This window comes from Mizuhopecten yessoensis, unplaced genomic scaffold, assembly GCF_002113885.1.
Source record: "Mizuhopecten yessoensis strain PY_sf001 unplaced genomic scaffold, ASM211388v2 scaffold5141, whole genome shotgun sequence".
In the NCBI taxonomy this organism is placed as follows: Eukaryota; Metazoa; Mollusca; class Bivalvia; order Pectinida; family Pectinidae; genus Mizuhopecten; species Mizuhopecten yessoensis.
Window position 1 is genome coordinate 1,502,213 of NW_018405900.1, and position 72,089 is coordinate 1,574,301.

A 72,089-nucleotide genomic window follows, 5' to 3' on the forward strand; every position below is an offset into this window, starting at 1 on the left:
TAAATGTATTTCTAAAATACAAATCGTTTAAATATATTCCAAGTAATATCTTTTTATAAAACAAATAGAAAGTAAATAAAAAAAATACAAATCGTAATTTAGTGCAAAAATCAAGGAAAATAAATATGATTTGCACCTTATTAGCAATTCGTTCATTTATGACTTAAAATTTGTACGCTTTGAAGTGTTATGTACTAAGTAAGAATAATGATACATTTTGTACATGACAAAGTTTGCTTAAATGTCTTTCTTTACGTGACATCACGTGATACAGGACAGGCCTAATTATCATGTTGACACGGTAAAATATGTACCTATAGGGATTTCTAAATACTATTTGTTTTACACAATATGAGGTCTTATTCAAGATATAACCTCAACAATATTTCGATAAGATAAAGGTGGAAAAATCTAAATATATGTTTGATATCGAACCATTTTCTAAACATTCATTATGATGTTTACAACTGCATATATACTTTGTCCCCAATATGAACACATAACTTTTGTGGGTGAATATAACTTTTATAAAGAATTATATCAAGTAGGAGGTAACGTTCAACCAAATACACAGGAGAAATATCGCATCAGCCAAATCATGAACATTCTAAACGGTCGATTGACCGAAAATGTCATTCAGGGTCATTACACGACAAAGTATCATCTATTATCAAACTAAAGGGTGTTTGACACCCATTATACCGATAGGAACAAATGCGTATACCGGCTGCGTTACAAATATAAAATCTAAAAAATATCTTACTAAGTGCTGCACTTGTAATTGTACCTATAAAAGGAGTTTAAAGCTTAAAAAACAACATAGAAATGTGATAATGCATGTATTTAATGCATGTGGCCGCTTTATGTATTATAATTGGATGTGACCGTTTTATGTATATAATTGGATGTGGCCGCTTTATGTATTATAATTGGATGTGACTGCTTTATGTTTTATAATTGGATGTGACCGCTTTATGTATTATAATTGGATGTGACCTCTTTATGTATTATAATTGGATGCGACCGCTTTATGTATTATAATTGGATGTGACAGCTTTATGTATTATAATTGGATGTGACCGCTGTATGTATTATAATTGGATGTGACCGCCTTGTGTATTATAATTGGATGTGACCGCTTTATGTATTATAATTGGATGCGACCGCTTTATGTATTATAATTGGATGTGACCGCTGTATGTATTATAATTGGATGTGACCGCTTTGTGTATTATAATTGGATGTGACCGCTTTATGTATTATAATTGGATGTGACCGCTTTATGTATTATAATTGGATGATACCGCTTAATGTATTATAATTGGATGTGACCGCTTAATGTATTATGATTGGATGTGACCGCTTTATGTATTATAATTGGATGTGACCGCTTTATGTATTATAATTGGAGTTGACCGCTGTATGTATTATAATTGGATGTGACCGCTTTATGTATTATAATTGGATGTGACCGCTGTATGTATTATAATTGGATGAGACTGTTTTATGTATTATAATTGGATGTGACCGCTTTAAGTATTATAATTGGATGTGACCGCTTTATGTATTATAATTGGATGATACCGCTGTATGTATTATAATTTGATGTGACCGCTGTATGTATTATAATTGGATGATACGCTTTATGTATTATGATTGGATGTGACCGCTTTATGTATTATAATTGGATGTGACCGTTTTATGTATAATAATTGGATGTGACCGCTTTATGTATTATAATTGGATGTGACCGCTTTATGTATTATAATTGGATGTGACCGCTTTATGTATTATAATTGGATTTGACCGCTTTATGTATTATAATTCGATGAGACCGCTTTATGTATTATAATTGGATGGTATAATTACACAGGTGCTAATTGTTCAATTTACATTGTCAACATCTATTCAGAACTAGTCACACACACATGAAAATGGACAAATTAAGAATAAACGATCCCCTATTCACACAATGTATTTACCATAGCTGACCACTGAGTGTTTCATGAAGGAATGATACAATGTGAGGGATGCCAAGGGTACACGTAGATATACAGTCATACGTTTTAGTATATATATATTTCTTTTTTATGAAGCATACAATTTGTATGCACATTCTTCCTTTATTCGTACTGAATATGAAGTATGTAAGGTTGATGTACAGTAACTGTTATTTTCATTTCGTCGATTAGCTTTATGTACACCTACAACAAAACTTTGTTTATCCGAAAGAATTGGTTTTTGTAGTAATCGACAAGTGATCTTCATAGACAGGCGATCCTTAACGCAGGCCTCACTGTATGTTCAAATTAAAAACAACTGTGTAAGAAAATGTTAACGACGAATCATTTTGTTAAATGATACATATATTTGGCCCAACCATGCCATTCTTAATGACGAGAGGCGTCAACTTCGATTCAGACATTATTAGCTTATATCTTTCCTTTAAATATAAAAGAAGCATGCCTAGTTCCTTCGTAGTGCTAAGAAACCCTTCGTAGCTGCTTCGTATCATTAAATCTATCGGAAACATTACTATTCCGCAAAATTCCAAGAGAGAATTTCCAGTCTGATTCGAAACTGATGTCATTGATCGATGCTGATTGGCTGATCAGACGCCCGATGAAAACCTGCTATTATTATTGATTACATTGTATTACTGATGTGTTGGGTATTTGATAATCATAATAATAATTAATAATAATATTTATTCATGTAAAATAGGCATGTTATTACAAGATATCACAATTTAGAATAAGATATATAATTAAAATCACAATGCAGCTTGTAAATAAAAAAAGAGTATTTTGTATTAAGACTGAGAATAATAAAAGATCTAATCAATCATTGACATATATCACAGAGTATAAAAATCTAAAAAAAAAAAAAAAAGTCTGATACACTGTAAAAAAAGGCTGATATTACTATAAAAAGAGACAGACTATTTTAGTAAATGAAGGTATTCTTAAATAAATAGGTCGCATAATAGGAGTGGTGGTGAGTGCCATTTACCTAGGATTACCCATAAAAGCCACAAAGTGGCTTATTTCCAATGGGGTCCTTTAAAAATGGAAGAAAAATAAGAAAAAAAGTTAGAAAATCAATCCGGTAACGGTTCAGATAGCACAGAATAGGATATGTGTGTATCATATTCGACATTTAATCAGTAAAATTGTATTTCCTTTATAGAAAACAATACAACATACATGATGATTATTTCATAGTGGCAGAGAGCTTCTTATAGTAGCAAACTATAGAATATACTGACAGATCTTTGCATTACTGTTTATAGAAAGGCATGAAAACTTGAAATTTGAAATCATTGTGCAATGCCGCAAGTCAAGCTTTCCAAGGGTTGGGGGTCCCCCTACCACCGAGGTCTGCTCGACTGCGCCATTGCACAGGTCTGCATATGTATTTTGTGACAAAGAATGAAGATGTAATACATGTGTGCTCAATAGTAGACAAAGAGATCATCCACTTCAATTTTGCTTGAAGCATAAGGTGTTTTTTAGCATTGGTTTTGAATTTATGTTTGTTTTTGATATTTTTGATATGATCCGGTAATAAAAGATTTCCAATCTTTTGCAGCCGAAAAGAAAAAAGTAGATGTTTCTGTACCCTTGACGTTTTTAAAAGCGAAATTTGAATTTCCGGATCTAGTACGATATGTGTTATTGTTTTTGATGAAAAATTCATGCAGATGTTAATGCATGATTTAAACGAAGTTGACGAACTCTTCCCTCTACATTGAGCATACTAATTTTTTGTAGTTCAGTACAGGAAATTCTTGTCCTGTTGTTTAAGTTCAGAATAAAACTGACCATTTTATTTTGGGTAATTTGTAACTTTTTTTTATATAATTTAGAAAGACCCTCATACCAGGATGAACAGGCATAATCGAAATGACATTGTATGAGAGCTGAACATAGAGTTTTTCGTTATTTTTGGGATAAACAGTTACTATTTCTGTAAAGGAATTTTAGACTTTGATTGTTTTTTTGTATGACATTGGAGACAATTTCTTCTCCAGATAAAAATCTGTCACTCATCACCCCAAGGTATTTTACAGCCGAATGAGAATTAATAATTTGACCTTTGCAAGAAACCTGAAATTTATCCTTGGGCGTTTGAATCAATTTTCATTTTGGACCAAAAAGAATACATTCCGTTTTTCCCAGATGTAATGATAATTTATTCTCAACAAGCCAATCATGACAGGATTCCAAAACCAAGGAGGTTTTAGATGAAATTGTTTCAGGGCATTTATGTGAGAATATGATAGCACTGCCATCCGCATATAGAAGTAATGTACATGAATTTTCAATACTTATTTCCATGTCATTGATATAAACCAAAAATAAAAGTGGTCTCAACAAACTTCCTTGAGGAACCCCGCAGTTGACATTGCCAACTGACCATTAACACTGACTTGTTGAGATCTACTTTCTAACTAAGATTTGAACCAGTTGCAGGACTCGACACCAATAAACTTTAATTTGTTACACAATATAGAATAACAATATAATAACAATAAAGGCTTTATTTATTCTTGTTAACATATTGAGCATGAAGCTCATCTTACATATAATCAAGATACAATGTATGATAAAATGTACAATATTTACAGCTTTAAGAAATATCCATTATAAAATACAGGATAAGGGAGGAAATCATAAATCATTTCAAGTAAAATTGCTTTGCAGATCTCTTAAATTCTAAAAATGAAGTACAATTTCTAATATGACTTGGTAAAAGAGTCCCTGATATCTTAAAGATTTTCTAAAAATGTTTGTCTTTATCACATGGCATGTAAAACACATTGGTAGATGATGATCTTGTTGTTCTACCCTGAACATCAGACATATACGTAAAACCATTAAAATTTTGTGGAGCTAAATTATTAAGTATCTTGTACATAAAGACTACTTGATTGTTTAAAATTCTTTTGTGAAAAGGTAAGCAATTCAGTTTTTTGAACATATCACAGGAAGGTGTGGAAAAATCACATTTTGTAAATTGAATGTTCCAAGAAAGACAATCATCTATGGACACTCCCAAAAGTTTTTCACATTTTACATTTTAAATGTTTGTATTGTTGATAACAACGGACAATTCTCCTGTTAATTTACATTTTTTCTGTGAAGTAGTAACAAGCATGACTTTTGTTTTTTCTGTGTTTACACACATTTTGTTTTCAACGCACAATTTTGACACTAATTTTGCATCAGCATTGAGGTTGATATTTACAATGTCAAGTGATTTCCCTTGTGTATACAAAGAACTTTGATTTGTAATCAGGGGCAGGTCATTTACATATAAAATGAACAAAAGTGGCCCCAATATTGATTTACTGTATCGAAAGCTTTTTGTAGGTCTAACAAGACCATACCAGTGAATAAACCTTTAGACGTTTGAGATTTTATGTAGTCCATGAGATAGATCAAACAGGAGTCAGTAGAGTATGATTTCCTGAAGCCGGATTGAAATTCATATAATAGGTTTTTTTAAACAAGAAAATTTTCTAATTGGTTGTAGACTGCTTTTTCTAAAAAAAAAAATACACAATATTGAAGATGCTCACAGGTCTATAGTTTTCTGCCTGAAGTCTATCCTTCTTATTGAATAAAGGGTTAACTTTTGCAGTTTTAAGATCGTCAGGTACTATACCCTCAGATATGGATAAATTTATTAAAAAGGTGATAGGAACTTTGATTATTGGTGCCACATCCTGCAAGAATCGGGCAGGAATTTGATCTAAACCTGTACTTTTACATATATTTAAATTGGATAACTCCCCATACACAAACTCTTCTGAGACATGATGAAGATGAAATGTTATCTCTTTCGGGTTTCTTTTAGTATACAAATCCCTAAACAACTTTGATGTATAATGGTATAAGCCTTTACACAATGGAAGTTTTTCAACCAATTTGGAAGCAACAGTGGTAAAATATGTGTTTAAATGGTTGGCTACTGTAATGTCATCATGACAGTTTACACCATTAATATTGAGAACTGTTTTGGGGTTTGATTTCTTACTCCTTTCATATCCCAGGCCCTTAAATTGTTTCCACAGGTTTTTAGAATTGCCTTTATTTTCTTCAATTTTATTTTCAAAATAACTACTTTTAGCTTTTTTAACAAGTTTTTGAAGTTTATTTCTGAGCTGGCAAAATTATTTATATATATCAGGATTGTGACTCCTCTTGAAAATGTTAAGTTTATTACCCCTTTCAGATATGAGGTCAAGTATTTCAGTGGTCATCCAGGGTTCAGTGCGTTGTTTTAGGCGAATTTCTTTTATGGGAGCCAAATGGTCTAAAGCAGCTGTAAAAAAAAGTCTCTGAACAATGTCCAGGCCTTGTTTATGTCAGGAACAAGAAAGCAATCTTCCCATTTTGCCTCTGTCAAATTATTTATAAAATTTTCTTTAGAGTAATTCTTAGTTGAACGAATTTTAACATTATTATGCATGTTGAATACACTACGAGGTCGTTTGCGAATGCAGAACACAGGGAGGTGATCACTGATGCCAATCGGTAGGACCCCTGATTGACTTATAGTTTCACGTGTATTGCAAAGAATATGATCAATCAGAGACTGTGTGGAGTCGGTTCCTCGTTGGATTAGATATGATTTGTTCTAGATTAAAATATACTCATAAATAACAGTATGAGGAATATAATGAACTGCATGCTTTTCTGTTTTGGAAACAAATGTTAAAATCGCCAAGTATGATCATTTCAGAGTCGGATTTTATGTTTTGTAAAGATTGTTCAAATTTATCACAGAAATCATTTTGGTTGGGTGGCCTATAGCAGGTTCCCAGAGTAATAGGTTTCGTTTTGGGAAGAGAAAGTTCCACAAAGAGAAATTCGTCGGAATCGTTATTGGCCACATCCACTGGGGTGAAAACTAAATCCTCTCTGACGTAGGTGCATACTCCACCACCCGAACGGTTTCTGTCTCTGCGTAGGACAGCATACCCCTCAATATTGATCTCAGAGTCAGTAATGGAACTGTCAAGCCAAGTGATGAGCAGAAAGTATTGTTTACTTCGCTACAATAATTGGTGTGATGCATGATGGGATACTGACAAAAGAATGCGGTACGACCCAAGAAGGAAAAACAACTTCTAAACTAATCAATTATAATCCAGATTAACTACGGACTAAACCTCTTTTTAGAGAATCTGATTGGTATTCGTTGTCTAACGGAAACAACTCGAGATAAGCTATGTAACCAATTCTATTGAGATTTCTTACACAGATCTATTAAACTATTCTCGGTTATGCTATGCTGTCATGTTTAAGATGTAAACAAAGTACTACTCACTTTTTATTTATCTTTCATTTATTTATTTGTTTTTACATAATTGCGTTTATATTCTATACACAATGTTAATGTTGTTACGATGTAACATCTTCTCTGCAGCTGTTGCTGACCAATGGCAGATGATCCCCGCCCTTGTCCTGTGAATGCTTATAATCTCACTCTGACAGAGATCCCGACCTTCACCAAGGTCGACGCTTCTTAGAAAACACAGCATGAATTTCAATTACAATATCAAAACGATTCCGTCTGGAGCTTTCGATAACCTCCCCTTTTGCTCCCTTCAATTTGGTCAAAACGGATTTGAAACAATAGAAGATGGGGCGCTGAATGGATCGGAACCGTACCTTACAGCCGTTAATATGCAGTTCATTACTTCAATGAACTTCCGAATGTAATTGCGCGAATGCCAAACATCACCATTAGTATCCATGGCAACCCAATAAAAACCCTGCCACAGACCATGGCATTCGCACCAACCCTTGAATTTCTCGACATAGGATCACCGGAAATGACATCATGTCCGAATTCAATTGTAACTCTGCAATCTGTTTCGTGGTTGACAATTTATAAATGACCGATGTCTGATCTACCTGTTAACGCGTTCCAAGTTTTAGAGGACTCGGTCCAGTCGGCGTGGTTTACTGCGAATAAATTTAAGGGCATTCCGAAAATACTGAAGAGACTTCAAAAAAAACCAGAACTAGCTTTCGAAGATAGTGTTGAATTGACATCTGAAGGAATCACTGATAACGCATCAGTGGGGTGGACACACTTAAAGGTATGTACATGATCAGCAATAGGAGTTTATCAAGAGTTCCAAATGTGTCTTATGTTCCGGAACTTTCCTCTCTATCCTTGATTCATTCGCAAATTTCATCTTTGGATTCAACTACATTGCCGGAACAGCCACTCCTACGAATAGTTAGTCTCAGCAACACGAATTTCGACCACATTCCGGTCGCTGTGCGTCATATCAGAAGTCTGTTTCAGGTGACACTAGTCAATATAAAAGTGCACCATATTGGACCAGGTGACACTAGACAGTATCAAGGTGTCCCATATTGGACCAGGTGACACTAGTCAATATAAAAGTGTCCCATATTGGACCAGGTGACACTAGTCAATATAAAAGTGTCCCATATTAGACCAGGTGACACAAGACAGTATCAAAGTGTCACATATCGGACCAGGTGACACTAGACAGTATCAAAGTGTCCCATATTGGACCAGGTGACACTAGACAATATCAAAGGGTCCCATATTGGACCAGGTGACACTAGAGAGTATCAAAGTGTCCCATATTGGACGAGGTGACACTAGACAATAGCAAAGTGTCCCATATTGGACCAGGTGACACTAGACAGTATCAAAGTGTCCCATATTGGACCAGTTAGCACTAGACAGTATCAAAGTGTCCCATATTGGACCAGGTGACACTAGACAATATCAAAGTGTCCCATATTGGACCAGGTGACATGACAGGGCTTGTTATGTTTTAATTGATTGACGTTACTATCTTGGCATCATTGCAATTTGCATCAATATCGCTCCATGTGCATGTGATTCTGGGATATAACCAAATTAATGTTAATAAGGAATTAGATTTCAGAAACAAGATATCGAGTTACAACTCCTTAGTGTGAATTAAACTCATTTGGTCGATATATCTATGGACGCATTGTGTAATCCTTAAGAAATAATCAACATATTAAACGACCATCTGTTTTATGCGACCACTTTCCATTCCTCTCGAACGTTTTTACTAGGTGATTTACCTGTATTAAGCGACCATGTGTCTTACGCCACCAGCGACCAGCGTTAAACGACCATATTTGCTACATTTAGCGACAATGTTTGACGAAAATATACCAAACGGTCGTTGAAATATTTGTGTAACTCCAAATTTGCGACCGTCACCACATTTGACGAACGGCTACTTTACGATCTTTTTACCAAGTTCAGTTAACAAATTTGACAAAACCAATTTCCAAATTTATAATAAATTCATTGATGTGCAGAAACAAATAAAAAGGCATTTTTCTAACTGCCGATATTGTGGATTTAGCAGTGAAAATACAGACTGATATCTATCGCAGTTGTCCAAAATCGTTTTGATTGCGCGAGTATCCTGCTAGGCAATGTAACCTTTAAGCCTACGATATCCTCCATCTGATTGGATGTATTACACTGTCGGGGTTTTATTCTTGAAATCGGGTCTGTTTAGAGATGTTCACGACAACACTCTAGTGCGAAATCAACATTAGATATCAAAGTATTAAAGTGTTACATGTATACTTTTATTGAAATCGTGATTTGTCTGTGACAATAATGAATATGACTATCAGTAGTGTACGTTTTATCTTATTAAAAATGACGAATTTGATTTGATTATAGATTTTTAGACTTAACAAACCAAAAGGACTGATTACCATTCAATTATAATTTTAACCTATACGAAGGTTCATAAGTTTTATGTACCTTTATAAAGTAAGATTTGTCAAATATGTGAACACGACATCGGAACTCGATGCGAAAAAGACACAGGACAAGCACCTATGAGACACGTACACATGTACAATAGACAGACAAGAGTCACCAAAAATAAAAGGTTTAATGAACCTGTATCAGTGACCTTCAAGATAGGTAAGATCAACTTATTTAAAAGGCTTACAACCATCACTTTACTGACAATTTGTTTTGTTTGAATATTTTTACTCAGCATCTTGTGAACCTTCCTTGAAAGGCAGTAAGTTAATTGACGGATGTATCAAAAATATAATGCACTTATAGTTTTCACATTGTATATATATAGCCAACATGAAATCAGAAATTCGTCATTCTTACTTAAGTAGACAGCTTGAAGAATGAGCTATTCCGTGATATACGACGTACGTACCATTCTCTCCATTTGACTGTCAGTGAGTGTGTAACAGAAAGATGACACGGTGTATATTGTTAAGGATTACACAGTGACAAAGACAAAGCAGACAAAGACTGACATGTACTCCTTTGTTGTTTACATAACGTCATTCAAGACTATGCATCTCCAGTGTTTTATTGAAGATAAGGTGTTATATTATCGCATGCTCATCCTTTATTTTCTAGAAGTATGTAGGTTGAAATACAGCAAAGTTTTTTATTCCATTTATCTCTTAACCTTTGTATACCTACAACATCGCTGTGTATCCTACAGAGATTTACGATATAATCACACAGGCGTGGGATGCAATTCAAGGGAAGTAACTGAGTGATGTACGTTTGCATTCACAGCGTGTACTCGTATAAAATAAGTACATGTTGTGAACATGTTGTGTCCATCACTACAATAATACATTGCTTATAGTGAGTATATAGGAAAGTTATTAAAAATAAAAAGCTGAAATGTTATAATGAACCAAAACATAACTAAAGTATTGTCGAAATATCAAAATTAAAAGTATTGTAATTAATGTAAAGCCTTTCAATTCAAAAATGTATATTTGAGGAATTTTGAAATGCATACATGTACAATTGCTAATTTGCTTACGTGGCAGCTATGCGCCTGCGGGCGCTTTCTAAACGCTATCTTTTTCAGCAGAGCCGATTAAGATAGCATTGTTATCTCCTTGAAACGGTATACGGTTAAAACGGCCGCACTGCAGTAACGGCCCTAGTAAAAACGGCCCCACTTTATATATAGTATAGTATATACTGTATAATACTGCAAGTACTACAAGTGCGTAATACAGGTACATAACTTGATATTATGTTAATAAAGTTACATGCACTTTCAAGAAATAAAGATATGTACATGTACAGATAAATACATTATAATTGTGTTTGTGTTTTCATTGATAGTTGACCCTCCTCAGTCTCAAATACCTTTGCAATGGTGTTTTCTACTTCAGTGTTTAATTTAATTTAATTTAATTATTTAGAGAAAAGAATTAATTAAAAAACTTATTGAATAGCATTTGAAAAAAATAGTTACAATATTAACTAATAATAATTTAGATATGGGAGGAGGGTCTTTCTTGTTTTAACAGAGTATCTCGGAGTGACTCAATTAAAACAACAATTAACGGGATTGGTCAGAGGGTGTAATAAATTGGACGAACGTATAGCAAAATCTTCACATATCATTTGAATTTGAATAAGATTTTCAACCATGAGACCAGCATTGACGAACTGTTTAGAGTGCGACAGTGTTATTCGACCTGCACAGCATGCACTGCAGTGCGATTGCTGTAGTAGATGGCAGCATAGAACGTGTGGTACCGGTAAGTGATATGAAATATATATAAATGTCAATCACAGAAATACCCAATTGATACATAACCGTGCATAGTAAGATAGGATGATTTTATATAAAAGATAAGAAGACATAATCTTACTGTTGTATAATTGTTGTTGTTTAATTTAGTAATTGTCAAATTAATAATTACGTTATAATTGTCTATTTATTGAAATATACATCAATGTTCATATATATATACGTCCCGTTATAATTGCCTATTTATTGAAATATACATCAATGTTCATATATATATACGTCCCGTTATAATTGTCTATTTATTGAAATATTGAAATATATATTTTAAAAATTACATCTTATAATTATTATGGTCATACATATATTCGTCCCGTTATAATTGTATATTTATTGAAATATACATTTTATGTTCATATAACATGTTTTAAACATTATATAGACATATCACTGGCGATGTATCGTGCTACTATGAGGGGCGAGGACGGTGGACTGATAACTTGGTGTTGTCGTGACTGCACTCTCCCTGACCTTACCAGCTTTCAAAAGACGAAATTAAGAGGCTTGTGAAAAGTAGACTGAAGGATCAATTTATACAGAAATGGTTCATTTTGAATTGGTTTTAATAGGTACGGAAGGATCCCTTCAAACAGCTGTACTCCGTACACGCATTCCTTCAGAAGAACAACTCCTGCAAGCAGGTTCCGCTGGCCTTCATCCTGATGTCCAGCCGGAGGACGCAGGACTACGAAGCTGTAAGTAATTGGTCATTATCATTGTCATTATCTACCGTTCAACTATTATACCAGAAAACTCGGATTCTGATATTTTATTACATTGAACGACTCGGTAAAAGTATGTAAATAATAACTACACGCACTTATCATACACGTATTTACATTATCTTTAACTTTATCTGTTACAGGTTGGCACCATACAATTGTAGATTGAACGGCATAGCGGGACGGGCCAATTTGCCGTTCTACATCCTGGTTCCCCTGCTCCTGAAGGAAGGCTCACTGGTCAGCATCCAGATGAGACTGGTGTCCGAGTCATCACTCCAGAGGCACCAGCGGACGACCTACCGCAGAATCCAGGGGAAGGTAGCGGAGCTGTGGAACCAGTACGACCAGGATGCCATCTCCACCTCGGCGTTCCTGAAGAGGGTTGGCCACGTCTATGCCCCGAGAGCGACGGCTGAGCAGCAGTAGGGTATCAAATAATGTGAACAGTTTTTACAGATTTGGACATTTACGGTTTTTTTAATTGGAAACATTGTATTCAATTTGGACAATTTTTATAGTGAAATTTCGGTAGTAACTTCGGCAGACTAAATTCGTGTGGCTCTTACAGAGGGGGCCTCCACGTGGCAAGAGCTGGGCAACAACAATGTATGCATTGTTGGCTGACACCCTCGATTTAAATTCACTAAACATAAATAACAATTATCTTTTTGGAAATAAATTGAATGCTAGCTTAATTTAAAATCCAATCAAATTGTATATGACGATTTAAAAAGTAGGGCCGTTTTAATTAGGGCCGTTTTTACACTGTGGCCGTTTTGACCTAGATTCCTTGAAACCTGTCCTGGCTTGTAACGCATACATCTTTAGGACAATAGGTAGAAACATCAAAGGGAGGGTCATTATAGTTTGTATCATATATGTACTATATTTACCTGAGATATTTTACCTGTAGATCTACCTGTGATTTAACAGGTAAAAAGTTATGATTTTTATTAAACTTGCATAAGGTTCTAAAGAATAATATCATCAATATTGGGAAAATACTTATGTATTTAAATATATTTTAAAAGATATTACGAAGTTGCATAAAGGAGCTCACATATTAATAGGTGAGAAACTAGACTTCAACTTACTAATATAGAGCACTATGACTTATAAAAGAAGTTATTTACATGGGGTACAATACTGTCATCTGCCTCATAAATAAAAGCAATAATAATGCTGTCATATAGATAATGTTTGCTTCAATATTTTTGGTCAAACCAAAAAAAAAATGTAACTCTAAAAAGCGTCTCCTTATATTTTGGAAAAAACGATAAAACACATGTTTGAAATAATCGTGAAATATTCGTGTATCTGTGATAAATATATAGTCCCTATCTAGTCCTTTATTGTCTGATTTAGCTTTCAAAGTAAGGATTAAATGTTCTTTAACTCTGTATATATTCATTTAAAAACATAAGTAAAAAATATGTCATGATTGAAAACACAGATATAACGAANCCTCTCCAAAACTAGGTAAAATATATTTATATTTTATTCCATTGAAAGTTTACATTTTTGTATGAAAAGTAAGGTTACAATTTTCCAATTATATAAGTGCATAATACAATGACCTTTCCGGTGTTCAGTATTGCAACCATTTGCTTTTTTCAAATTCTTTTGAAGAAAACATACAATGAGATCTGGTGACAGGGTTTTAACAACTTATAACACATTTACCTACTTCAATATATTATTATTCTTTCCTCCGAATCGAAGATTCCCAAAGAAACCATTGAAAATTGACAAAGTAAAGTACATGCCTTATACACTGTAACAATATACATAAAGGAAATTTAAACGACAATATTGTATCGTAAAGTGTGGGTTGATTCTGGAGTTAACTCCCCTTTGCGAGAGATAACCAACACACGATGTATACAGAAAAGGAAGTATGTTGCAATTGACACAATATGCAGGTTAGGATAATACTTGGACATCAATGGATGTACATTTTGCAAAGTCGAATAACACCGATATATCTAACGCATGCTTTACATTTGTTGGACATTTACGAGATGTCATACTTAAACAATATTTCTGAACGTATCTACATTGTATGTTCGTTGGAATTTGGGTAGAGGAGATTAGACGACGTGCGGGTAGATAATATCGGGGAGATTGTAACCTGTGCTCGAGTGAACAAGTTTGACACTAATTGGGTGAGTAGTTTTAGCATTCGCTTCACTACCGATTAGTCCGGTAGGGACATGTGTAATAGCCCCGGAGGTCGGGACGTAGTAAGTCGTTATCATCGGAAGAATGTGCCAGGATTAGTGACAATTATCGTAAAACGCTTTATGTATGTAGTTATAAAATTATGTATTGGTATTACCTATTTTTGTTTTTCAAAATCTAGTTAGATGATTTCAACAGTGTTCCTGCGGAAGTTTGGCTTTAAATGCGTATATTCGAGGTGTCATGGACCATTTTTTAGGAAAGTGGGTAGCCCTGAAAAGGGCTGTTAGGATTGGAGGCCATTAGAGACCAAACACCATGTGTTTTACTTCTTGGCTGCTTCTTTCTTAGTTGCAGGCTTCTTGGCTGCTGCTTTCTTAGTTGCAGGCTTCTTGGCTGCTGCTTTCTTCGTTGCAGGCTTTTTGGCTGCTGCTTTCTTAGTTGCAGGTTTCTTGTCTGCTGGCTTTTCGGCTGCGGGCTTCTTAGCTGCTGTTTTTTTGGCTGCGGGCTTCTTGGCCGCTGGGTTTTTAGCTGCAGGCTTCTTGGTTGATGCCTTCTTGGGGGTATTGACCTTCTTCGGTTTGGCGGCTTCCTTAACTGCTGGCTTCTGCACAGCTTTCTTAGGCGTCTTGGCTTTTTTAGTAGCAGTAGCCTTTGGTTTGGTTTCTGTGACCTTCTTTGATTTTTTGGCTTCTGCTTTAGGTTTCTTGACTGCTACTTTCGGTTTCTTTGCTGTCTTGGGTTTTTCTCCAAGTTTGAAAGAGCCAGTAGCTCCGTTTCCCTTTGCTTGCATCAATGTTCCCTTCTCCACACCATTCTTCAGAGCAGTTCTTATTCTTGGAGCAACCTTGGTCTTTTCTTCACTGACCTTGTAGTTAGCCATGATGTAGGCCAAAATCGCAATTTTGGACGAACCTTTCTTTTCCTTCAGCGCTCCGATAGCTGCAGCTACCATGCTGACATAAGAAGGGTGAGCAGCTGGAACGGTAGGCTTGCTTGCCTTCTTGGCGGTTTGCTTAGCTGTAGAATCGGCAGCGCTCATGGTGACGAGTTGAGTATAATACTTGTTAGAGGTATAAACGAGAATGTCATTTTTTTTCAAATCCGCCTATTTACCCAAAATGCTTGAACGTCGCCGAAGACACCCCTCATAATTTCAGATCTTCGCCGATTACATTAGCAGTTATATGAATTATGTGTTTTCTTACCAAACTTTAATCATAAACAGCTCATTCGTTATAAACCCTATATTATTTTTGTTAGCACGAAATTAAAGAATTTTATTGCAAGATTTTAGCTTTTAAAAGTAGAAACGTTTATCTTTTGGGAAAACAGTATTTACAAACCATTTTCTGCTGATATTTTACCTCGTAATGGTAAATTTCCTGTATAAATGTAAAAATATCTTAAATGTACTTATACAACTATTATTTTTGTACCACTAAAGTAAAATGCAAATATTTGTCTTTCGTATGGTGTATCAAACATGTGTAATTATCTTCTTCGATATCAATAACAATGCGATTCTATCGGGATATAGAAACACAAACTAGGGACAGGCTCCATGCATACTATAGGCTACCCGGGCACTTATGGTAAAAGCTTCCTTTCTGATCTATATAGTAAATGCTGGGAATGGCTATTGCCATTACTTAGATCATATAAAATGCCAAATGCTTTGGTTGTAGTAATTGCATTGGTTAGGTTCAGTGATGGCCGACAAACTAAATGTAGATGTAGATTCGATTCTCGCTCTTATATTTATTTACCTTTGGAACTTAGTGCCTGGGTCATAGCAAGAAAAACAACCAGATCCCTACACTATAAAAAGATCACTGATGAATTGTGATGCTGGGAGTGAGAGTCGTAGGATGGAATTCCTTGGGATCACTATTGTAACAAAATGGGCCAATACATCACCATGTAATCAATGTAAAACAATATCATACCAAAATCATGTCTTATCATGAACAGCTCAACTGCAGGTATGATACAGTAAGGATGGGCACCATCGCGCAGATCATCCACATAAATAGATAACGACGAGAGTTGGTACGGTTTCGAGAGGGGAAGTAAAGATATATTAAGTTTTGTCAACAGGGAGGAATGTGCTCATTCAATGTCTTGTACTGGAATTTACGACCTTTATTACCAGAAAGGAGTAAGCACTCAATCGTTGAGACCAATGTATTGTTTAGTGTGTTTGCAATATACACATACATGTATTTATATTAAGAAAATTGCTATGATGCATCTTCTTCTCGAAAATGTTCCTGATATTGTCCGAGGAAAGATGCATCTATCAAGATATACAGGGCTTAAATACAGATTGTAGAATAAGTAAAACTTTTGATCATATAACTCGCGATCATTTCAAAATGTAAAGCAGAACTGTAAGCCAAATACGTTCAAACCGCTCATTCTGAAGTCCTAAATTCTAAAAATCAACCTTTTATTACAAATCATATATATATGCCCCTATATATCACTATCACATAATATCAACGAAATTGGCCAAATATACCCCAAGTTACAACCATTGTTGTCTCTGAAAATCAGAGGCTTTGGCAGCTTTCTTGAATAAAAAATAAATAATGAAAAGTTGGTCTTTTGATGACAATGACAATGACAACGACAAGTTTTTATTCTCGCAAACTGGTTACAGTGTAGAGAGTTATATACATATATATATAGTACAGTTTACATATATAAATCATGGTGTTAATGGCCAGTGTTAATTCGCTCAATTATGTGCTTAAGGAATTATATAAGTGATATTAGTTCTTCATTATTGACATAATTAAATAATGTATTAAACTTTAAAGTACTAGGACTTTCAAAAGAGTATCTCGACATAAATTTTCTTCTGTTTTGCACTATCTGGTGGTCATTACAATTAAATAAATAATGATATTCGTCTCCAATTTCATTTAGGTCACAAAAAATACATTTTCTATCTTCTCTTGGAATGTTATTCCATCTACCACATTCAATAGGAAATTTTACATTACAAATTCTAAATTTACAATAAACATTTGCTAGTCTTGGAGGGAGATCTAGCAGGTATTTTTCTAATACTAAGTCATTTTTAAAAATTCTGTAATTGGTCCCTTTAGATGAATTGAAAACATCGCTTCTCCAATTATTAATGAATTTATCTTTTAGTATATGGAAAACTGTATTTTTCAACCATTGGGTACTTTGGAATTCTTGACTTTCAAATATATTTATTAAATTACATTCATCAAGGATATTTTTAATACAATTCAACCATTGAGTATTATAGTTTATAATAATTTTATACATTTTATTACTTAACTTATTAGGTATTGGTTCTAACAATTTGGCCCAAAATCCAATCATTCTAACTTTGATATTTATACTCAGAGGAAATCTTCCTAATTCCCCATAAATCATGAAATTGGGTGTCGATGTTTTCACCTGAAGAATATGTTTACAGAATTTTAAATGTAAACGTTCTAAAAGTTTGTAATCACAAAAACCCCAGACTTCACAACCATACAACATGACAGGCTTGATAGCTTTATCGAAAATATCTAATTTACAGTCAATTGATAGATTATGGTCTCTGCATTTAGCAATAGCACCATACATTGCTCTAAGGCCCTTATCGTATAATTGTCTAATATTTAACTGCGTGAAACCATTTTGAGTAAAATGAACACCAAGATATTTGAAATTTTTCACAATTTCTACTTCATTTCTGTTATAAGTAAAACGTATATTTTGGGATACTCTCCCTCTGCCAAATATCATCACTTTTGTTTTATCGATATTTACTTTAAGATGCCACAATTTTGAATAATCATAAAACACATTAAGTTGTTTTTGTAAATCTTCTGGGGTGTCTGCTAACAAAATAGTGTCGTCAGCATATAACATTACATACAACTTGAGATATATTTGTAACTCATTCTCAAGTTTTCCCGCCAAATTTGATAGGCCTGTACAATCATTAGATTCTAAAAACATTTCAAGGTCATTTAGATACAATGAAAATAAAAATGGAGAAAGATTTTCACCCTGCCTAACCCCGGAATTACAGGTGAAGATATCGGAGAATTTTCCATCTTTCATAACTTTAGCCTTAATTCCATTGTACATATTAACAATAACTTTAAAACATTTTCCATCTACATTATTTGTTATTAATTTATTCCACAACCCTATTCTCCAGACACTGTCGAACGCTTTCTCAAAATCTATGAAAGCACAATACATACGGTTTTTGAATTGTTTTGAAAGTTGAATTAAAGAGTATAAAGAAAATATATGATCTATAGTAGAATGTTGCCTACGAAAACCTGCTTGGTTTTCAAGTATAAGTTCGACATTGTCTGCATATGTATTTAGACGCTCATTAATTACAGCTGTAAATAGTTTACCTAGGCAACTGACCAGTGTGATTGGTCTATAGTTTTTAGCGTCATACATATCACCTTTATTTTTAAACACGGGGATAATATTACCCATAAGCCATGCTTCTGGTACATTACCAGAATCAAGTATATAGTTAAACATTTTAACATATAATGGAAGCATTATGTCAGTAGTTGATTTGATATATTCATTACATACTAAATCATCACCAACAGCCTTATTAGATTTCAATCTATTGACACATTTCAAAATTTCACTTGGAGTAATTGGACCATTTATAAAGGTATTAGTTTCAAGGTTAGACAACTCTTTGAGTTCATCAAGGGACAGTATATGAGTGTCATCACCATCAAAATCGTTATTGAAACTTTTGCTAAAAAAGTCAAAAAGATCATCGATATTTGTCTTACATGTGTTTTTCTTTGGAGCACCCTTATTTATTATTTTCCAATATTCTTTCGGATTTCTAGTCCTCATATTTTTTAATTTGCTTTTAATCTGAGTTTTATGATTCTTGACAGCAGTGCTCAGTGTTTTATGATATTTACGCTCCTTATCATATAAGTCCTCTTTTAAACTTATTTCCCCATACCTTTGTGAAGTATATCCTTTTCGGATCTCTCCCAGAAAGGTTCATGGTGATTGGTTACATAGGTACATAATTTTGAAAAAAAGTACAGATGTGGCTTGAAATTAGACAAAAGGGCAATAATTCTGGAAAAAGTAGAAACCGGTTGGCTACAATGTATTCCTAACTGGAGAAAAAAAGGTATAAATACATCTATCCGGCGTGCAACGATTTTATGTAACGATCATCCATATCATGTTTTGTTAAATCGGATGTATCATTTCGGAAGAGTATGCTATCAACGAACAGACAAACGTGTAAATTCGAGTCAACCCCACCCCACTCCTCCCCTAACGTCGTTGTGATAAATAACAGTTATCCTCCCATCTATCTTTTCTATCTCTACCCTTCAGCTTTATTATCCGTAACGAAAAAAGTGTGCCTATAGACGGATGTACAATGTATGGACAAGGTGGGCACTATACGGGAACAACTACACATTAACTGCACTGTCCTGATGAAAACAAATTTATAATCTTAACAGAGCCTTTCATCTCAACGGATTATAACATCCATTTTTCTGTTGATATACATATACATGTATTCAGTTTACAACGGTTTGTAACGGATGTCTCGCGCTCATAAGTATAGAAATATAATGCACAGTGGTTCTTGCCAATATATCTGCAGTTTAACGGAAGTCGTGTGTCGAACACCAGTTGCTAAGAGGAAATCATTCACAGATATTTTCCTGTTTGCAAAGTGCGATACTTTTTTATTACTTACATTTCGTTACACCAAGACCCGAGTGTGTACATTAAATGTAACAAGTTCCAAAGGAAAATTAACTTCTTCGTTAAATCGTTAAACTCAACAATATTTCCCGAAAATGGATATCAGTTCCTTACCGCTGGGCTCCAGTGAGCTCCTAATGGAAGAAGAGAAGAAGGAATACCTGGCGAACTACATACCTTTCACCATTATGATGGCTTTTATCTTCGTTGTTGGATTGATAGGAAATGCGACGGTCCTTGTGATCTACTTCATCAGGTACAAACCCTCCACCTACAGGGTATGTATTCTAACTCTCGCTGCAATTGACTTATCTAGTTGTATGATAGACGTACCGGCCTACTTTGCTGAGGAGAGATTCAGCTATACTTATCGTGCTGGCGGACCGTGCATTGTGTTTGAAACTTTTCACTTCTTCATTCTAAGTTTTTCCTATTTGATGTTGAGCTTCATTGCAATAGAACGGTATCGACGATCATGTAAACCCTTTGCTCACCAGATCACTCTAAACGAATCCAGATTCATTTGTGTAGTCCTCGGGGTCGCGTGTCTTTTGATTTCGTCTCCAGGTATTTGGATACACGGAATCGTCTTAGTTCAAGTTGAAGCTGCAAATGTTACGGGTTACAGGTGCGACGTGATTGACAAATCATCTAATCTCACAAAGGGTTACTATGTGCTGTGCTTACTTCTCCTGTTAGTTTCATTGATCATCTGCGGAACTATGTATACATTGGTTGGCCGAGTTCTAATAAAAAGAAGAAATGAATTGAAACTACATTCTCCCAAATCAGCAGTTGTTCCATCTGTGCAGGATGAAACCGTCGGAGAAAGTAATACAACAAAGACCCCTGTTACCCCACCAGAGCACCATGAGGATTCATCCTCGGGCGAAGTTGACGATATTGAGTCAGACCAATTAGACAAAAGTGAAACCACTTCAACTGACCACAATCTTAAGGTACACAACACTGAAGACACTTCAAATATAATACTAACCAAACACAAACAGAAACCTAAAGGATTTATCATGATGAAGAAGAAAGGAAAAAAGAAGAAAAAATCTATAAAATTAAAAATGGCCAAGGATTTGAGGAGAAAACGGTACAACAAAAGCGTTCGGATAACCCTGATGTTTCTTGTGGCTTCCGTTCTCTCTTGTCTGTCAGCATTCCCTTTGCTTCTGCTCCAGACGATCGAAGGTGTCAGTTCGTCTGCCATGAATTACATGGAAACGAACTGTTTGTGGTTTGCAGTCATTTTGGCTAGGTCTCAACTTTTAAATCACATCTTTAATCCGATCGTGTATGGCTTTATGGATGAGAAATTTCGTAACGAGTGCATCATGTTTTGCAAACGATTTAAGAGTAAACTCTCGGAGAAGTGCTGCAGAAGAAATCAAAAATAAATACAGTAAGGATACTGTAGACATCTGTCTTCCTCCTTCACAATTCACACGTGTTTTACCCGAAAAACATGTGCAATTATTGATAAAAAATACAGTTAAATGTTTATGAAAGAAAACAGTTAACAAAAATATTCTTACTTATCAATAGTTATAATAAAATCTGTAGTTATCCATTAAAATGTACACAACGGCCCAACCTCACTGAATACCGATTTGATAGGGGAAAGTACAGCGAAATGTGGTCATATGCAAAGAGTACAAATTAATGCAAAAAATGACAAAATACAATCTGAAAAACTGACACCTCGCTTTCGAGAAAGTACAAACGATGCAAGTCTGAAAACAATAGTCAGCACTTTGAGGAGCATGCGGAATGTTTTGATATATTTTGAGGTTTCATCGTAGAATAACTATTGTAACAGAACCGTCGTTGAAAACATCACTCAGAAAAAATCTGCATGTTATTCCCATTTTTTTTATCTTCGTGATTTATTTCTCCATGATAAATCAGACCGTAGCTTTACCATTTGACCTGTTTGTATTATGGTCTGATTTTAACCAACATCATTTAAGGACTCGTAATTATTTCTATGTTAAAATTTGTTTCAATATTAAAATTATACAGTACGATTAAGTATATGACAAAACCTTCAGTGACCAAACACGTGAATTAACAAAATTAGAAGACATACCATCCCCTTCAATATTTTGGGGTTTGGCGATACTTCCATAGAGACTTATACAGGAATTGTTAGGAAAAATAAAAATTAAGGCAATAAGAAAGGGGGAAAATGTTACGAAGGTCATTACATCATGGGTTTACCGTGGAATGAATGTTTTAACCTCTCGTGAACATGGATTTTGAGTATCACCTTCTAGTTTTGATATTGCTAACTACTTTCTATGATAAACTCTTTTTCTTTGTTTCAGGCAGAGACGTATATACTACTTTATATGTCCTTGTTTCAAACATTGGAAATTTTCAATGTTTGTTTAACCTTGAGAACAGTGCAATATTGTGCTTTTCCTGTGGTTTACATGAAATCGTGTATAAAATTAAGGCGAATATGCATTTGTATATATATTTTTATCCAAGTACAAATATTATTTCTCAATAAATATATTGTTATACATCAAATGCATTCTAACTGTTCGTTTACATGATCGCAATCACCTCATCGTATCTAAAGCATTTTGGATTTATATTCCAAGATGTTTAACACATATTGTAGAACATCAACTGTGAATTAATTTCAGCAAGTATTTACACGGGAGTCGATGGCAATTAAAACTTTATCGTAATAGCGACAAAATGCAAGGTCAATCTTGTAAATCCATCCGATCCAGATTGGACGTGTTTCATATCGACAAACGAAATCGATGAATCTCAAGAGTGTTAGACATGTTTAGTACTATATATGTCCATAGCAGTAAAATTATTAGTTCTGGCGATTGGGACATTTATAACACCTGAGTTCCAGTAATGAACTTGTTCTAGCACATCTCTGAAGCAAACACATACTTTATATTCCTTCATCCCAAAATGCTACTAGTCAAATATCATAACCCTTGACCTTTTGGTTATTCAGATTAAGTCGTTTTACTTTAAAGATTTCAACATAGTTTATCCATGTGACCATGAATATGGGCGAAGGTCATTCATGTGAACAAAATTGGTAGACCTTCATACCAGCATGTTATTGGCAAAATATCATCCTCCTAGGCCTTTTGGTTATTCAGAAGAAGTTGTCAAAAAACTTTAACATATTTGCCTTGAAAATTGGCCAAGGTCACTCATTTGAACAAACTTTGTAGCCCATCTTCCCAGCTTGCTACTGGCCAAATATCATCACCATATGTCTCTTGGTTATTCAGGAGAAGTCTTTTAAAGCTTTTAAACATATTTGACCCATGTGACTTTAAATATCAGTCAAAGTCATTCATTTGAACAAACTTGGTAGCTATTTCTCTCCTTGGAAAAAGTAAATTAAAACAAAAAGTTGACGCTGGACGGATGGACAACGGACGCCGAACCACGGCATAAGCTCACTTGGCCCTTCTGGCCAGGTGAGCTAAACAAGAGACCAAGAGGGGCATGTTACATGAAAATGACATATGGGTAATTTTCAGACCAAATTTGGCAACTGAACACACAAGACATTTTAACATCTCTCCAATGCTTCCTAAGATATTGTTGTTTGAATTTTGAAATTTTAATTTTAAAGTTTTTAACCCACGTTGACCTTTGACTCCGGCTAGCACTTAAAGTTGACATTTCACCTCATTACTGTAATAAAGAAAAAGATTCGCACTGCTGGTCTAGATAGCATACCCAAGTATTATGACTCTCGACCAAATGCTTCTTAGGATATCATTGTTTAAAGTTTTAAACATATTTGACCCCTGTGAACTTGAGAGTAGGTCAAGGTCATTTTAAAAAGGAATCTTTACAGTACTCCATCCCAGGTACATTTGTACCTACAGGCCAAATATCATGACCCTGGGCCTTCTGAAACTTGAGAAGATTGTTAAAGCTTTTAACTCATGTTAACGTTTGACCCCTGACTAGAACTTTAAGGTTTACCTTTGACCTCATTACTGTAATGAAGAAAAAGATTTGCACTGCTTGTCTACATAACACATCCAAGTATCTAGACCCAAGTCCAAATGATTCTTAGGATATTGTTGTTTGAAGGTCAAGGTCATGTTAATGAGGAAACTTATAGCACTCTATCCCAGGTATCTACTGGCCAAATATCATGACCCTGGGCCTTATGAAAGTTGAGAAGAAGATTGTTTAAGCTTTTCACCCATGTTAACGTTTGACTAGCACTTAAAAGTTGACCTTTGACCTCATTACTGTAATATAGAAAAAGATTTGCACTACTTGTCTACATAACACACCCTAGTATCATAACTCTAGTCCAAATGGTTCTTAGAATATTGTTGTTTGAAGTTTTTAACATATTTGACCTCTGTGACCTTGGAAGTAGGTCAAGGTCATGTTAATGAAGGAACTTAAAGCACTCTATCCCAGGTATCTACTGGCAAAATAGCATGACCCTGGGCCTTATGAAAGTTGAGAAGAAGATTGTTTAAGATTTTCACCCATGTTAACGTTTGACTAGCACTTAAAAGTTGACCTTTGACCTCATTACTGTAATAAGGAAAAAGATTTGCACTACTTGTCTACATAACACACCCTAGTATCATAACTCTAGTCCAAATGGTTCTTAGAATATTGTTGTTTGAAGTTTTTAACATATTTGACCTCTGTAACCTTGATAGCAGGTCAAGGTCATATTAATGAGGAAACTTAGAGCACTCTATACCAGGTATCTACTGGCCAAATATCATGACCCTGGGCCTTATGAAAGTTGAGAAGATTGTTTAAGATTTCACCCATGTTAACGTTTGACCCTCGACTAGCACTTAAAAGTTTACCTTTGACCTCATTACTGTAATTAAGAAAAAGATTTGCACTACTTGTCTACATAACACACCCTAGTATCATAACTCTAGTCCAAATGGTTCTTAGAATATTGTTGTTTGAAGTTTTTAACATATTTGACCTCTGACCTTGAAAGTAGGTCAAGGTCATGTTAATGAGGAAACTTAGAGCACTCTATACCAGGTATCTACTGGCCAAATATCATGACCCTGGGCCTTATGAAAGTTGAGAAGATTGTTTAAGATTTCACCCATGTTAACGTTTGACCCCCGACTAGCACTTAAAAGTTGACCTTTGACCTCATTACTGTAATTAAGAAAAAGATTTGCACTACTTGTCTACATAACACACCCTAGTATCATAACTCTAGTCCAAATGGTTCTTAGAATATTGTTGTTTGAAGTTTTTAACATATTTGACCACTGACCTTGAAAGTAGGTCAAGGTCATTTTAATGAGGAAAGTTTATAGCACATCATCCCAGGTACCTTCTGGCCAAATATCATGACCCTGGGTCTTATGTAACTTGAGAAGAAAATTGATAAAGCTTTTAACCCATGTTGACATTTGTTGCCCGAATAGCACTTTAAGTTGACCTTAGACCTCATTACTGTAATTTAGAAAAATATTTGCACTGCTGGTCTTCATAACACACCCAAGTATCATGACTTTAGTCCAAATGGTTCTTAGAATATTGTTGTTTGAAGTTTTTAACATATTTGACCTCTGTGACCTTGAAAGTAGCTCAAAGTCATTTTAATGAGAAAACTTTAGAGCACTCCATCCCAGGTATCTACTGGCCAAATATCATGACCCTAGGTCCTCCAGTTCTTCTTCAGAAGTCGCTCAAAAGAAAAAATTGACTGACGGACGGACGGACGGACGGACAACAGACGCCGCAGTACGTTTTACCATGCCCCCCCCCCCCCCCCATCTTATTTATAAGTTCATGAAACCTGCCAGCCGTCCCGAAAGATATGACCTCAAATATTTGATCCTGATAAAAAAGGGTCATGAAAATGGTAAAGATGGCTCACCTCTTCCAAGACAATAGATACGTACTAACCCTTGTTTAAATTTTTAAATTGATGGTTCCTAAAAGCAATTACTATATGATGATGAAGACAAAGCCACTCAAAAGGCTGGAGTAAAATGAAACAAATTTATTAACAATAACAAACACAATGTGGATAACCATAATATCACAGTATGTTTCAACAGTAATTCCCAGAAAATACCTGAGTAACAGAATAACAGGTAGTCAATAGTTTTGGCACATGATGATCACAGAAACGAAATGATTAAATTAATACAATCTAACATTTAAAACAAGAAACTAAACGGACTACATATATATGAATTCCATTCTTACAAAGTTCTTCTGAATTGATCACATGTAAACTCAGAAATCTTAGAGTAGTACATAACACATTGAAATGTCACAATCTTCTATAAAACTGATTGACATTGCTTATTAAATCATTATACACTTTCAATAAAATCTGAAAAGTCTGATGTTACAGTTTAGCAAATTAGAACACCTCTTCTTTTGTATTTAATTCAATCTTGCTTTCCTTGCTTAATGTTCTGCTTGATCACACCATAATTTCCCTTGAGACAATGCTTGCTTTCCTCTTACTTGTTCTTGGCTCATCATACACATCTTGACTATCACAAACATCGAATTCGTGATTCTGTGATAAAAAATACAGCAAACAATTAATGCATAGTTTTCCTTGAACTAAACACATGATATTTATGATTTTCATCTTGAAAACTTTCTCCTCACATCAAATGATTGACATTAATAACTGATAACATATTCACCATGTATCGTTATATAGTGGTGTCTTAAATAATTGCTAACGTTGGTGTAGACTAGAGGCTATCCAACTTAGTTGTGTGTAGAAGTGTTGGGGATGGTCATAAAAAAAGTCCTCTTTCCCATATATCTATTTCTAGAACAGCCCTTAATAGATACACTAGTATTAAATGAAACTTTTAATATTAACATTTATTTTAACACTTGTAAACCTGTTCTCTCTGAATATCTTATAAATTGTTTTATATGAAAACTCACCCCATCCACCTTGGAGATTGCCCTTTTCCTTCCTTTCTTTGTAGGGACTGGTGCTGTAAATTCCTCTTCTTCATTCATATCAATGGAAAGTCTAGGACTGCATCTCACCTTCGTTAAAAATATGACAGATAATGCAGTAAATGAAACATACTGTACTTGCACAGTAAAGTATTCCCCGAGAAAAAAAATTCTTTCGAATATCTATCCATTTTCAATAAGCCTAAGCAACTATTGTCCAGCAAAATATTCATCCTTTGCTGGTAAATTTAAATAACTTTCACCTTCTAAAATTCTACACCATTGTTGGTAAACTTGAAAACTTTTCACACAGTTTAATACTCTTATCTGAAAAAATATTTGCCATCTACTAGGAAAATTTATATTTTTTTCTATCATTAATTTCACCTTACATAGTGACAATTCAATAGAGTATAGTAAACTTAATACCGTAAAAACCCATGTATTTATATTCATGAAATATTTCTCGTCATTACAGAGAAAGACTCTGGTGAAATGAAATTGCAGCAAACATTCCCAATATACAGTAGTAGATTGTGAAATATATATAATCACTGAATCTGTAATCCAAAGGTTGTCACTACAAAGTTTGATGTTTAGAAACTTGCTATAAATATCATGTCATTGTTGATAGTACACTCCTATATACAATATATGTTAAACTCAAATCCCTACCTCTTCAACAGGTGCTACTGTTGTCTTCTTCTTGTTCTTTTTCCCTTTCTTCTTCCTTGAAAGACTGATGCCCTCTGCCATCTCAGTTAGCTGAGAAATCTATCGAGATAAATAATAATATACTTCCAGCTAGACATTAAACAATAACTTATGATCTTACTACCTTTTTCTTGCCTCTTTTTGGCAATATCTCCCTAGGCACCCTTCTTCACCTGACCTTAGCTGTTATGAGGACGTGAAACCATAACACAAACAAACAAAATCTTAGTGATGTATCAAAAATAAATCCTTGTAAAAGTACATTTTTATTTATCATCTGAGAAGCACCAAGTAAACGGTTCTTAACCCATGTATCTAATCAGACTTCCATATATAAACTCAGTTAATAAGTGAAAAAAAGTAGAAAGTTTCTTCGAAAATATTTGGTAAATTGTACATAGCAGCCTCAAATTCTGATGACTTGAATACCACATGTAATTTGATTTAATTTCATGCAACTTTCATTGTATTGCCACATATATTTTTTTAACTTATATCTGAAGATGTTTTGTCATCACTGTTATGAAGGAATTTCAGCAAAAACCAAGAGTAACTTCCTTATGATAACTTTGTATATGCCCCAAAAACACTTGAACTTGAATGTAAAATCATATTGTTAAAATATTTCTTTGTACAATGACATACCTTATGATTATAATACAACTACAGGAAAACAGTGTTTAAACGTTCCCATTGTAATACTTAAACTTTTCATTTGCCACCTTGTTCACTGCCAACATATATATTTCAAGGTCAACAATGCCCCTCTTTTTATAAAAAAAAAAATGGAACACTACTAACTCCTAATGTATTTCAAGATTCCTTTTGTAAAATAATTCATGTGTAGTTTGCAACTATGCTGATAATCAACATTTTTTAAGGTCAAATGAGATTCTTTTCCTCCTCACAATTATACTTTTAATACAATATACCACAAATTCCTAATATAACATAAGAATCATACTTTTAATACAATATACTATATATTCCCTTTATTATATAACATCAAAATGTTTGACAAATGGAATTGTGGTGGCAGTACATTGATTTAATCTACATATACAAACAATACAATGTCTACATGTTACATATATTGTTATTAAACATCTGCTTAATTGACAAGATTCATTTGAATTAATTCACATACCGGAATATCCTCTTTAGGTGTCAGTGTTTTCTCACTTTGTTCTTTGTGTTGACAGGTTTTCTTTTTGAAGTATCTTGGTATACCTTCATTCAAAATCTTGCTCTTTTCCACAATTTTTCCAAGTCTTTGATAAGAAAAGAAAAAAAATCTTTACTAAGTAACAAGAATTAGAGTTAGAGTATGTGTTTTATATAAACATTCTTGTTTAACACAAAACATTTATAACTACATTTTTTGTATTCTTATGTTCTTAACATGCTCTTGATCATGCTTTGAGAATAGTTCATCTGAATTTACTGCTGAGAACAACTTACCAGAGCAAAAGACTCATATTACATGTTATAATTTTTCAGACATATAGAATTTTTTGTTTTTTACTTTCCTATGTACTATTGAAAGGTTGGCAGGTATTAATTAAAGATATCATCACAAAATATTGAAATAAAAAAGTCATGAAGTGTTACCTTTTCCCCTTCCCTGCATTGCGAATGAACCCTTCCTTTTCTAATCTGTTCATAAGACCTTGAGCCACAGCCATCTCCACACCAAGCCTTCTAGCCAGATTTGGTCCAATCACCCTGTTCATCTCTGAAGTAGCCATCAAGGCCCTTCTCCACAGACAAGTAGCCTGCATTCATATACAAAAATAGTACACCTCAGTGGCATGTAATGGTCTAAAAGGTCTTTGTATTAGCAAAAGAAAATACATTTAACTATTTTATAAAAAATAATGAGAATTTTTAAGAGGAGCTATAGGAAAACAGCATAGATCTTAGGACCCTGCAATTCAAACTTACATTTTTATTGTTACATTGAAATATATATGGAGTTTGATTAAAACCTGTTAAGAAATAAAGTCATTAGAGCAATGACAAACATTTTTCGTTGTCAAGGAAACAATGACACCGGTCACCCTAAAACATTCAAGGTATTTCTAACTTTACCAACATATTATTACCCGGTATTTGATTGTTGTTAGAGCAGTGACAAAACATTCTATAAATTGTAAATGAAATTGACCTTAATAAATTACATACTCTTGTGAAAACTTTTTATCCTGCAAAACATGCAACCAAAAGTTTCCTTTGCTCCATTCTCATAGATGTGCAAAAATGATCATTGCATACAAAAATTCCCAAACTCTAGTACTTATAACATCTTCAGTTTCTTTTGATTTAATTAATGCTGTCTATTTTCTTTATGTTTGCTATATATCAAAACACTAAAATTATCCATATTTTAACATTATAGCCAGGTAGCAATTATCATACCAATATGAAAACTGATATCTAAAAGTTACGTAACTATTACATGTATTTAATACTCCTAAATTCTGTTTGCTAGCAGTTCATGCATGCTTTTTTCTCTCCATGCTTCCAACATGAAATAATTATTTCAATTTTTAATTGGAACTGGACTGAACATTTGGTTTAGCAAGAATAAGACCCTGATGCAGGCAGCATGAAGGAAAGCTGGTGATATCAATAACTTACCGGTATATCATAGGTGGTCGACATTGACAATTAGAATATAATTTATTACACATGCTATTCGGGTGATATTTTATGCAAGTATATAATACAAACATGTAAAATTTACTGTAAATGATATACCTGTACTCCAATTGATGATAAAGTATTGAGATATGGATCTGTTGGTTCTTTTTCTTGATTTCCTGGCTACAATGTAAACAACAAGATCCTTTAATTAACATAGATGTCATGACACTTGTTTTTGTTTCCTTTTCTATTTCAATACTGTGCAATTTGTATTTCAATGTATTGTCAAAACATTTGAATAAAACAAAGTTTAAACCAAGATCCTTTGTAAGAAATGTGCAACAAAATGTTAAAATACATGTTATTCAGCACAGTGTCTTTCATTTTGAATTGAATCAGAAGGTTAAATACAAAGTTACATATAAACAATTGAAACTGATTCATGATTTAAAGGAATGTGTAACTATCTAACATGAATTAACAGTACCAGCATGCACAAAATTGTGATACCTCTCCACAGATGTCACAGATGTGTCGTGTGGGAGCATCATTCTCAGACTGTACGAGGAAGCAAACTCCATGCTGCCATGCATTACAGATAGCACACAGAATCATTAATCCATCATCCTGTAAAGAAACAATAACTCTGTAACTTGTATCTTTTGAAATATTTGTTTTTTAAGCAAAATAATTTCATTATTTTATCATAACCTGAGAAATGAAATGAACCAGTTGAAATAAAACAAATGATGAAAGTGCAGTTTTGGAAGAGGAACGGCGTAATATTTTTATTCAGATAAATTGAAGTTTTCGTGAATTCTATGCCTAAGAGAATCCATGCAAGAATTCATGCATTGTATTAATACCAGTTAGTACAGCAGTTTCATGAATCTCACAAGAGTGGATACTGGGTATATGCCTACCACCACATTGCAGACTGTTACACTCCGATGAATCTTACCACAAATGAACGCACAATTTGCCTTTCCTCATATAATGCACATTGATACATTCTAAACTGAAAAATCTTATCAAATGCCTACCAGTAAATAAACATTCAGATTGGGACTACTTGAAATTTAATTGTTTGGGAAATATTTCAACTTTCAAATTTCTACATAAATTAAATTAATATTATCTTCTGGAAGTTGGCATGAAACTGAGTATGTGTGATCAGAATGAAAATATTGATTTCTATGGCGATGATTTATATAGTTTTCAGTATAACTACCAGTCAGAAGGAGTCAAATTTTACTTATAGGACAAACGTTAACATACCTCATAGCATCCACAAGGGCAACGCACTCCCAAGTCCTCATCTTGAACTGATATCTGACTCTTCTGAGAACCAGTTGTATCAATAGCTCGGTCTGTTGAACCTTCATCATTGACGAGTATAATAAGTTATATCAGTTCGTGTTTTATAATTTCTCAAATACAAAACATATGTAAAACATGGCCTTAACTTGTGTCCCTTATCTTTATGTAAGTTTCAGGTTTAAATAAAAAAAATGAAAACTACAAGTTATCTTGAGCCCTTGATCTTGAACACAAATGACAATAGGTCTGTAAATTCAAGCTTATGCCAAAATTCCTTTGCCTTGGAAACAACTGTGGCAAGTCCTGTTATATTATGTTCTTAAAGATAATACACTTTCAAAGACTTCATACCAGGAATGCTAAAAAGCCAATTAAATCTGTTAAATATAGAATTTGTATTTTTCTAGATTTTAAATCCTGTTTCGGTTTGCAAGTAGTGTACAATGTGTACTTCATTGAACTTGATCAATTTGATTTTGTAGTTACCAGTACTTAACAAGGGTACATTTTTCCTGTAAGCTTTGATGTTAAAAAAATGTGAACTACAACAACTTCAAATCATCTGAAAAACTTCAGTCCCTAAATGTCATCTGGAAAATCACTGGAATTAAGTTGTATATTCATTTCAATTGTGTGGGTTTTGGTAATCAAAATCACAAACCAGGCATAGCAGGCATTTCTGTAGGAACTACGGCATCTGGTGTATGGCACTTTTTAGACTGCTTCCCTCGAAGAGGCACTTTTTCTGTTTGGACATCATCATTAATGAAGGAGTAAACATCACTCTTACATTCCTGAACTTCTTGCTCCTAAAAATAAAAGAAATATTAAAATTGTACATGATGTCATAGTATTTTTTGGGGGGAAACAGTGTCTAAAGTATTAATACCTGAGAATGAGAAGAAAAAATATGATATATATTTGGGATTTTCTTTACAACTTGAACAAAAATGGGTACATGACATGTAAATTTTATATATTTTGGTCACAAATCAAACCAGTGGTATATCCTAGATGGCAGTTGGTTGGTTGTAGATGATTTAACATCTCCCAGATGGCGGACATTTGTGAACAGGGTGAATACTTGCTGTTGAGCCCCTCCCTACTTTTGGTAAATCTTTTTTCACTAGGTGTGTGGGCTTATTTACAGTCAAATACGGTAATCCCTTGCAACCTTGAAAGTGCATCAAGGTTATTCATTTGAACTCCTTTTATAGCTCTTCACACCAGCAGGCTTCTAGCAAATACCATATGAGCATATGTCTTTTCATTATTCTGAAGTTATTTATAGATTTTAACAGATTTGACCCTGTAACTTGAAATATTTAAGTCAAGGTCATTTCTATTCTGGCAGTCTTTGTAGCAATCAATTCCATAAAATGTTAACCGTTTAAAATATGACCCCTGTGATCTTGAATATATATCTGTTCACAAACTATCATTCTATGTATGTATAGAAAGAGTTACATCAAATATTTTATGCTGGTCACTAATTTGGAAGCATATTTATATTGTGACCCCTCCCCAACCACTCAGGTTCAATGATAGGAGACTAATAATAAAGTTTAAGCTGTAAACCTCTTGCTCCATTTCTTCCTTTTCCGATTCCACCATACAAGTATCCTCTTCCTGTGCTTGGCCCTCAACATTTTCTTTATCCCCTACTTCAGCTGGGTCATCTTTCAATTCAAACTGTTTACTGTCTGTTTTTATCCTCATTTTTATTCTGAAAGTTCAGGATATATACATTTAGAGAAATAACTTTGTGACTTAAGCATCCTGGATTTCAAAAGGCATTTGACAGAATGAGGATACATGTATACTTACGATTTCATCCAAAAATTCAAGGATTAGCTGTGTATCTGGTACTTATTTTTGCACTCTATCTAATACTGCAAAACTCAGGTAAAGGAAGTATACTTTAATTTCACATTGACAAATTTAGTTAAATGTCATCATAGCCAGGAATCAACACATCAAAAGCTGCTACACCTCCTTCCCTGCCACACTTTATCCTAATCGAAAAAGTCTCAATTCTTCAACAAAAGAGAATAAATATAGATATTGCTGCTGAATTGATCACGAGTATCCATATCATATTGAAGATACAAGCATCTAGAGAGTTAATCAAAATATTTTAGCAATATCTACAATACTTCAACATTTGGCTATACAGGTATCAGCTGTACTTAAACATTCCTGGAATTTTTGAAAACTTTAATAAAATCTTGCTTTGTTTCACAGAAAATACATTCAAATTACTAGATGTGATTTCATTTTCATGACACAGGATGAAGCACTTTAAGATTTGTTCTAATTATTAAGTAACATTCAGTTTCATTGATGGCTGTTTAATGAAATTCTACAAAAAACATGATATAGCAGAGAGATTTTGAGAAGACATTTTAAAAAAAAACCACATTTAACCTTTATTGTGAAATGTACCCCCTGAGGTGCTTCTCTGTATGATCTACCTCAGAGTGTTTAATTTAAAACAATAATGAACACAAATTTCCAACTCTCAAAACCAACAGAAGTATAATAATGAATAATGGCAAGAGTCATCAGTACAACATGAAACATTGGCGAGTACTTTTTATTGCAGCCATTTTTTTTAATTTTCAATCACGCCATTTTTTTTAAAATTTTCAATCACATATTAATAGTATATAAGCTTAATAAATATTCTTAGTTCCATTGAAATGATTAACCAAGTAAAATTTGAAAAGATTTATATTGCTAGTTTCTTGTTATCCAGCATAAAGTCTCCAAAACTCAATAAGCACATAAAATCTCTAGACAGAAAGTTATGTGTTTTTTTTTAATTATATTGTATAAGAATGGTATGTTTTACGCCATCATATGTTTCACGGGCCTCAAATAAAGGAGAAAGGAAAATATGTACACAGGGTAATATCAACATAATATTGCCTACGTATTGTATATGGCATACTGAAGATACGAACATTTTAAAACTGGTCAGCAAATTTTCATTTGTATGTCTCAGTTACTGTACAACTACATTAGATGTACTGATTCCTCTTTGTGAGACATGTATTGTGCAAAGTAGAAATGGATGAACAAAACAGAAAAAGAGCAGTTACTAAACTAGAACTGTAGGCCAAATACACCTTGCTCTCTCTATAAAGTTCAGAAAAGATCTTTCCATAGAATTACAGACGGAAATTATCAGAAAAGTCTCACAACTCCCACCAAAATGGGTGCAACTTCATATTATGAAGCTGATGTACACAAAGTTTCATAAATATCTATCAAGAAAGTAAGTACATTTCTTTGCAGCAGGAATTTTAACTACCCGGTATATAAGTTATAAAGGGAAATCAGAAAAGCTGCTTTACAAGATATGGCCAAAATCAAAAATAAACTGTAAAATAAAATACAAGTTACGTACATGTACCCATCTTAAACATAGGTCAAGAAGATAAGCAGCGTTACTTTGGAACATTTTTTTTTTTAAACTAGACTACTGACATAATTCTAAGAAAATTCCTTTAAATAATTTACAAGGGCACAACAAACTAAGGCCAAACAAATATCTTCAGTTTCTCTTAACACATTTTTAAAAAAAGAATGTGACACAGGCATTAAATAAGACCCAAATTACTATAGTTTGGTTTCAGACCCCCGGGGGCAACACCACCATTTTGTAAATCAAATATGCTGGCCAGTTATAATTAGCCCAAGTATACTTCAGTGCAACTTTGGGTATATCATTTTCTGTATGGAAGGTGTAGGATACTTTTATTTCCCCTATAAGTAACTACTGGGGCCCCAGAAACGCTTCACCCTCTGTTCACATATACAATAACAACTTCTCTTGACACAATAATTCTCCAGATCAATTAGTTTATTTAAAATCTACTTCATAGCCATTCTAGAAAAGATGAAAATAGACATACACAGGCCAAAAAAAGATGGTGATCCATGGCATAAATGAACTTGCTTTTCAAGAGCAGGGTGTGCTGAAAAATATGCAGCGGTGCCTGAGAAAAAAAAACCTCTTTTTTTGGCCCAAGGTTACCGGTAAACTTGCTTAAGTGTACCATGTTTCCTAAAAATTGGCTGAAAAGGTAAGCAGTGTTGTGCCTGCTAGATTTCTGTCCAGAGACTAATGTAGTGACACTCTGGTTCCAGTACACCCACCTAATATTCACTTTTATTTTGAGGATGCAGTGACAAATAGAATGAACAGAAGCCACAAAAACAGAGGTCTACTTACGTATGGAATTGCTATTGAAAGATGGATTTAATAGTTTGTTATCAAAAAATTCAGTTATAATTTATGTACAGTTATATTAATTATTGTTCAAGCATGCATATTATTTTCTTTTTTTTTGGTTAAGCAAATAATAAATTCTACAGTGGTACAATTATCACTGTCTTATTGCTCAGTGAAGCAAAAAAAAACACAATGTAATACTGAACTGTCAGTGCAGTTTTGTTCTTTTGTAAACAAATTTACTTATTATACTTTGAGAGATTTCTGCTCTGCAGATAAACATTCTCTCCTTACTATAAAAGTAAAGATACAGCTATCTGGCAAATACAATCTTCTAAAGTACAGAAAAAGATTTCCTATGTCCATAATTTCACTTACAGTAGACACGTCTCCGACCTTGATGTTCATGGGCTCTTCATCAAACACAAATGTGTCAGTCTGTGCTGGCTTGAAACCTGGGGGCTCATAATCTGCTGGTGTATCTGACACAACACAAAGGTTATGTAAAATTCAATATAATTGTCAATAACAGTTGTTAATTTTTAGAGTTTTAAAAGTTTGCAAATTTGTATTACATGTACTTACAGACTTATCAATCAGCATGGCAGTCTGCTGCTGTATTGGATATATGTGTTCAACTTTTTTATCATTCTTGAAAGCTAGTGTCATATTAAACAAACAACCCCACATGTACACTTTCTAGTCATACACTATTGCTCGGCTAAAGGGAAATTCACCCAACTGAAGCCAGTCATGTGAATTTTGACACTATGTACGATGCACATCCTTTACACATTCAGTCATTCAGAAAATGTTTTATCTTGAATAATACAAAAAGCACACATACATTTATTTTTTTATAAAAATCTTCCTTATACACAAACAAGGAATAAACATGTGGCAACATTTCAAGAACAATTATGCCCTCTGTCAAGTAATCAAAATGTGTTAACAATTTTGTCACATTGTTGTACAATTAAACAAGGAAAATTCTTCACTCATTCACAGCTCGACAAATTTTAAGAGACCAGTTGGTCTATAGAAACATTGCAACAAGTGCAACAAGTTTATATGTGATATATCCATTTTCTTTATAAGTTTATGTGTAGGTTTTTTGTGAATAAAGTAAGACTTTGATACAGGTAGTAAAATTGTATGTATTCATTCTCTGCGTGATGTATAGTTTTGTGTAATTATGTACAAAAGTATCAAATACATACAGTCATCATAATAGAGAAGCTTCATGGTCAGCATCACATCATCTGGTAAAGATTTCAGTGTCTGAGTCAATACAACCATTGTCCTCAAAAGCCTAATAGTAGCCTTCTTAGTCTCCAAAACCGAGTCTGTACTCGCTATTTTCTTTTCATTTCTGAAAATACAAATTTACTGCAATTACTATTCCTAGTATTGCATCCTATTTGTAACTGATAACCCCTTCATTCTAGCAAGCTGCAAAACACATAACAATAAAATGTCATGGTTTCGTAGAAAACATTTAAATTTAATTTTAACCCACAACTTGATGACAGTCGGCTAGGTTTTCAAATTATTTAAACAGACATTGATCTGCTCACAGCCATAGTCTTACCTGTAGACATCCATTTCTGCAGAGTTTTTGTATGAAAACTTGAAGGTGTAAGATTCAATGACTGTCTGTAAAGAGAATTTCATGAAAAATACTAAAGAATACGTTTTTTAAGAAAATGATCTTACTAATAAAAAGTTTCTTTTTTTAAACAATACAGTACATTTTCATAAATAGACAAAAAACAAAACAAAAAATCAAATAACTTTAATCAGGTAACAAACTTTTTACACTGATAGGCAAGACCATATTTGTTTATTTGCTTTTTAAAAAGTCCATAAAATAATCTGTGACATCAGGACACAATTTTTCTTGACAATTAAAAAAATGAAAAAATAAATAAATCTTAGAATATGTATATTTTTTCCTAAACTTACATCAGGATCTTCTGAGTCCAAATATATCTGAAAGATTGATAATCTGAGTTTAGAATTTCAAAAAATTATACTTGTACATATGGTTGCATTTTACTGACTAAACCATCCACTATATACAGTTACAGAATTATCAGGTTCGGCAACTGGAGAATAGCATTCATTCTTCATTAATCATAACAGGTTCAAGATTTTCATTGCCCGCATCCGAGTATCCTTGTTAAGTATGAACAATTAAAGTCCTAGTACCCGGTAATTCAAATGATTCAGAAAAACCTAAGTCAATCTGGAATAAAGGTTTCAATCTACTGGCCACCAATTGCTATGTGTTATTTACATGATGATGGTAGAGTTTATCGTTATTCATTATTATTATAATCAGGCCAAAAAAAAAAGGTGTCTGTTTAGGGTTCCCGACTGACCCTAACTTTTTACCCCTGACCCAAAACTTTTTGAAGATTTTTTTTCTTTTTTTTTCTTTTTAAACCAGATGATTTTCGAATATTAGAAGGTTCCTCTTTTTATAAAATGGCTTCCAGCTCCGTGTTGGCGCTAAATGTCATCATATGGAGCACAATTTGCCTCCAAATGAACCTTGTTTATGTAATTCTTTGTTTTACACACAATAGTAGGGTCATAATCACATGACCAAAAATATACAAAAAAAAAACAAAAATCAAAAAAAAAATCCGACCTACCTACCCTGCCCATGCAATCCTAAACAGACTATTTTTTTTTGGCCTCAGTTGAAGTTGAAATTTCGCAATTCGATTAATAAAAAGTGAAATGATACTTACCCCCATAATAAGCATTCTCAACTGAAAAAAAAATATCAATCTGCACAAACTCTTACAATAAACCATTTTTTAAATGCTAAGTTCATTCTGAACACAAATTAAACAGTCATTGAAAACTTACGAGCTTTTGATAAATCTAGTGTTTCCTTTGTCCTTTTAATTTGCATGCAGCCTATGCATCTGATGTTTTAATGTTTATCTATATAAAAATCCACTAACATTCTAACTTTTTTCCCATTTGTAAGATGCAGCAGTATACTAAGAGTGATGATCCAAGATGAAGTAATGAAAGATCCATGCTCTAGACAAGCATTTAAGTCATCGTAGTCAAAGGCCAAAATGAAAGTGACCTATTTTTTTTGACACCAAGATGTACCAGCATACCATTTTGAAATCTTGTACATATGTCTCTATGTTTTTACTGATTTAAACAATTTATAAACTTTCGTCTTAAGTATATATTTGTTTCTTAAAAGTACATTATTTCAATAGATCATTTTGGGTTGTCGGAATTGAATTATAACAGCATAAGAAATATATATACAGCTGTATATAAATATAAATGTATTAGCTTTATAGAGGTTCCCCAATGAGTGCTGGTTGTTTATCATGTTTTTCTAACTCAAATTAGTTAACTAACATATAATTATAGTAACTAGAGTTATATAAAGATGATAATCAACCATCATTAGTTTAGGGACTTTTTTCTCCCACAACATTCAGATAGTATATCTAGAAAATTTGTTTCATCTTACATATTTCTTGTCAACAGCATCAAAGCAGCCCTTGACCCACTTAATGACTTGGGAGGCACCTGGACAAGCACTGTCATCTCTCATAATTTTGAGATTTAAACCTGGCGGAAATAAAGTAAATTCAACTGAGATCACATTGCTTTAAGCAAACATTATTAATTATCTAAAATTTAAGAATCAACTATCTTCAACTTTCAAAAATCAAAGATGACCACCTAGTAGCCATCTTTTATATAAGAGACATCTCATAATTTTGGATGAAAACTGTATACAAGGAACAAGAACACTGACAGGTCAGCAAGAGCAAGGAACTCACTATGTGCCATGTGCCCCCCACTGACAGCCAGACACCATGGGGATTAATATAGGTCACCCGTATCTTTGATAAGTACAAGTGCACAACTTAAGAGTGGGGTGACCACATAAGTGAATTTCACAAAATCAGATATAATAAAAATCATAGGAGTCATCATCTTGACAAGACTCCATTTACAGACAGACAGCAGGATGCATATAGATCAAGGAGCACTCGTCCTCCCTAGAGCTACTCACATGCAACTCCACTATAATGTACAAGTGGCCTGGAGATCAATCAATTCAAACACAAAAACATGAACATGAAACACAGATAGTCGTTACAAAAAGAGAGAAACTTAGGTATACATTTGCTATTGAAGTAGTCGTCACAAAAAGAGAGAAACTTAGGTATACATTTGCTATTTAAAGTACTTAAACTAAAGTGCATAGAATTATATCTACCGGTATGCATATTTACCATCTTACCTTCAAGGCATCTATCGCCAAAAGCATGTTCTGGGAAAATTGCCCTCAGGTATGCAATATTGGAAATTGCAACTGCAAGCAGCTTCTTAACAAACAATGCTGATTGTTGTTCAGTAACTTGCTCATTTGGAAATATTGAAGACCACTGGAAATAACATGTTAACATTTATGATACTATAAATAGAAATACTGCAATAGTCTCGGCTTAAAAAACAGAACCTCTTCAAATATATTTATATATAAGATCTATATGGCTTCCTGGCTTTTATAAATAGAATAAATGGCATGGCGTTGGTGTTGCTGCTATTGATGAAAATTGGAAGTTCATGGCAAAACAAGATTAATGTTTCTTTGCAAACAGTGTTTATTGATATAAGAATCTCTCCTTAGCCTTTCGTAAGCAGTACACCCCAGCAGGTTGGAGATTGAGAAAAAAATACACCAGCTATTACCCACAGCATATTTCATAAGAGGCGACTAATGAGGGAACCCCCTGCAGAATTAGGGATTTACTTTTGCGCTCTCTACTCGGGGACACAAAAGCGATCAAAATACATATGCTGCCCCCATTGCAATACTTAATATTTCTCTCTACTTCTAACAACCTTTTATTTCCAAGCGCCTTATCAATATTTCCTAGCGCCTCGCTTGGCAATACCTCACTTTTGGCTTTAATGTTGAAAGTTTGCCCAGATGTGAAGAAGGCAATGGGTTCTGTCCCCGGGCCGGGACATACCACATACCAAAGTCCTTAAATATGGTAGTTGTTATCCCCTGCTTAACATTTAGCATTTGGAGAACTGACAACAACTGGTTCACCTGTTGTCAGTATAATGTGACTGGGCAGAATGCTGTGCTGGGGGCCTTCAGCATGGTATTTCAGGGAGATAGCACTCTAAAGTCGGCATCAGATCCGCACTATCACAAGGAGGCAACAACACCAATATACCCTGTCTCTGTCACACATACACGCATGCACTTACACAACACATGTGAAGGTACTTCCTGAAATGACCTTTGCTGTTAATAGGACAATAAACAATATAAAACCAAACCAAACCAAATCGTAAGTGGTAAAAAAAATTGCTAGGAAATATTGACTGGCCTTATTTGCATTCAACACTTTTGTAGTTTGACAGACTACAAAAATGACCAGGTTATCACAGTTTTTTCAGGTATGAGTTTTTGGGCATGCCAAAAAGTGTATTAAGCAAAACTGCAGATTTATGCGTGGTTTTTAATCAGTGATAAATGCTAACGTTTTCTAGACCCAACTTGTGTCAGTTTACAGAAGATGGCCAAACGTCTAAGTCTTATATATCCGCATATGACTAATGTATCCTGGTGATATCGGTTTCTTCACACTTAGGGAACAGCAACGATTTCATACTAAGAAAACTGTTGAAGTTATGGATAACTGTCATAGTCATGTACACAATCTACTAATGGAAACAAAAATCTAGCAACATAAAACTGCATTTTAAATCAGAGCATTTTTTTACAAATTTCTCTCGTCAGAAGTAGCCGTCATATGTTTCTGTGTGTCTATTTTGATTTAAAGTGTTCAAAGATACCTCAAATACACTGACAAGAAATTATCCACAGTGGCCAGAACAAAAAAATGTTTCGTTTGGTATAAAAAAAAAAAAATTAATCGTCAAATTGATTATCAAAACATTTTTTTTCCAATTTTACATTTTTCATTGATTTTTCAATATGTCAGCTTGAACGAAAGCTTGGTAGTCCACAGGACTAATTAAATAGATTATTGACAAGTCCTACATCAATGTACGTTATGTAACAAGTCCAGGATTTTCTGATAAGGAAACATCGCGATCTACAGAACGAAACATCAAAAGTAATTATAATTGACTGATCGATAAGGGGACTTAAATAATTACTGTCATAAACTATGTTGAAGTTTTAGGAAAATTTTGACAATTATCATGCAAATTATCTCATTTTAAGCAGTTTTCTGAATTTTAAAAAGAATTTCTTATTTTATAATCATATTTTTCACAAGTCCAAGGTTAGGTTAGGTGATTCTCTAGTCCTTTCTGAAATCTACTATTCCAGGACTAGTGGACTAGTGTCAGTGTCGACCCCTGGAATCTGTTTTGGTTTTTTTGTGTGCAGACTTGTAACGGTTTTGGTTGATGGCAAGTTAGTTCACATTTTATTTTGTTTAGAATTGGAAGTTCATTGCATAACAAGGTTCACATTTCATTGCAAACAGTGTTTATTGATATCAGAATGTCCTTCGCTCTTCGGAAATTGAAAAAAATTGGGGAGAAGATGTGGCCTTGTAGTAACAGCTTGATAAAATGACTGTGAGGAAATATATAAAGTGTAGAAACCAGTATGACTAGGCAATATCTATAATTACAGTGTAAAATGCATGTATTTCACCAACCGTATTAGTTTTCTCCTGGGGTCTCTGTAGAGTGGCTGTGCATGCCATAGTGTATCTTGAATAATAGACAAGGATATCTGAAACTGAAATTTAGAAATTAAAAAAATGTAGATCTATACATGAATGTATAAATAAAAGAAGTAGACATGAGTACCACAGGAATGGAACAGTCTAAACCTTAGACCAAGTTTAATTACTCTGGCCCTGACACCAGACCTTTTGACAGTTGATGGCTGGTGTCGATCTATCAAAATGGGATGTCAGGGCCGGAGAGACAGTCGAATAATATCAAGTCCGTGATAGATCTCATCAGGTTATTAAACCAACATTTGAAATATCGAGTCAAAACATGAATAAATTTAAGGATGAATAAGTTTAAAGTATCTTAAAGACGTCCCTATCATTGACTTCGGTAGTGTTTACCTGTCTTCTTTCCTCTTTGACTTGTGCAGACGACAATCCCACAATGCTATTCACGTAAGTGCGCGTGAAGAAGTCTTGTGCAGAAAAACGCTTGTAACAAACATTAACGCTTTCTTCGTTATTTTATTATAAGATATTATTCAATCGAAATCTATAATAAAAGCATACAAGTGTTTGTGTTATTAATTTTAAATATCGCGCGGTTTCAACGTTTAATCGGCGCAGTTCTTCATTATTGAATCCGTCAAACGCTTTAAAGACCCTGAGCAGAGAGCTCCGACGACTTGCGCAGAACTGTTGCTAGCAACAACAACTAACACATCCGGTAGAGAGGATTTTGACTTGCTCCAAGAAACGGTGAGTTTATTATCAGCATTTTGTGTGAATTATGAATGAATAATGTAATAAAAACGTACAATTTTGTTGTTATATAGTAATTAATTTGATAAAACAACAGTTTATATTGATAATGGAGTTCAAATATTGAATTGCTATCATTCTCTTCATCTGTCACAGATTGAAGTCTAACTGAGAAATCCGACTTTTGTTCAGCATTACCAGTACAGATATATTTATTTCATATTGCATGAAACTATTTTAAAAGACGTTCTCTCTACACCCAAGTATTTCTATGTTGTTACTATCATGAATAGCTGAGACCCTGGAGACAGGAGTCTTGTTCTTGAATCTTGTTCCCTGGTTTTGCATCAGACTATCACTACTGTAGTGTCAGAAGAAGCCTACCAATAGGGTGTTTATTTTACACATGACTATTCCAGTAAATAGCTCAAAGGACAATCCCAGTTTGAAAGAGCAGTTTCAAACACATTACTAGAATACAGTTCTGATCAAAAATTACTGCAGCATGAAGACATGACTATACAACAGCTAAGAAAAGAAAGAAACAGAGAAAATTTTAATTTACCAAAAAAATGGTCTTAAAACTGCATTTCTGGCACACATGGAGGCTCAGGATCACCAGCTGATTTAGTGGGGGTGTTTTTGTCAAATTGTGTTCCTGATCCTGTCCATTTGCTAGCCAGTCTGACTAATATATATGTATGTGATGTTTTGTTTTAATTTGTGACATCCAGTGTAAAATAACTGGATAAGGATCAAAATCTGACAGAGACCTTCATACGTGGAACTTTCATCTCATCACACCAGTGAGAAACTTCTGAAACATATAACTGTTCTGTAATGTGTGACTGTGACTGTTTTTACCTTTCATGCAAGAATAGCAATTCTCACATTCCACAGCTACTTAGCGAAATTGTGAGCATGATTTGTACTGTAGCTGCAATTACTAGCTTCTGATGACGAGACATTATTTTATATATATATTTCATTGTCAAAACTACGAAGCGGTCCTCTAGCAACTCATGGAGCAAAACTAAAAGTGTTCAGTCTGTAAGAGTACATACAGTTAACACTGCAGATGGGTATAACGTTTATATCAAAATAATGCAAAATTGTTTAAATAAAGAATCCTTACTAAAAACATAACTCTTTCACAAATTTTGTCAAGTTATTCTGGAAAAAAAAGGAAACGACTGCTATGACAGATCACACGTTATGTTATCACAATTATCTGTTTCTATATATGACCTGCATGGCCAAATATGGTATTACTACTGATGCCGCAATGTTAACTACAAATTCCATATTGGGTCATGACACTCATAGATGTCTCCATTACGAGGCATTGACCAGTTTTATACTTGGCCTGGGCAGAGGAAGCCAAGTATTAATATTAGTACTAGATTTGTACAACATAATGTAGTAACAACATGTTGCATACATGTAGTCCTTCAGGTTTTGTCTGTAGCAGAGATGATTATGAATATGCATCTCAAGATAGAATAATGAAGGTCTTATGATGGTGGTTATCAAAAACCATCTTGGATATATGTTGTTTTTCATAAGGGGCTACAGTACGTGTTATGGATGTGTAGTATTGAAGTTTGCTATTTCCTGATACAATGTATCAGTTTTAAGTTAAAGCTTAAAGTATCATATATATCTGATTATCAACTTTCTATAATATTACATAAAATACTATCGGTTTTAATAATTAATTTCTAGCCCTGCAGTTTGATATTTCACAAATTTTGATGCTTTATATGCTGATGTTCTAACACTAGCAAAAACCTGTTAAAGCTTTAAAAATGCAAGTAATCTGTTTATTCATCTCAATAAGGTATATTATTTTTCTTTTCTCCATAGGAAAACAGCAAACATGCCTACCAATCCAGATGAGCCCTATTACTGTTCACAACAAATCAACATCCCTCCATCTCTACCTGACATTCTAAAACAGTTCACCAAGGCAGCCATACGCACACAGCCCAAGGATGTCCTTGCTTGGTCAGCAGCGTAAGTATAAAACCGACAGACAGTTTCAGGTTTTAGCACATTGATGACTTAACTGTTTAGTCTATAGATACAACTGTAATACATTTTTTCAAGTAATTTAGCATTGGGTTTAGGCCGGAGTACAAAACTTAGTTCACTGGCCCAACCCGAAAAAAGTTGAAATCCAAGGGCAGGTTATTTTAAAACAAGAAAAATAGCACAGGTTTAACTTTCTGTATACAGCTCTGATGTCAAATTGTTATTATAATCAGCCAACCATTTTCCACCATACATGAAAATTAGTTTTTTGCACACATCATTTATATCGATAACATTTATAAAGAAAAAAGGTGTTTTCAAAAGTTCTTTTCTGTGGGTTTCAGTTATTTCAGAGCCATGTCCAAGGGAGAAACCCCACCTGTGAAGGAACGTCTAGAAATGCCAGTCGCCACACAAAAGACGGATACAGGATTGACTCCAGGTCTTCTCAGAGTTTTGAACAAACAGGTGAATAGAGAAATACTGACAGCCCACCTAGAATTATATGAGATATTGTTCCAGATTTAAAAAGCATTTGTTTGAAATTAGGAAAATACATCAGTACTGAAAACTAGGTTAGTCGAGGTAGAGGGAGTAATATGCTGATTTTTTGATTTTTTTTAAACTTGCACCCAGGAGATTCTTTTGACTTTTTTGTGAGATTGAACAAAATTTGACACAAATTGTTAACATGTCTTCATTTTATCACACATAGAGCTGTGTGATCTAAGGGAGATAATAGATTATTGATTGATCTTAAAGGTTTGATAATTGATCTTGAATATTGATTGATACCAAGCACTAGTGTACATGTACCGCGGTAAAAGTATCTGAGGTGCAAATTACATCGTATAAGAGTGAGGGAATCGTCTACTGTAGGCACACCAACTTCAGTTGAAGCTGTAGAATGTATACTTTACTAGTAAAAAACTGTAACATGTAGTACTTTTGGTAAGTGGCACCGATTTGTTTAGTGGAACACAAGAAGATCACATGTTTGGGTGAAATGAGTAAAGATTACAAACATACATGTACTTGTACGCAGTGAAGCAGGCCCAAATCACATTTTTGCAGATAAAATGTATTAAGTTTTTCATTAACCCTTTTACCACTGTAGACCATACTGGACTCGTCCAGATCAATGAATGGTAGAGTCTACTGTCTACTAAAGTTCCCTAGGGGTGAAAGGGTTAAAGTGCATCAATGAATTGATTGATTCTCATGTAAAACTGATGCAAACAAAATGGAAATAACAAACTAGTTTGGGACATTGAAGACACATTGATCTTTTTTCTTATCAACCATCTGGCACACTTACATGTATGCCATATTCAGCCTTGTTAGCTTCTTGCAGCTGGGTGGCTACAAATTTGGGACAATTATTATACTTCCAAAATTCTCCATAATAGCTATAAAAGACACTATTTCAAGTAAAGTATTTAAATTAAAGTAAAGAGTATGGGACACTAAGACCTGAAAAGGATCTAGGGGGTTCTCAACATGGATGATGTGCCTATATTAGATTGAATACAGTTCACAGTCACATTTTCAACTTTCATCATGAGGTGAAATTTGTACAGTTATCTCCCTTAGATCACTCAGCTCTGTGGGAACAAATAATGAAAGATTTTCATATCTCCAAAGAAGACATATATTGAAAAAGTATTGAAGATATATATATATCATTGGATATCAGTATGTGATTTCTTAAAAAATGTTGCGTAATAATTATATCAATCTTTTCCTAGACAGTCTGCTCCTTACAATGAATTCTGGCTTATGATTTATGAACCTTCGAAACAAACTGTATTTACATTTCTGTAAACTGTATTTGCCATTCATTGAAATCTGTTTTAAAAAGAAGCATGTTTTTTAGAAAAAAAAGTCTGTGCACCGAGATTTGTTTGGTTGTATATATAGGGTTTAGCATTTCTTGGAACAGCTAAGGTCATTCGAAAATGGGTGCCTAAGGAAACACTATCAACAAGAAAGGAAATGATAAAATATCAATCCTTAATTGCATGTTGTAACTGGGCAGGCCAGCAGATCAGTTCTGGTTTCTTCAGTGTCACCTTAGCAGAAGACACAGAAATACCCTCCATTCCTACATAGTGTCCCTCCAACATGTAGTGGGATACAGCGGGCCAATTCTTTACTCCTACTAGCAGCAGTTTAGAGACTTAGAGTAGAGTTTACTGTGAAACAAGAAGGAAACATCAGGGTTGGATTTTGATGTCATTTAAGGCAGATGTTACCCATCACATTTGTCCTTTACAAATATGATATACAGGATTTCTTCATTTCTTTATGAAAAAACCCAGTTAAATCTCATCTCAATGGAATTTTTAATCTTGATTCACAATAATGAAAAATATCAAAATGTTTATCTTATTCTGTGACATATGACTGGTTTCATCAATATTGCTGTATATAAACATGTTTTAGAGATCTATATTATAATTTCAGGGGTTTTTCGCACTCTAAATATTGTGCTAAAATATGACTGTGCTAATTTAAGTTTCTGTATTTAAAGTCTGATTGCATATGTTGCGAATGTGCCAATTCATCAATGTGCTTATCTGTCAAAATGTAATAATACACTTAAATTTGAGCCCGCTAAAATGAGTTTTTTTACAGTCTCTTAATACTTTTTCAAATTTAGATGGAACAAACCCTAAGAATGATTAACACAATCTTTTGTTAAGGCGCTACTAGGAAAAAAACTTTTCATTATCTAGACTGAAAATATTAGCACAGATCTAGATACCTTGATTTCCTGTAATTATACATAACACATAGCAATACATATTTTTTATTAACACTTTGATAAAATTCTATTTCAAAATCCCTAGATAGCTGACATATTACTGTACAATATACATGTCACTGTCAATTATAATATTACCAGAATAACAGCTGATTTTTTTTGGCATTTGAGGTGAACAATTTTATGTTGGATAGCCAGATACATACCCATGATGGTATAATAAATATTGGCCTGTCATCTAAAAATCAAAGTGCAAATCATGTAGAAGCAGGGAAATCATATTAAAGTAATTAGATTTACTGTATAGAATTTGTATATATAATTTTCCATACAATTGAATGCATTATGTTTTCCTGTCTTACAGCTGGGTCCCAAGAAGATGGTCCCTCTGAGTGTGGTGGAAGAAAAATGGCAGGATGTAGCACTTCCCAAAGAGCAGTTCGATGAGATCGTTAGAATTGGCAGCTTTGGTGGTGATGTAGAATGGAACAAATTCTTCACATTGGCTTGTTCAGCATTAGGGGAGGTAACTCACTTACTTGGCCTATTCTCTAGTAATTAGGTTTCACAGAAAGCTCTCCTAGTCGTTGATGTGCCTGGGTAATGGCTAAGGCTGGATATGTTTGTAGTGGGCCAGCAGGGTTCCGTCAGAGTAATGCTGTTATTGTATACCATATACCATGCAGTGATATAACCCTTTATTTGCAAATAATATAGATCTAACTCTGATCATGTGTTATTTATTTCCTTATTGTAAAATTGAAATTGCATGAAAAAAATGAAACCTATTAGAAATTTACAGTAGTCTTTTTTATCCAACTATATCAAAAACTGATGGTTTTTACGGTGATTTTTGGGATATCTTTTGGGCTGTATTTGGTATTTTCAGCAGCTGTGAAATACATGTATCATAAAAATGATCACAGCATTTTTTACCAAGTCTTCATGAATCTATTTTATCAGAAACAAATATTCTATAAATTCTGTAGTAATTGCATTGACAACATTTTGAAGTGGAAAGTTAAAAAAATTACATAATTTGGTAATTTGGTGAAAATAATGACAATATTTTTCAAATTAAAAAGGCACAGTTGAAAAAAAGAAAAAGAAAAAAAAGAAAAATGTCCATCAAAAGTCTAGATAAGTGGGAAGACCAGAACAGTATGAGTTCTCTGATGACTAGCTATATAGATTAACATAATAACAAACTTTAATGTTAATAAGGGTTCTGATTATAAACTTACAATCTTCACTTGTCTGTGAAGCCATAGATAAAAATAATAGATATGTCTGGTGGTACCTTAAACCGGAGTAGTTTCTTATATTTCATGTTTATTGAAATTAGGAAGTCCAAATGAAATGGGAACATTATAATGTGAAGTCCACATGAAGTATATGTATTACTTTGGGAACACTATAATCTGAAATACATGTATGATATTGGGAACATTTATGAAATCCACTAAAGTTTATAAGAGTACATTAATTTTGACTCAGACAGATATAGAGCTCTCACACAGAATGTAAAGCAAAGTCATGACAATCCCCTTCTCAACCCCACACTACCACGAATGTTTATAGTACAAATCAATTGATTCCTAGGAAACGTTGATCTGCAAAGCTAAAAGGAAGTCGTAGAAAAGAAATATGTTTTTTGTCTGAATCTTAGATTCCATTGTCAACCATCATCATGCTTTAGACTTTAATCAGCGTCAAAGCAAACTTCACCATCGTGTATGGTTTTTTTAAATGCAGCACACAATAATAGCATGCCTTGTCAGCAAGCAGGTTTTATTAACAGCTAATATTTATCCTTCATCCTACTTCAAACTTTAATCAGTGTTGGAGCAAACTTTGCCCGTTGAGTATGGTCTTTGCATTGTGATATGTAGATGATCATGAGAACATGCCTTGTTAGCAAGCAGGATTAGTTAAACAACTAGTGTTCTCCATTCTTTCTGGTGGCTTTGGAGCAAAGTATGTATTGGCGTAATCAATGCCACTTCAGGATTCTCATACCACTGCTGAAAACTGTAACTAACTTAGTCCAGCCAGAAAAACAGTTTCCAACACTTAGTAACTAACATAGTCAAGCCAGAAAAACAGTTTCCAACACTTGGTTACTAAGTGTTGCTAAGTGTTGGAAACTGTTTTTCTGGCTTGACTATAAGTTAGTTACTAAGTGTTGTGAAGTGTTGGAAACTGTTTTTCTGGCTTGACTATAAGTTAGTTACTAAGTGTTGCTAAGTGTTGGAAACTGTTTTTCTGGCTTGACTAAGTTAGTTACTAAGTGTTGCTAAGTGTTGGAAACTGTTTTTCTGGCTTGACTATAAGTTAGTTACTAAGTGTTGCTAAGTGTTGGAAACTGTTTTTCTGGCTTGACTATAAGTTAGTTACTAAGTGTTGCTAAGTGTTGGAAACTGTTTTTCTGGCTTGACTAAGTTAGTTACTAAGTGTTGCTAAGTGTTGGAAACTGTTTTTCTGGCTTGACTATAAGTTAGTTACTAAGTGTTGCTAAGTGTTGGAAACTGTTTTTCTGGCTTGACTAAGTTAGTTACTAAGTGTTGCTAAGTGTTGGAAACTGTTTTTCTGGCTTGACTATAAGTTAGTTACTAAGTGTTGCTAAGTGTTGGAAACTGTTTTTCTGGCTTGACTAAGTTAGTTACTAAGTGTTGCTAAGTGTTGGAAACTGTTTTTCTGGCTTGACTATAAGTTAGTTACTAAGTGTTGCTAAGTGTTGGAAACTGTTTTTCTGGCTTGACTAAGTTAGTTACTAAGTGTTGCTAAGTGTAGGACACTGTTATTTTCTGGCTTGACTATAAGTTAGTTACTAAGTGTTGCTAAGTGTAGGACACTGTTATTTTCTGGCTTGACTAAGTTAGTTACTAAGTGTTGCTAAGTGTAGGACACTGTTATTTTCTGGCTTGACTATAGCTTAGATCAATCATTTCTGAAAAGAACACTTTAACTTGTGGGGTAACTTTCATCACTCGTGACAATCCTGCTCAGAGTTTTGGTAAAAAAATATATAACCCACAATGCTTTGCAACATCATCTTTCATTCTGATGTCATGATCATGATTCATGGCAATTGCATCCCAATTGGAGCAGAAATTTATGTATTTCCCAAGGGAAAGTTGTGGTTTTCCAGATAGAATATGAGTGTTATGGGAGAAAGCTATCCCCAAACTTATCTAACTCTCATTATTGAATTTCAAATTGTAAAATACACTGAGTAAACCTCATGTCTGTGTACAATTTGAAAATTAATTCTAGTTCAATAATCATGATTACCAATCACCACTTATTGGGAACCACTATCTTTAAGTGTAAAACAATTTAAAGGGGAATAGAATGGAAATGTAACACCTCCTACCAGAAACTGACAGACAGAAAGACAGACATTCTATATTTCTTCTTACATAAAAGATTAAACATTTAGACAAATTTCAATATTTACAACATTTAGAGAAAAGTCAAGAGCAGTTTGATGTTTCTGGTAATTGCTACCATAAAAACGTTCCATTCATCATCCTGCAGCAACACTTTTATCCAATCTCCCTGAAGAAAAAATTGGCTTGATCAATCTCCTCCAAGAACGAAATGTCAACATATGAATGCACTTATAGTGTCCACAATTTTTTTCAAAAGCACATCTCTAATCTCATATATTGCGGGACATTCAATAATAAAATGAGTAACAATATCATTACTTTTCTTTGTGCACAATTTACAGATACCTTCACTCTCATTCCACTCTTCCCAGGTAATTGATAACTTTAAATTTAGCAGATGCTCAAGGTCCCCTGTGAACTGTCCAAACATTTTGCTTAAATGTAGTAATGGTTTAGGACCATTTGTCTTAAATTCAACAGTTACAGTAAATGTTTCCAAACTTAAAGTTTCTTACTTTAATACTGATCTTTCATTTTTCGGGGGTGAATTTAATTCTGGTTATTGAGAAGGCTTCAACATTGATGTATGACTGGAGGTCTGAGGCCCCTAAAATTTAGGAGGGGCTTGCTAATTTGTAGTATTGATGGCCCACCAGGCCCCGGCTCGTTAACTTCAGGAGGGGCTGCTGTTTCGTAACCATTGATGGCCCATCAGGCCCCAGCCACTTAAATTCCTGAGAGCCTGCTGTTTTTTAGTCATTGATGGCCCGTCATCAGGCCCAAGCATTTTTATGTATGATGTTTCAAATTTTGGACATGGTCAGCAGCCATTTCTGGCATTGTGTGAAATGAAAGAATTTTTCTGGCAGAAAAATTATATTATAAAATATTAAAAAAAATGCAACATAATTAAAATTAAATGCACCACAGCTGCTTCAAAATTTTGAAATCTTCCAGGGTGTGTGCCTCCAGCCCCTCTTGCTTTACTTCATGCACTAGCACTCTCATTTGACAGACACGGGCTGTGCCCAAGAATTAATCATGTTCATCAGGGCCCTCAGATTTTGAGAAGGGCCAATATTTTCCCAGAGGAGCCCTGTTGTCTCCCTCCATTATTAAGTTTTGTGAACTGTTGACTGAGATGGAAACAACCAGGATTCAGTAAAAAAAAATGACATTAATCTATGCACCAAGAGACACTCCAATCATCGTCAACTCATACCATTTCTGGAATTTGTTTGTTTGTCTGGAGCAGCAGTTGGTGACATAGATTGATCACATTCGATGGAATTAACTCGGCAAAGATAAAAATTTGCAATCTCATCAGATCTCATTGCGACCACGTTTAATGTTCCGTGTTACTGCCGAATTCATGATTTGATGTCGTACATTTTAATTCTGCAATAAAAGTCGTGTTAACTGTTTCATTATCAATATACTTTAGGCTTTTGCTGGGCAATCAACCTTTCCGAACATGCTGTAATGATAGAAATAGGACTCTCGTGCACTTGTGACGGTTCTTGCATTTTGTCAATTGACGTTTATAGATTGATGCTATTCATCCTTAGTCGAGGTCGTCGCGACACAGAATTTTCTGCACTTAAACCAAATTCTCAACTTGTATAGCTTCCAGAGTTCATTATAGTCATGAAATGTTGGGTGCGCAATCAATTTGAAATTTTCACATTAACCCATTCACCCCTGAAGACAGATTTGAACTCTTCCAATTCAAAGGTTGGAATAGTTTATTTCAAAATGTTAGGGGTGAATCAGGTAAATGTTGTACAAACTACCGTGTGTATATATATATAGCTACTAAACTGGACCAAGATTTTTATAAACAGCCTGCTTTATAAAGTGGTATTTTCTATACAGATGAAAATTAATATAATCAAACCCTTATTTTTTATACATTTGAAATAATGCATCTCCATTAACTTAAAAATTATATTTAAATACTTGTATTTTACACCAGGTTTAATTTCGAAATATCCATGCATGAATCAGCCCATCATAATTAAATATCATGTTGTTTATAATTGATAGATTGTAAGTGCAGGTCTAAGCTCATCAGTAACAGGAAATGTACAAATTATAGCACTTTATCAAATATAAAAAGGTTGCGGTATTGATGAATTGGTTCATTTGTTATAGAAAATAACAAGTGTATACAGAAATTTCATTTAGCACATATTTTTGTGCAAAAAGTGAAGAAAAATAAATCAGGTCACCCTTAAAACATGAACGTTTACAGAATGAATGGATAAGTACGATTAGGGAATATCAATTTGTTTGAATTGATCACAAAAGTTCAAGCCACAGGTGTCTAAACAATAGACTGATATGACATCAGAGATATATACAATGGTGTTTGTAACATGAGTACTGTACATGTATATAATGTGTTGAATTTTAAAATTTGCATATATACACGAATTGTTTTATTTTAAGTATTTTTTTCTAAGTTGCACAATATGATGAAATGGCTGGGTGCTTATTAGAACCAAAATGGTACATCAAATCAGGAGGTTATTAGAACCAATATGGTACATCAAATCAGGAGGTTATTAGTATGGTACATCAAATCAGGAGGTTATTAGAACCAATATGGTACATCAAATCAGGAGGTTATTAGAACCAATATGGTACATCAAATCAGGAGGTTATTAGAACCAATATGGTACATCAAATCAGGAGGTTATTAGAACCAATATGGTACATCAAATCAGGAGGTTATTAGAACCAATATGGTACATCAAATCAGGAGGTTATTAGAACCAATATGGTACATCAAATCAGGAGGTTATTAGAACCAATATGGTACATCAAATCAGGAGGTTATTAGAACCAATATGGTACATCAAATCAGGAGGTTATTAGAACCAATATGGTACATCAAATCAGGAGGTTATTAGAACCAATATGGTACATCAAATCAGGAGGTTATTAGAACCAATATGGTACATCAAATCAGGAGGTTATTAGAACCAATATGGTACATCAAATCAGGAGGTTATTAGAACCAATATGGTACATCAAATCAGGAGGTTATTAGAACCAATATGGTACATCAAATCAGGAGGTTATTAGAACCAATATGGTACATCAAATCAGGAGGTTATTAGAATGGTACATCAAATCAGGAGGCTATTAGACCCAATATGGTACATCAAATCAGGAGGTTATTAGAATGGTACATCAAATCAGGAGGTTATTAGAACCAATATGGTACATCAAATCAGGAGGCTTTTCATCCAATTACCACATACTAATCCATCACCACACCATCCCAAAGTGTAGTAATGAAAAAGTTGTCATTGAAGCAGTAAATTTAATTTGCTTCAATCTGCATATTTTTGTAGTCACCAGACATCCATGTGCAATAGTATAGCATACACCCAGTTTTAGAGGGACCAGAATGAGTTGTATCAGGCATCGTTAGATAATGATACAGTACATTTAATGTTATTTGTCAGAAACTGTTTTCCTTTTTGATATTATAATTAAAGTTTACACATCTACTTCAAGAAGTAGAAGTAGAAGTTATATTTTCACCGTGTGATACAATATCATGTTTGGCATTGACCAATCAGTACAGGACTTTCTATTCACTTCATTCACAGCCGCAGATTTTCTGTTCTGAGATACAGATGAAGTGGCAGTAGAATAAATTGTTTTGGTAAATCTTTGCTTCATACACTGAAGTATCTATTTATCTACAAAATTGATACCAAATCTGACCAAGTAGTAGAAGAAAACAGTAGAATGGTGGCGACATCATAGTAGCCTTTTCAAAATGCTGCGCTGGCTTGTTGGCAAGTGTGACGTCATTAGAATACTGCAGCTAAGGTTACACTGTTATACCCCCGGGAGCTGGTTGATACGGTACCATTTTTGCTGATGTTGGTAGTATGAAAATATGATAAACAGAATATTTTGATATTTTCCTGTTGAATATCATACATTTCACTTATGGAAGGATAAGCCAATTTTTTTTCACTCACGGTTTGAACCAGTGAATACTATTGGTTAATTCTGCCTTTCTCATGAAATAATATATATGTGTTTTCAACAGGAAACCATTAAATATTTTTGTATTTACATTTCGAAAAACAAATATTTTGTAAATGTTTCTATAATTCCAGCTTGTTAATGTTAAAACCTCCATTCTGTGTGTTCCTTGTACTACAGCTCTTTGTTAAGAGATGTTTCTGATCCTTTGTTATCTAGCAGTAAAAAAAAGATCACATGTGTAGAAAATAGTGTCAATTACATTGCCTTTTAACAATTAGTTCTACCTAATGCTTAAACCATCTGCATGTAGTAGTGTGTTGATTTAAGAGAATGTTCCTCAGCAGAAAAGTGTTATGGTGTATTTTCTGTTACGGTAGAACTTGAGTACGCAGGGCTTTTCTCCTCAGTATGAATGGTTCCTACATTTTCAACTTTTTAGCAGAATGTTTTAAGTGGCGGAGTGATGCAATTTATCTTCGTTGAAAAAAAATAGTGAAATAACCAGGAAGGTCCCTGTTAATCTTCTCTACCATATGCAAAGTTCCTTTCAAATGCCAGCTCAAGCTGACTAAGATATCTGCAAAATGTTAAGGATTCCGGTCCCACTGTACTGTGGTTTTTTCCTATAAGCAGTTACCACCCCTAAAAATCCGTTTGGCTATAACTGTAGAACAATTAAGCTGGGACACTTTCACCAAATAGGTATCTAGCTCAATCAGTTCAAGCGATAATTAGCAGTCTGAAGTTCAGGGTTCAAGCTCTGGTATAGCCAACATTTATGTTTTTACATTCATATAACTCTTTTTTTTTTTTTTTCTCATTTGTTCCATTTTCATAATTTTTTCATGAAAGTCCGGCAAGGTATGTTTTTCTTATCAGATATGATATATTAAAGCTAAAGTCAAGCCAGAAAAACAGTTTCCAACACTTAGTTACCGTTTCCAACACTTAGTTACAGTTTCCAACACTTAGTTACAGTTTCCAACACTTAGATACAGTTTCCAACACTTAGTTAGTTTCCAACACTTAGATACAGTTTCCAACACTTAGTTACAGTTTCCAACACTTAGTTACAGTTTTTGGCAGTGGTACGGGGATCCTTAATATAACGTTTGTTATTCCCAAGTTCTGTTGACTCTTGGTGTCGGAGCACTAGGGTACCTGTTTTTAGTAAACTAAATATGTTTTTTGATATATATTTCAGAACCTGACAGATGCGTTGAAGCTCGTGTGCGAGATTCTGACAGCAGATCCTGAGGGCGGCCCTGCCCGGATACCTTTCCCCCTGTTCAAAGAGTTATACACATACCTTGCACAAATTGATGGGGACATTTCACAGGGACACATAGACGATACCATCTCCCACCTCAAATACGATGTGTAAGTGATTTCTCATTAGTTTGTCTGTATATATAATGGAACCAAGGATGAATGTCACATTTTATCCATCGCTCTCCTATGTTCTCTGCACCCCTGGAATATGTGATGACAAGGTACACCTTTAGCTCTTTGATTGGTTTTAGGTAAAAACTAGGCTGATAACCATCCTTCAAAGATTACAAAGAGTGACATCTAACTACAAAGTTGATAATTTTACCATTAAAATGCTGCATGATTCTTTTGATGTACATTAACTCATTCACCCCTGAAGACACATTTGAACTCTTCTAATTCAAAAGTAGGAATAGTTCATTATGGAGTTTAAGGGGTGAAAATGAGTTAAAGAAACAGACTAATATATTAACTAGTCTTCTCATACCATTCACAAGGTGAGAACACAGAGCCTTTGTTTTCATAATGGCATCTTACAGGAGTACAGAGTATGTACATGAATGTAACGCCTCACATTTCATGGTAAATAATTTAACGGTACACAATAAATGATATGATAAAAATATAACATTTACTGTTGTTTACTTTTAAATTATTTACATTGGTGTAAATTAGATTCCTAAATAAGAATTGGTAGGACTTTCTGTTTATCCAACAAGATTTAAGTTATTTTCAAGACACCATGTTTACAAAGTCATGTTTATTTTCTCTCAATTAATTAATTAACAATATAACCTGAGGACTTTGATAACCGGTTTCTCCAGTAACTTGTTGAGAAAACCATTTTTTCGCTTTGAAGTACATGTTTCCAGTCTTCTTTGGACTGATCACATCACAGTGACATTATGTGGTCACAATCTATCGCTTCGTAATGTCATTACCAGTGTATTAATCAATGGAACAGTGTTTATGGTATTACCCACATATAGGTAACAAACACGATGCACTAAAGCAGTATGAAGATCTCCTGCATGGCTCTGGTTTGAAGAGACAGTGTAAAGAACATGATGTTTCACTGAAAAAGTTATCTTTGCAGAATCTACAGTACATATATTCCTATGATAATTAAAATACAAATTGCAAAATTATAAAATTTGTTGATCTCAATGATCTGTATATATAACACACTCTTTCACACTTTGACAGATAACAAAAGGGAAATACTTTATCATTTCATCTGTCTGTATGTCCATGGTAACATTGCATTCTACACCTGATTTGATTTTGGTAGTCACTGGTCAAGATTAAAGGTTCACAAACCTACTCCATAGTATTGTAATATTGAATTCTACCCCTGATTAGAATTCGGTAGTCATCAGTCAAGGTTAAAAAGTCAAAGGTCACAGGTAAACAAGGGGATGGATGGTATATATATATATGTGAGACTCTGCTTTATACTGTAATATGTATGCCACAGGGAGAAGATGTTTTTATACTGTTATATTTATGCCACAGGGAGAAGATGTTTTTATACTGTAATATTTATACCACAGGGAGAAGATGCTTTTATACTGTAATATTCATGCAACAGGGAGATTCTGCTTTATACTGTAATATTTATGCCACAGGGAGAAGATGTTTTTATACTGTAATATTCATGCCACAGGGAGATTCTGCTTTATACTGTAATATTCATGCCACAGGGAGATTCTGCTTTATACTGTAATATTTATGCCACAGGGAGAAGATGTTTTTTATACTGTAATATTCATGCCACAGGGAGATTCTGCTTTATACTGTATTACATGCCACAGGGAGATTCTGCTTTATACTGTAATATTCATGCCACAGGGAGATTCTGCTTTATACTGTAATATTTATGCCACAGGGAGAAGAAAAGTGATAAATGCATTTTCTTTCTTTTCTTGTTACAGTGATAAACAAGATGGATACATCCAACCTAGAAATTTCCTTAGTCCAGATGGTCCAAAGTTATCCATGCAGACAACATCTTAGGGGAAAACAATGGACCATTTTGTGTTACACTCTGAACATATCAAATCACTACCCGGAGCATCATTCTACATTTAAATTTGTCTCGCATACATTTACGGAGGACCATTACAGCAAAACTTTCATTGTACGAAACAAAAACTGTGTCAAACCTCAAAATGTCCGTCCTCGGAACCTACAGTGCTGTGATTATTGCATTTCATTGCGATTCACCGATTCGATTCTGCTATTTATTTCAAAATAGTGGGAGAACTTTGTAAATAAACTGATATACACAATAACATACAGTTACTGTGTTTACAGTGATACTCATATTAATATTGAAAACAATTATTTGATATTTTGATAAAATGACAGTAGCATTTTTTAATTCTTGTACTGTAGGCAGATGATATCTTTTCATTTCCTTTATTATCAGTTACATTCCCTTAAGGTAGAGGAAGTTATTTAAGATACCCAATATATTTCATCCAATTCAAGAGTGTATCTTGCAAATGTTTCAATGATAGGTATTTTCATAAGTTACATTCCCTCAAGATAGAGAGGAAATATTTCTTATTTTTCCATCCAATTGTAGTATTTTATCGTTAAAAATATTCCAGTTATATGGGTTTTTTTTACCTCCTCACAATTTAGAAGAATTGTTAAAGATGTTTCCATCCACCTAAAGAGTGTATCTGATAAATATTCCAGTCGTAGATTTTATATTTTTCTTCAAAACTGTTAAGTATTTATTATAAAGTCTATCGTAGTTGAACATTTTATCTTAAAATTATCGTTTTCATATTTAAGAATTTCTGTCTCACTGCTGAAAAAAGTTCAGGTTCACAAAGAAAACTTGTTCCAAATGTTCTTTCGGTCATCTATATATTTATTTTAGATATCTTAAGCTGTTAGAAAAGGTTATATCTTCATACAATGATTGTTCTTAAATATGATGTTTTGTTTGTTCTGAAAACTGTACATGTCTGAATATTAAATTTATTATGTCATAATTAAACTTCTAAGCTAAAGCAATCCTATTTGTTAATGTTATTTATGTTTTACTTATTATTTTCTTTATTATATATATACTCTTCTTACATTGACGGTCCAGGGGTGATCAGTTTCATATGTAGATACCTAGACTGCAGATTTAGATTCTTCTTGCTCAACCTACATTTTCGTCTCTGGATGAGTTAAATAAGGCTTGCTTGGTAACTGAAGTAATCTTAGTAATTCATTTTCCAAAGACCAATTACTAACTAATCATACTCCTTTTCAAATACCGGCTAATGATAAAAATGAAGAACCGCCTCATTTGTATTGGATTTAGAAACTTCATAGATATCTATGTTTATCATTGGATCTGCTTGTTGCTCATCAATTCATGCAAGCTATCATCAGGAATTCTTACTACCACCCTTTGTTCCATTAACATCGTATTGTGACACTGTTAACTACAGAAGTGGATTAAATGGAGCATAGATTTTGAAGAACTAAAATATCTTTTTATCAAATTAAAACATCCTTTTCCTCAAAAAAGTTTATTCCATCTGAATATTTGACTTTTCCATGTTATACATTACCAATCCTCATTGCAAACTAAAGAAATGCCTTCGTTATCATATTGTGAGAGTTTTCTTGTCACATGAAATGTCAAAGAAGATTGAGCTGCCATACAAATATATGTCTGCAAACTATATTAACCAGCATTTTATATAAAAACAAAAACAAAAAAAACACCACAACAAATACCTCCAGCTTGACAATATATTTGTCGTGGTCTGTGGGAAGATTCACCAGCAGTTTGGTCTGTGGAAAGATTCACCAGCAGTTTGGTCTGTGGAAAGATTCACCAGCGATGGTCTGTGGAAAGATCCACCAGCGATGGTCTGTGGAAAGAGATTCACCAGCGATGGTCTGTGGAAAGAGATTCACCAGTGATGGTCTGTGGAAAGATTCACCAGCAGTTTGGTCTGTGAAAAGATTCACCAGCAGTTTGGTCTGTGGAAAGATTCATCAGCAATGGTCTGGGGAAAGATCCACCAGCGATGGTCTGTGGAAAGATCCACCAGCGATGGTCTGTGGAAAGATCCACCAGCGATGGTCTGTGGAAAGATCCACAAGCGATGGTCTGTGGAAAGAGATTCACCAGCGATGGTCTGTGGAAAGAGATTCACCAGCAGATTGCAATTGTTGGCATTCCCATAGGAACAAACAGAACTTCTCTTGGCCGATTTGTTTTCTTTGACGCTGAGTTGATGGATAGGCTTTTGAAGAATTTTAGCGTAAACCTTATCAAATTCTTCTCTTTCTCTTTCAGATTTACCGATGTTTTTGTCCTTAAATACTGCAAGTGTACTTTTAGAATGTAATTTGCAAATTTTAGAATGTTATCGAATTCACTAGTAAACAGATTAGCGCATTCACAATATTTGCAATTAGAAAATATATAAAGAAACAAAAATAAGCACGATGTTTAAAGTGCGAAAAGAGCTAAAATAAGAATACCGCTAAAAATAACTACGCTTACAGTAACAGGACATTTATTGACCACGTCGATCGTTAATGTATGTGCTCTCCTGAACTTGAAGTTAGGGCCAACACTAACATGTGCTCTCCTGAACTTGAAGTTAGGGCCAACACTAACATGTATTCTCCTGAACTTCAAGTTAGGGCCAACACTAACATGTGCTATCCTGAACTTGAAGTTAGGGCCAACACTAATATGTGCTCTCCTGAAGTTCAAGTTAGGGCCAACACTAACATGTGCTATCCTGAACTTGAAGTTAGGGCCAACACTAACATCTACTCTCCTGAACTTGAAGTTAGGGCTAACACTAACATGTGCTCTCCTGAACTTGAGGTTAGGGCCAACACTAACATGTGCTCTCCTGAACTAGAAGTTAGGGCCAACACTAACATGTACTCTCCTGAACTTGAAGTTAGGGCCAACACTAATATGTGCTCTCCTGAAGTTCAAGTTAGGGCCAACACTAACATGTGCTATCCTGAACTTGAAGTTAGGGCCAACACTAACATGTTCTCTCCTGAACTTCAAGTTAGGGCCAACACTAACATGTGCTATCCTGAACTTGAAGTTAGGGCCAACACTAACATGTTCTCTCCTGAACTTCAAGTTAGGGCCAACACTAACATGTGCTATCCTGAACTTGAAGTTAGGGCCAACACTAATATGTGCTCTCCTGAAGTTCAAGTTAGGGCCAACACTAACATGTGCTATCCTGAACTTGAAGTTAGGGCCAACACTAACTTGTGCTCTCCTGAACTTGAAGTTAGGGCCAACCCTAACATGTGCTCTCCTGAACTTGAAGTTAGGGCAAACACTAACATGTGCTCTCCTGAACTTGAAATTAGGGCCAACACTAACATGTGCTCTCCTGAACTCGAAGTTAGGGCCAACACTAACATGTACTCTCCTGAACTTGAAGTTAGGGCCAACACTTACATGTGCTCTCCTGAACTTGAAGTTAGGGCCAACACTAACTTGTGCTCTCCTGAACTTGAAGTTAGGGCCAACACTAATATGTGCTCTCCTGAAGTTCAAGTTAGGGCCAACACTAACATGTGCTATCCTGAACTTGAAGTTAGGGCCAACACTAACATGTACTCTCCTGAACTTGAAGTTAGGGCCAACACTAACATGTACTCTCCTGAACTTGAAGTTAGGGCCAACACTAATATGTGCTCTCCTGAAGTTCAAGTTAGGGCCAACACTAACATGTGCTATCCTGAACTTGAAGTTAGGGCCAACACTAATATGTGCTCTCCTGAACTTGAAGTTAGGGACGACACTAACATGTGCTCTCCTGAACTCGAAGTTAGGGCCAACACTAACATGTACTCTCCTGAACTTGAAGTTAGGGCCAACACTTACATGTGCTCTCCTGAACTTGACGTTAGGGCCAACACTTACATGTGCTCTCCTGAACTTGACGTTAGGGCCAACACTTACATGTGCTCTCCTGAACTTGACGTTAGGGCCAACACTTACATGTGCTCTCCTGAACTTGACGTTAGGGCCAACACTTACATGTGCTCTCCTGAACTTGACGTTAGGGCCAACACTTACATGTGCTCTCCTGAACTTGACGTTAGGGCCAACACTTACATGTGCTCTCCTGAACTTGAAGTTAGGTCCAACACTAACATGTGCTCTCCTGAACTTGAAATTAGGGCCAACACTAACATGTGCTCTCCTGAACTTGAAGTAAGGGCCAACACTAACAAGTGCTCTCTTGAACTTAGGGCCCAACACTGATAAGATTTTTCCACATCGGTAGTCTCTAGTTAATCCGGTATTCAAATCACGATCTCCGTAGTAGATGACCAAAGCTGACCAACAAACTTACATCACAGGGTACGAGGAATGCAGACTGATGAAGACTGGCCATTTTAGCGTCACAATGAAGATTTCATTGGTTCGGTTTTATTATGTGTAACGTCCTATTAATTAACAGCTTTGGTCATTTAATGTGTTAAATATGCGTGCATTTGTGCTGGAGACAGGATATGTTGGTGTATTTGCCTCCTTGCGATAGCATGGATCTAATGCCGATTTTATAGAGCTTCCTCACTGAAATGCCATGCCGAAGGCATCCAGCACAGCATTCCAATCGGTCACATAATACTGACGGCAAAACCAGTTGCTGAGATAATCCTTAATGCTGAACGTTAAGCAGGGAATAACAACTACCATTATTTAGGACTTTTTTACGTCTCGGAATGGGTACAGAACCTGCATTGCCTACCCCACTTGGGCAAACGATCAATACTAAGACCAAAAGTGAGATATTGCCCAACCTAATAAAAATCATATTTTCGCAAAGAAATAAAAAGGTTGTCAGGAAGTAGAGAGAACATACACATTTCTCAAATGCGTCAATGGGGGCAGCAGATCAAATTTGGTTTCTTCAATGTAGCTCTAGCGGAAGACACAGAAAAAAACCCGATTCTGCAGGTGGGGCAACATGAGTCGCCTTTTACGACAACATGCCTATCCTTTCCACAGCTTTGCAGGGCTATGATCTCATTGGGAGATATTCTGTTCAATAATAATTTGCATATAGTGGATTCTTTGTTACATTACTGGGCCCGTTTTCATGACACAGTTCTCATGCTCAAGCATGGGTTCTGTGCTTGCTTAAATCATGTCAAACGATTAAAAGGTTAAACAATGTAAACATGAAAAACAGTATGCGGCTTTAAATCTCTTCAATTTTTTTTTTATTTATAACCAAAACAAGAAATTAGACTTGAGCACAAATCCGTGCTTGAGCATGAGATCAGTCCCATGAATACGGGCCGTGGTTCTCGCTTCTGGTGGCGTAACGACACAACTTGGATAAGACCAAGACATATAAGCCTCGTATCCTTCGGAAACACTTTGGCCCGTATTCATGAAACAGTTGACATTTTTTTTTCTACAATAAATGACACACTTCTTTTTCTACCTGTGAATAAAGGTAACAATGCCAGCACATTGAGGTCTAACATATTATCTATTGATGATGTAGATTTCTACCTACTCGCCCTAGCATCACTGACGAATCATAGAAGGACGAAACAGCTGTACGGTGCAGTGTAGTTAATGTCTGTGGCCTACTGTATCGTTACAGCACGGAAGGAGGTACTATTATAGGTGTGTATCCTACGTTTATCTTCCCACATACAAGATGGTAGACTCTGCTGGTAGATATCTTACTTCCCGAGTTTGCCGTTACCTTAATGCCGCAGCAATCTCTTTTGAGTAGTGGCACGGTCCATGCTATAATGTTATTACTTTACTCATTATTCATTTGAAATTAACATGCACTCCTTAATTTTTGCAATTAATATAATCAAGGGGTTTTCCGCATCTCCCCGTCTGTTTCAGCAGTAGTTTAGACCAATTCAGATTTTCTCCTTTTTGGCCCTAGCATCTCCTGTAATCCGTAGTCGGACGAAACAGATGTTTGTTGCATTGGGGTTTTTTTTGTTTCGTTTTCCTTTATTTATTTTCATATAGTGTTACTAAATTTTAAAAGTTCAATCACATGTGTTTTTGCGTTCATGTTTCTTTAAGAACTGGACTAGAGTGTGTCTGTGATGGTAACACTTTCTTTTTTATCACAAAGAGACATTACCATTTATAAAGCATTTCATTTGTTCCGTGGGTAGTGCCACGGACTATGATAATTTCATAGAACTATTCAATCATTAATTCTGGTAAAACTGTCAAGTGATGGACCAATTCACGGGACTCATAAATATAGATTGGATATCACTGATTCCATTTATGTACATGTACTGAAACGTTACAAACATGTGGGGTTTTTTGTAGAAAGACACTGCATTGTCCTATGCTTGACCCAATTTGTCACTGTCTGTCCAGGTCCCCAAGTCACACACTCAGTGCAATAGAATATACACATTATTTGTTTTACAAAAAAATATGAAACAAGTTATTTCAAATTATATTAGTCACTCTTGTTAGCCAGGATTTAAGCGCGCGGGGGTCTTATTGTGGGAGGAAACCGGAGCACCCGGAGAAAACCCACGTTGTCGGGTAGGTGACCCCATATATTACACGTCCGATCAACGAATCGAACCCCGGCCGCCTTAGTGAAAGGCAAGTGCGCTATCCACTGCGCAAACCGACAACCCCTTATAGCGTTATACAATTATAGCTTTATTATATTAAAGATCCCTGTCCCACTACAGACAAAAATCACTTAAGAGAGTATCTCTGGAATTTTTGAACCATACCGTAACCTTTCATTAATTTGACATCGGATGTAAGTCAAGCGCGACTTTGCAAATGCACTAACGTTGACTGTGTAGCTGTTATTATGGGGGCCCAGAGTTCGAATCAAAGTCACCAATTTATTTCTTGTAATTTTTTGTTTGTAATATAGTCGTTTATTTTTGTTAACTCCCCGATATATTTTGATATTGTTTATGTCTTTTAAGATGGTATTTTATAAAAAAAAATCCACACTACAGTATTTGATACTCTTACTCACAAATGTTTTGATACGTGACCATGCTAAGACCGTAAAGCAGACTACAAACTACATACATGTTTTATAGAGATTAAACACTTATTTCTATTGTCATATTCAATATACTCTAAAAGTGATTTAATTTTGGGTAAAGCGGATGCATGTTTTCCAATACCTTTTCTAAAAAGACAAATGTTGTCTTGATTGACAGAGACCCATGTATTTTTAGATACTCACGGTGGTGCTGGAGTGAATGAAATCCTTTGAATAGTGTATAGTTATGTTGATGTCCGTTATTCATTTGACCATAGGGACAACAGAAAGTGTAAAAAGAGCGAGCAAGTTTATATACCTCATTCGGCAGTGTGTCAGAGACATTTAAACCTTCATGGCTTATTCGAAGAAAATTTCATACAATATTGCAGATATTATTGTTTGACATCTACCCAAAGGAAGTGATCTTTCTTTCATACAAAATTGAGTATGGTTAAGTTTGAATGGTGGAGGTATAGAATGAGTAAAGCGGTTTATGGTTGAGCGTTATAACACTATCAGCATGATAAAGTGCTCTGGACGTAAACGGTCTGTGAGGACAGGATATTGGCCGTAGCCGAAGTCCGGTAATTTCCTATTATGTGTAATGGGAATGACAACGATTCCAATTAATTAACTCTTTCTCTTTGCCGAAATAGGTTACTTAAACACATATCGGTCAAAAGCACTTGGTACTAAACGGTATAAATACTTTGTACTCTTAAGTTGAAAAATAAATCGTCGGTCTGATATCTTATATCTAGATGCGAGTAGACACTTTCCTGGAATGTCGGATAGCCGTTTGGTTAAGCACATTTTATAAACTGATGAAACGAAAATATTTACAGCTTTATTTAAGAGCAAATGAAAAGGTTAGGTTTTGCGACACTAACAAACAAACACACGAACTTGTATGGAATACAAATTCTTAAAAAAAAAAGAACAAGATAGTTCCGAAATGACAATAAAATCGGAACTCGATCTCAACAGAACATAGGAAAGGTGTTCCGGAAGGGTAAACGTATTTTCCTTCATCGTCTGCACCCAATTGTTCAACTTTATTTCGAAACAAAAACAAGGAGTTCTTATTCAGACGAACTCTGTTAATAAACAAGAACGCTATCAATGTCTTAAATACTGTTATATTGTACTTTATGATGACCTCTTGTTGCGCACAATAGTGTGCCTGAGTGATAATAAAAAATCTCCGATTCTCTGCAAAGTTAAGAATAATCACCTTTTGTCTTCTTCGAAATTCTTTCTTTGAGGTCACTGTGACCAAATAAACACCTAGCTGATTTGTACTCAGGCAGTCATGGCCATATTTGTACTTCAGGTGGTCATGGCTTGAGTTCAGCTATAAAATGTGTTTAAAACAAGTAAATATTCTCATTTAAGAGGTTACTGTACAACAATTGTTCATGAAAACACCAGTTAATGAGTCTGCTGGGGTTCAGAACAAAGAGGAGAACAATCACTGTCTCTCTTGTTTTTGAACTAAAAGCACTTTTGACCTAGAAATAACACATACATGAGGTCATTGAACCCAGTAAATGTGTCATCTGGGTGTTGTCTTACGGTCGTGGAACCCTGAACGATGTTTTCCGCACTACTTCTACTCTCGCCTCTATTACGAATCAATCAATCAATCAATAAAATATTTCATTACGTCTCATGGTAATTGGTAAAGTGTAACCACAATGCCTGTTTGTTGTTTTGAAATGGCAATCTGGATTCATTATGTTAATTCAAGATTAGATAACAAAACCTGCAAAATATAAATGTCTGTCAATGTCTTAAATACATATATTTCGCTTGTCTGTTTTTTAATATGGATGTAACTGATTTGCGATCATACCGGCATGACAGTTAAAGGTTTTTTTTAAATCACGATTGATGGCATTCCAATGTCGATAACTCATCATCGGGGTTTGCTATTTTAACAGTAAAAAACTCATTATACGGTTATCACTGTTGGCGTTATAAACGGGGTGGTGATAAATTGAGGGGAAAGTAATAAGGAATTGTTTAAAAAGAGTAAATGGTACTTGAAATGTTGGTAGTAAGCGAGGTAGCAAACGAGACGACAAGCATTATATCAAGGTCTTACTGCAGTTGAACTCTTCTGTAAGATTATCATTTTTCATTCGTTTTGAAAAAAAATTCCTCATGATGTCTGTTTGTGTGATAGAAACTTTAAAATTACCGACAATAACGTAAACAAAACGCTCTATATATGCAACTATAAACACATTGCATGTTCCGTATCTGTAGATCCTAATGTTTCTATGAATCGTTGAGGCTCCTGTGCTGAAATTTAAATGTCAGTTTCCCGTTATAACTTATGGTAGTGGTATTGATATTTAAAACTGTAATTATTTCTGAAATAAATACAGAAGAAAATGTCACGGAACAAAACAAAAATTAGTCCTATTTAAAGGTTTCTCTAAAGTACATGTAAACAGATGTTTGACAAAATGCTTCACAGAATTTCTTTCGATCAATTTATTGTACATTCAATTTCATCGTAGCAGACATATCAAAACTTTTCATCGGAGCTGCTCAATCGCACTTATCTATATTCCTTCTACCTTCCGACAAGACAGAGGCAGAAAAGTCTATGGGAGTAAGCAGTAAAAATACAACTAGAGAATCTCAAAGTTTCGACAAAACCATAAATCGAACTTAAAAACGATAAAACTAGGGCAAAATATGAACAAAGGAAAGATTTACATGGAAGCATTTAAAAAACGACAAGGATAATAAGACCAGGTGTTCCGGAAGAGTAGGCGTCGCTTGTTTTATTAACAACACCTGTCATGTAAATCTAAGTCAAATCCAAGTGAAGTCACGTTCTAACATCAAAAACTCGGATAGTGACAACAAAACCACAAGGCACACTAATGAGTACAGCCAAAACATCGACCTTCATATCACACAAAGGAATAGCCTCTATTTGGTACAGCGGCACACTGAGAGTCGGTTGTTGCTGAGAGACAGAACCAACACTTCGAAATAGTGTTCAATATTTTATTAAATGGGAAGATTTTCCGAAGGTTGCTTATTCATCAAGATGAGCGATAAAGCCTTTTGTCTTATATAAAATAACATCTCCTTAATTAAATTTTAGATATACCTGTGTAACTGTAGCATAGTTGGGCCCCGACACTTTCATTGGCCGGGTAGCCCAGTCAGTTACATCAATAGTGTTACACGCAATGCACTGTTGTTGATTTTTTTTTTTTATTATTTCGTCTTTAACATTTTTTTCATAAAAGTTCCCCAAGGTGTGGTTTTCTTTTCAGAATTGTTATATTAAAACTATAGTCAAAACACAGTTTCCAATATAAAGGTACACAGTACTTGGCAATGTAATGGTTATGTTAATAAATATACAGTGTAAAACGTACATGATCAGCGTCTCTATTGTCTTGAACATAATTGATGCAAGGCTCATGATCAACGGCCTATAATTATCTGTCTCACAGTTATCTCCCTTCTTGTTTATTAGACTTATCTCGATATTTTTTCTTTCGAAAATACATCATTTTGACCTATGATAATAGTCTTATTCAAGAAAAGCATTGGGGATATTGACGATGTGATCTCATTCCGTAGTCTGAGATAAATATAATTGATCTGTCTTAAGCTTGCCTAGGTTCAGATTGCCTTAATCATTTATAATTCAGCTGAACTCTTTTGTTCATCCTTCAAGATACCAGGTGGTAGATATAGGAATTTCACAATTTTTGCAAAACCTTTAGCAAGCTTCGGAATAGACCCAATGGAGACCCCTCCGGTAGAATTTCCTTGTTCATTCCTCTGTGTGTGACTGTCCCACCGCTCTTTGGTCATATTAAACAGATTTGTAGTTTATCTTTGTTGTTGAGGTTTCATTTTCACAATTAGGTATTCTTCGACCTTAGGTGTAAGTCTGTCTTTCGGTTACTTTTGATATTCTGTACCATTACTCCACCAGTGTGTTTTCTTAAAAACAATCCGTCCGTTTGGTTAAACAGACAACTTTCAGAGTACTCCCATAATGTCTGCCTTTAATCAAAATGTTCTTTTTACTGAACTCATAAAGTTGTGTAGATGATCTGCGTTTGAACATGTATAAAGACATTTCAACTTTTCATAATTACCTCATTATTTATACTTTTCACGTTTTCCTAGTAGGTTGTTACCCTAATAACTTTATAGCCCAGGGTGGACCCCTTACATTGAACGGTCCTTACCCCGACGATGTCAGTTTTTCTTTCTGCCAGTAACTTTGTAAGATCGTTGCTGATACTGTTATATCTGCTTTTTATTTGCAGCAGTTTTCGATGTTTACCTGCAAAAAAATCTTCATTCCTTAATCTCTGTAGCAAGTCTTTCATTTCGAGCTGGTTAACATACCTATCCTAGCCTTTTTTTTTGAAATCCGCCTCCTGTGTCATTTGTGAAGCTTTTCAAATGCCTATCACAATAGTAGTGTTTTACTGAGTGCTTTTATCAGAATACACCTCATATAGACGTCGATGACCATAATGAGTGTTTTGGGTGTTGATTCGTTAAATTTTGTAACAAGATTTAGTGAAATCCCTTGATTCATTTTACCTGTTTTACCTTTGTCAAGTTCCTTCTGAAAAAAAATATAACTAGACAAAAATATTTTCACTTCATATTCATTACATGATCTGACTTTATTTCTTTTATACCTTCAATGTCTTTATTTTTAAGAACTCTTCTCAACAGCGGAGACAAAACATAGAATCCGAACGAGTTACGACATCGTATTTGGTGTCATTAAATACCAGCACATTGTGCAGTAGTGCAAATTACTGCGCTTGTGTTTCAATACCTTTGATTTATGATCATTGGCCGTCTTTTTACATAGTTTGTTTTGTCATCCATCTTTCTCTGTGACACTTGTTTCGCGCGCTACATCGGGCTAATTTCCACTGGAGTTACAGGAGGTGCAATGGTAGTACGGTTAAGGTGTCTGACCTTCTACGATCTCTATCCCTCCACAACTTCATTGTTAGTCGCTGGTTCGAGGCCTACTTGGGGCAATCGCCAGGTACTGACCGCAGGTTAATTGTTTTTTTCTCCCGGTATATCTGTTTTCCTCCGCCGCCAAAACTTTGCTCGTCCTTAAACGACCAAAGCTGTCCATGTTCACAGGACGTTAATTATTGAGACGCCTTTTGAACATTTAAGAAGAATAGATGTATTCTTGTTGTCGGTCTTCCAGTCAGCAAACCTATTCTCGTTATTTGTATCTGTATCTGTAAGATCTGGAAAGTCCTTAGGTCAGGCGGATGCGTATCAAACTTACATTTCTGGTTAAAGCGTTTTGAATTTGTTGATATCAGTTCCTTTGATCAGATCTTTTGGAAGTTCTTCATACCAGCTTTCATTGTTTGCAGATCTGGCCCAAATATTTCTTGTATCCAAAACTTGACTTACGGATATAGCCAACCCATTTTTTCTTATATAATATGTCGAGTTTATGTTTCAGTCTGCGTGATAGTAGTTGCAAGCTTTTTGCTCCAGAAGTTATGAAGCGGGTAGAGCGCCGTTATATGTATATATTTTTTAAATTAGTGCTGTTTTTCTGGAATGGGTCATGTATCTCGGAGCTCTCTTTACTAATGACTTGTAAGTTGTTGATTTAAGTAAAGTTTTTTTTTTATTTAGTGTAAACTCATTCCTAGCACTTTACGACTACGTTTGACTTAATCTCATATATGATTTGTCGTTCTGGATATGTAAACTCATATTGCGATTGAGCATACATTTGCTGACAGATTAAGGGCGTGTAGTTCCCAGTTTTATTTGCATCTTTTTTTCAACTTAGCCAGTCAACCGGAAGTGACGTAAACGAGCCCCCGATTTTTTCCTCCA

General features: G+C 34.6%; 4 protein-coding genes across 5 annotated transcripts; 2 read left to right on the forward strand and 2 right to left on the reverse strand.

The window, feature by feature from the left end:
• Positions 1-14,878: 14,878 nt before the first annotated feature.
• On the reverse strand, positions 14,879-15,595 carry LOC110450276 (histone H1-beta, late embryonic-like). The gene is made up of 2 exons (XM_021497731.1): positions 15,272-15,595; positions 14,879-15,205 (listed from the first exon to the last, which is right to left on the reverse strand). Exons 1-2 carry the CDS (start codon positions 15,593-15,595, stop codon positions 14,879-14,881), a joined length of 651 nt encoding a protein of 216 aa, XP_021353406.1.
• Positions 15,596-20,411: 4,816 nt separating this feature from the next.
• On the forward strand, positions 20,412-21,722 carry LOC110450277. The gene has a single exon (XM_021497732.1). The coding sequence runs from the start codon at positions 20,412-20,414 to the stop codon at positions 21,720-21,722; it is 1,311 nt and encodes a 436-aa protein (XP_021353407.1).
• A 4,606-nt stretch (positions 21,723-26,328) lies between these two features.
• On the reverse strand, positions 26,329-43,419 carry LOC110450265 (HORMA domain-containing protein 1-like). 2 transcript variants are annotated; one of them, XM_021497715.1, is made up of 20 exons: positions 43,324-43,419; positions 42,901-42,983; positions 40,488-40,632; positions 39,705-39,805; positions 38,950-38,970; positions 38,156-38,182; positions 37,782-37,846; positions 37,411-37,562; positions 36,569-36,672; positions 36,191-36,201; positions 33,529-33,676; positions 32,612-32,759; positions 31,909-32,009; positions 31,141-31,257; positions 30,745-30,810; positions 29,596-29,759; positions 29,132-29,255; positions 27,946-28,044; positions 27,253-27,360; positions 26,329-26,866 (listed from the first exon to the last, which is right to left on the reverse strand). In XM_021497715.1, exons 2-20 carry the CDS (start codon positions 42,946-42,948, stop codon positions 26,768-26,770), a joined length of 1,848 nt encoding a protein of 615 aa, XP_021353390.1. In that variant the 5' UTR covers positions 42,949-42,983; positions 43,324-43,419; the 3' UTR covers positions 26,329-26,767. The 2 variants fall into 2 exon arrangements, with proteins under 2 accessions (XP_021353390.1, XP_021353391.1); XM_021497716.1 differs by having other exon boundaries at positions 42,901-42,977; positions 43,324-43,342.
• Positions 43,420-43,592: 173 nt separating this feature from the next.
• Positions 43,593-60,193, forward strand: LOC110450266 (ropporin-1-like protein). The gene is made up of 6 exons (XM_021497717.1): positions 43,593-43,680; positions 45,550-45,699; positions 46,062-46,185; positions 48,849-49,010; positions 57,098-57,273; positions 59,100-60,193. Exons 2-6 carry the CDS (start codon positions 45,563-45,565, stop codon positions 59,179-59,181), a joined length of 681 nt encoding a protein of 226 aa, XP_021353392.1. The 5' UTR covers positions 43,593-43,680; positions 45,550-45,562; the 3' UTR covers positions 59,182-60,193.
• The last annotated feature ends 11,896 nt before the right edge of the window (positions 60,194-72,089 follow it).

What these genes read in the sequence shown, in the direction of transcription:
- LOC110450276 (XM_021497731.1), bottom strand. Translation starts at nt 15,595, where the DNA reads ATGAGCGCTGCCGATTCTACAGCTAAGCAAACCGCCAAGAAGGCAAGC. An exon ending in AGACAGCAAAGAAACCGAAA is followed by an intron (nt 15,206 to 15,271) that starts GTAGCAGTCAAG and finishes ACCAAACCAAAG; the next exon opens with GCTACTGCTACTAAAAAAGC.
- LOC110450277 (XM_021497732.1), top strand. Translation starts at nt 20,412, where the DNA reads ATGGATATCAGTTCCTTACCGCTGGGCTCCAGTGAGCTCCTAATGGAA.
- LOC110450265 (XM_021497715.1), bottom strand. Translation starts at nt 42,948, where the DNA reads ATGGCATGCACAGCCACTCTACAGAGACCCCAGGAGAAAACTAATACG. An exon ending in TGAGAATGCTTATTATGGGG is followed by an intron (nt 38,183 to 38,949) that starts GTAAGTATCATT and finishes TCAATCTTTCAG; the next exon opens with ATATATTTGGACTCAGAAGA. An exon ending in AGAAATGCCTGCTATGCCTG is followed by an intron (nt 32,010 to 32,611) that starts GTTTGTGATTTT and finishes TCAATGATGAAG; the next exon opens with GTTCAACAGACCGAGCTATT.
- LOC110450266 (XM_021497717.1), top strand. Translation starts at nt 45,563, where the DNA reads ATGCCTACCAATCCAGATGAGCCCTATTACTGTTCACAACAAATCAAC. An exon ending in TCAGAGTTTTGAACAAACAG is followed by an intron (nt 46,186 to 48,848) that starts GTGAATAGAGAA and finishes CCTGTCTTACAG; the next exon opens with CTGGGTCCCAAGAAGATGGT. An exon ending in CTTGTTCAGCATTAGGGGAG is followed by an intron (nt 49,011 to 57,097) that starts GTAACTCACTTA and finishes TATATATTTCAG; the next exon opens with AACCTGACAGATGCGTTGAA.